Source organism: Talpa europaea (genome assembly GCF_964194135.1).
Source record: "Talpa europaea genome assembly, chromosome: 13".
Lineage (NCBI taxonomy): Eukaryota > Metazoa > Chordata > Mammalia > Eulipotyphla > Talpidae > Talpa > Talpa europaea.
Genome location: NC_140080.1, coordinates 30,138,303 through 30,210,391, shown reverse-complemented (window position 1 = coordinate 30,210,391; position 72,089 = coordinate 30,138,303). Strand labels below are relative to the sequence as shown.

General features: G+C 41.2%; 2 protein-coding genes across 2 annotated transcripts; one reads left to right on the top strand and one right to left on the bottom strand.

Annotated features, from left to right (window-relative positions):
- Positions 1-4,551: 4,551 nt before the first annotated feature.
- Positions 4,552-4,863, top strand: SMIM32 (small integral membrane protein 32; the record flags this gene model as incomplete). Its single annotated transcript, XM_084252876.1, has 1 exon — positions 4,552-4,863. The coding sequence occupies one exon, from the start codon at positions 4,552-4,554 to the stop codon at positions 4,861-4,863; it is 312 nt and encodes a 103-aa protein (XP_084109002.1).
- Positions 4,864-18,477: 13,614 nt separating this feature from the next.
- SMAD5 (SMAD family member 5) lies at positions 18,478-38,757 on the bottom strand (the record flags this gene model as incomplete). Its single annotated transcript, XM_084252467.1, has 6 exons — positions 18,478-18,621; positions 20,018-20,274; positions 22,096-22,317; positions 28,346-28,465; positions 29,957-30,208; positions 38,355-38,757. 6 exons carry the CDS (start codon positions 38,755-38,757, stop codon positions 18,478-18,480), a joined length of 1,398 nt encoding a protein of 465 aa, XP_084108593.1.
- Positions 38,758-72,089: the final 33,332 nt, after the last annotated feature.

Below are 72,089 nucleotides of genomic sequence, written 5' to 3'. Positions count from 1 at the left end.
GCTTCCCCATCATGTAAACCCCGTCCTTCCAGAGAAGCTGGTGACCGGGTCCCAGAGGTGGCTGTTGGTTGGCCAAGTTCCCAGCAGGCTGGAAGCCTGGCGTCTCAGGGATCCATTGGACTAGGGGTCACAGAGAGGCAGGTGGGCCATATGTCACTGAAACCAAAGAGCAGGCTGTTGAGGACTCATCAGTGAGATGTCGTCCAAAAACGACGCAGCCAAAGTCAACCCATCGCCAGTCAGAGCTGGCACCCACAGTCTGCAGGTCCAGGTTTGCACCCTCTTCCAGGACAGCCAGCCCCACCCCAGGGGGCCTCGTGAGTGGACTTCCACTCTCTCCATCCTGACCCCTGACTCGAGGGAGCAAAGGTCAGAGGTGGAGGTGCCCTTCCGGCATGGGAGCCCTTTCCTGTGCTCTCCTTGCAGAAGCCTCTCTCCTCACACCTCACCTTCTCTCCAGGCTCCCGCTTCACACCCTGGGCCTCAACACCCTGTGACGCCATGGCCTGCCAGTCTCCAAGCCTGCTACTGCCAGTTTCCCTTTGCAAACTCTCTTCCTTGCAGGCTTGCGCTTGGCCAAGCAGCTCTTCCCTTCTAAAATGGTCCTTCTAAAATGCAACTGCATATCCCCAACCAAAGTCACCAAAGTCATCTTAAAAAAAAGGAACATTTCCAGGTTGATGTTTAAAAATAAAAGGCCTGTAAGCGAGGGCACCATCAGTGCTGAGGCCACTGCATGTGTCTCACCCCCACCTTCCCCTCAGCCACAGGGAAAACTGAAGGGAGCTGCAAGCGCCACCCCTCAGACAGCAGCATCTCACCCCTGCTCCTCACCCCAGCCCCTTCAGGAGGTGAGCGGTTTGATAATCATTCCCCTAGTGTGCAGAGGGAACAGAAATAGCTTCACTGAGCAGAGCAGCCCAGGCCGGCACGGCACAGTTTATGAAATCCCAGGCCTCTAAGGCTCCGCTCTCCCAGGTTTCCATTAAACAGCTGCCAAATGGCCCCATGGAGTCGGGAGCGCCCCGCCAGCCCGCCCGCCCGCCTGCCCGTCTCTGGTCTCCTGGCAGATGGGCCTGAGCTGGGAAGGCGCCAGTGTCACTCAGCTACCACGTAATGGGGAAGAGGGCGCTCTGGGGTCCCAGCCTGTGGCCTCCGCCTGTCAAAGTCAACCTCTGAGCCCCTTTATAATCTTTCCCAAGATTTAAATGTATGGGTACACAAAGCTCCCTTGATGGAAGGTCGCTCTGGCTTGTGTAAAAAGCTGTGTAAACTTCATCTCTGCATTTACTCAGCGCCCGCCTTGTTTAATTTCCTGCCCGGGCATGTTCAGAGAACGTGACTGCCCATTTGGGGTTCTGAACATCTTTCAGAAAAGAAACAATGCCCTCCCCATTTGGGGTTCAAAAGATACCTCCCACCCCTCTCAGAAAAGCACCTACTATGTACTTTCTCATTAGAAAAGGAAGCTTAAACTTGAGTGGATGACAGGGGTTGCAGAGTTTGGGGCTCCTTGAGCCCCAACATGTCCCAGTTGTATAAGCTTGAGAGGTGATGCCACTTCTAGGGGTTCCAGATAAATGGAGGTGATGGCAGTGCTTCTCTCGCAGGCTGCTGTGAGGAGAGATCCTGTTGAAACACAGGCCCGCGCCCGGCCTCTGGAAAGAGGTGTGTGGACGGGAGCTGTTGCTAAGTCATGGGCTCTGCAGTGGCTTCAGCACTGACACCAGGTTCAAGCCCCAACTCCCCCACTTGCTGAGAGTCCTTGCCTGGGCTACTTCTACGAAATGTGGCAAGATAATGAAAAGTAACAGCGTCAAAGACCCCAGTTCAGAGACCACCCCTCCCCACACTGTGAGCAGTGGGGCTGCAGGGATGCTCCATCCACAAGGAGCCCTTTGCAGACACCTCCTGCTCCACCAGGCCCACTTCCTGGGAGTTCACAGCAGCATTTGCAGGGCAAGAACAGAAAGCAGCCACCAAAGGCCCCAGGTTCTCCTTGGGAGCACCCAGCTGAGCTCCCGTACCTTACGGGGTCTCACCTCATCTCTTGGGTGAAGCTGAGAAGAAGTCAGAACGGAAGGGCCAAGTTATTCCCCATTTTGACCCAAAGAGGAAACTCTAGGCCAAAGCCCAAACTGAGCTGCTCCAGTCCTGCATGCGAGCCTTCCTAGCCCTGGGAGGGTGCTCCCAGCAGGCGTTCCCTGGACACAACCCCTTCCCCCTCTCCACATGCTGACTCTCTCCTGGGCTGGAAGTGCCAGTGAAGGAGCTGGTTCCCATTTCACATAATGTCCCCTGAGATCTTGCTGGCTGAGTAAACTGTTGTCCGAAGTAGGTCAGGCCTTCAGAGAAAGGGACTCTCACCCGAGTGGCCCCCTTCCATGGCTGCTGCAGTCACTGCCATGTGGGAGCCATCCTGTGCTGACATAGATAAGCCCTCTTCCCGCTCAGAGCCAGCTTTCCCATCCAGAAAGTGAGGGGAAGGCCTAGGCAGCAGCCAGGCCCAGGCGCCCAGAGGCCTATGTTCTTGGAGCACACTGGGCAGCTCCCCAGGACGGAGAGTCCTGGTGCACCTCCCAGGTCATGCTCACCACCTCACACCACCCAGCACCTCCCAGCCCAAGGAGCGCACTCCGGGCTGTCCCTGGCACAGACAACAAGGAAAACACTCAAGAGGGCCTCTTGGCCCTTCTCCGCACCTCACTCAGGAGCAAACACTGTAGGATCAGGGCAGGGGGCCTCAGTGTCCACATTCGACAAAGTCCTCCCCAGGAGTTGCTCCCGGGCTGAGCTGTGGGTGTGATCTCTGGCCAGGGACAGTTTTACAGGCTTGGCTGCTCCTGCTGTCCCCGAGGCCAGGCGTGAGGAGCAGCGGGAAGAGGCATAACCAACCCATCTCTCTTGGGTGCCTCGGCAGGAGCCCACCAAGCTCTTCATGGCTCGTGCCCTTTGTTGGGGGAGCAGAGGAAGTAGGAGACACTGAGGCCCTCGCTGACCCTGAGGCATCTCTTGGGTGATCAGGCAGCAGAGCTGGGGCTCAGGGAAAGGGAGGCACCTGGGGTCCAAAACTGAGGAGGCGTATTAACTCCTGACCGCACTTGCAGGACCCTGTGGCAGCACCTCTCAACCTAGGTTTCTCCCCCTATTTCTGTCCTGCCAGATAATAACAGAGCAGGGTCGCGAGTTCTGAGAAGAGCAGGCGGTGGGCATGAGAAGAGCAGGCGGTGGGCAGCCCCTTCCCCCCCACCCCCCAGTGGTTCCCACTCTAGTGTAGAGAAACCATTCTAGGCTTCTCACAGGAAGGGAGCCGTTTGGGCTATTGGAAAAGGAGCCCTCGCCATCCTTCTGACTGCTAATGGCAATCCTGGCCACCCAACTTTTGCCAGGGCTGCTCCGAGCAGGTGGGTGTTCACCACCAGCATCATGCCAGCCTCCGCGCCTCTGTGGCCCCGCAGAGGGGGCAGGGGAGTCTCAACAGTGAGCACAGAGGGCAGGTGTCCTGCGGGCATAGTTGGAGGAGACCCGGCTGGTCTGGGAGCATCTCTGCTTTGGTGTCCGGAGCCCTGCGCCCTGCCAGACGCACCCAGCAGGAGAGGGGCAGAGCCAACAAGGCTGCGCCTGGGGGGAGAGGGTCCAGGGGGAAGGTGAGCAGGTGCCAGCCGGGGTGAGCCTGATCTCTGGATCAGTTTGTCGTCCACACCAGTCCCGGTTTTGCGTGTCTGGCTGATAGGTCTGAAGCCGGTTCTTTGTCCATCGGTCGTTCCGTGACCCTGTGTTTCTCCCCCTCCCTCCCCCTCGGTCTCTCAGCCCGGGAGTGATGCGAGGCCAGCCTGGGGCAGCCGCAGCCGGCGTCTCTCGCACTCATTGGTTCGATGCCACTCCCGGGCCGCTGCAGTCCCGCCCCCTGCCCGGTCCCGAGCGCGCGCCGAGCTGGCTCCAGCTCCAGACGGGAGCGCAGCGGCCCGGGCGAGTGGGGACAGCTTTGCGCACGCCGGGCGTCCCTGGGGACTCGAAGCCGCCGGGCTGCTCCGAGAAGCCGCGGCGGCGCTGCAGGACCCGGAGGAGGACCCGGAGGACTCCCTGCCGCCGGCCCTCGGTGCCCTCGCCGTCCGGCGCTGCGCGGGGACCCGGGGCTGCGGCCGCGCTCGCCAGGCACCTCTCACCGCCGCTGCCGCCCAGAAGCGCCCCGGCGCGCAGCGCTCACCCGAGCTGAGAGGGCGCCCGCAAAGCTGCGAGCTGGGCCAGTGACTGGGAACCGCGGTGGCCAAAGAAACCCAGACAAACCAGCAAAAGCCCGAGGGTCGCCGGCGCGGAGCCGTCCAGCGCCGAGCCCTGGGGTCCGCCACCCCACGGGAAGGCACCTGAGCCCGGAGGCCGAGGAGCAGCCGCGCCCCGGGAACTGTGCGGCCCCAGCTGACCCGAAGGCACCGACTCCCGGTCAGTCGCGCACAGCCGGGCGGGAGGGGCGCGCCATGGAGGCGCCCGGGGGCGCCGGTCCGCGCGCGGCGAAGTGAGGCGCTGGGGCCGGGGTCTGCGGCCCCGCGGGCCATGTACGGAGACGTGTTCAACGCCACGGGCGGCCCCGAGGCGGCGGCAGGCGGCGCGCTGGCCCTGGCGGCCACAGTCAAGGCAGAGGGCGCTTTGCCGCTGGAACTGGCCACGGCGCGCGGGATGCGGGACGGCGCGGTCACAAAGCCCGACCTGCCCACCTACCTGCTGCTCTTCTTCCTGCTGCTGCTCTCGGTGGCGCTCGTCGTCCTCTTCATCGGCTGCCAACTGCGCCACTCGGCCTTCGCCGCGCTGCCCCACGACCGCTCCCTGCGCGACGCCCGCGCGCCCTGGAAGATGCGGCCGGTGTAGCCGCGGAGCGAGCCCGCGCGGCGGCGCCCAGCCCGGGGCCACCCACGGGCGGCCGGTCTGAGCCCGGCGGGGCGGGCCTGATGCTCGGGCTTCGCTGACGCCGGGGACGCTCCTCCGTGGCCCCGGGACTCTCGCGGACCTCGGGCGGTGGCCAGGGCGTAAAGGGAGTCCGAGCGTTAGGAGGCGGCGCCGGGCCCCAGTCTTGGTGACTGTGGGGTTCCAGGGTTCCGACCCCCTAGGCAGTCTCTCCACCCCCGGGGCGCCTTCCCGAGAGACGGCGCGCCCGACCGGCCGAGTCTTTCCCGCCGCCTGCTGACTTCTCTTTGCCCCCGGCTGGGGCCGGACCCTCGAGCGAGCGCGCACTAGCCGGGAGCTTGCTCTTTGGACGCCCTGGCCCCGGGGCTCTTTTCTCGCGGGGGCCCTGAGGACGCTACTCGGACGCGAGCGTGAATTCGGGGTTTTGTAATAATGGTTCTGGAGGGCCGCGTCCCCCCGGGGAAGTGAGCGGCGCGGAGTTTCCACAGGTCCCGCCCGGGTCGTGGACCCAGTTTTCCTGAGGGGCAGGGGCCGCGGGGATGGCGCTCTGAGGAAGCAGGGACACGGCTGCAGGAGCCTGTGGTCCGGGGCTCGCGTCCAGGGGCCGCGTTTCTACAATAAAACCTCACCGAGTTAGACCCAGTGCTGAGCGCGCTCTGGTCCTTGCTGGCGCCGCTGTGGGGGGTGGGGGTGCAGCTTGCCGAGCGCAAGCCCCTCCGGCCTCGCTGTGGCCCGGGTCGCCTCTCCCAGCGTTCCCCGCCAGCCAGTTCCTGGTTCTGAGAAGTGTTTTCCAGGAGGAATTGCTGCCTCATCTGAGGACTCAATTCCCTGTAACAGCCTCCTTCAGGGGTTCCTTCCAACCAGCCTCCTTACCTTGGCTCTCGGCCTCCCTGAGCCTGAACCCCTCAGGAGCCATTTTCTGGATCAGAACCTTCTGAAGGTAAAAAAAAAAAAGGGGGGGGGCACCTGGTCAGGTCTCAGGGCAGCTGCTCAGCACTTCCAAAGCAGGCAGGGGGCCAGTTCTGGAGAACACAGCGGGAAAGAAATGGATGAATAAGCCCAGCTAGGACGAAAGGGTTTCAAAGAACCAGAGAGAGAATAGAAACATTTGTGATAACCTTGGCCATTTTCAACGTTAACCTAATTCTAGGGAGTCTCCTTTACGAGGTTTAAAATAGTTTCTGGAGTCATCTGGCTTAGCCTGGCACTAGCCTTTAGAGAAGGTGCAAATGAAAAAAAGATGATCTAAAACAAGTAGTTCTAAACCATTGGGCTGGTGAAATGCATACAGGCAAGCAATGCTGCCTGTATTTTGCGGTGTTTGTCAGACACTGGAACTGGCTGAGGACTCGCACCGAGGCTAGGGAATGATTGCTAGGGCTCGATTTTCAGTCCAGGGTTCCCCTCCCCATTTCTCAGTCAGTGTCCAAGCTCCCCACCTGGCTCCCATCCCGTGAAGCGGAGGCAAGCTGATAGCATTCAGCATTTCACCCTGGGCTTCCTATACCCTTGTCTTGGAGAGCTACCACCATGGAAGCCTTCCGTAATGTTGTCAATTCTGCACCGTCCCAGAACATTTTACCTTGGTTTTTGGAGATGTAGCCAAGCGTCTACCTCCTAGAGTAATGGCAATCCAGCTAGCCTGTAAGAACCCCAATTCCAGATGGGACTAAATGCAAGGAAACATAAGGGCCCCTGGCTGGCTTGGTGAGAGCCTACATGTTAATGTGACCCTTTGACCTTGATCTGGAGGGTAAGTAAGGTAGAAAAACAATGCAGAGGCAGAGTTTTCCTCCTCACATGTCCTGATGCAGTTACATAAAGCACTACTCAGGTGGTTCTTTAAATCCCAGCTCTGCGGCTCACCAGCTGTGTGACCTCGTGCAAATTAATTCTTTTGGCCTCACAGGTGAAATGAGTATTCTCCCACCGAGCTCCGGAACGGGGCATGTTCAATGTAAGGTGCCACTCGCTCCAGTGTGGGCTGTTGCTGCACGGCTGAGGAAAGCCGGCCCACAGCTAGGATGTACTCTCACTAGAGCTCATTGTCTGCCGTGACCACAAAAACACATGCGAGGACTGGTCCTTGCAAAGGAGAAATGAGTGGATGAATGGCTTACAGGTCACCTGATGTTCCTGGGTCAGAATCAGCTAAAGAGAGAGTGATCCAGGTAGCTCTTGGGACCCCTTGATAAACTACTGGCCCAAGGCCTCAGAGGTTAAAGCTAAAAGGTGCTGAGGAGAAAAGTTGGAAAGCCTTTCTCTGGTATCTGTCTACAGTTGCAGTGGCCTCAGCCACTGAAGCCAAAGGCTTAGCCTCTTCAAACGGGTATTTCTGAAAGATACTTCTGAAAGAAGCACCTAGGTAATCAAGTGCAGAGGGCAGGAAGGACACAGGGCAGGTTTTCTAATCCAGCAGACAAGGTAAAGGAGGAGAGAGTCCTGGAGACCTCGGTGGCTTTTGCAGGCTTTTATTGGGATTTACGAGGTACACGGCAGGCAGAGGTGCTGGGGTTGCCGGGAGGCTGGCAGGCCTCCCAGCCCCCAGCAAATCTTTTTCTGGGCTCTCCAGCCTTCTCTCGCGTTCTCTCTGCTTCTCTTGTGGTTCTGCTTCTCCTTCTCTGCTTCTGCTGGTGTCCCCGTGACGCCACCCTTAAAAGCCCGGTCTCAGCCCAGGTGAATCCCATCTACCTAGGCCCACACCCTACTCCAGGTGCCCGCCATCAGGCATGCATTCAGGACCGCAAGGATCCATCATCTATCCTGATGGCGGGAGGGCAGAAAAGCCTGACACTTTTACTTTACCCTACATCACGCCTCCGTGGAGCAGAATCTAGAAACAAGCAGCACCCCTGAGAACTAGACTGGGGTTCCGCTATTTGCCAGCATGTGACCCTTAATAATTTCATGCCCTTTCCTCGGCTAGTGTGGGGCTAGCTCAGCAGTAACGGTCCTTCCCAGGCTGGACCTGGTCTGATGCTCCCCGGGAAGCAGGGCTGTAGCTAAGTCCTCACCTACCCTCTTGTAAGATGAAGAGCAAGTCGGCATGTCGATGGACAGCAGGGAGACAGATCAGATCTCTACAAACCACCTTCCGCCCTCTGCTATTTCACCAACCCCACGAAGCCTGAGAACCGCCTTGGAGAGGGGGCCATGGCAGGCTGCACACAGCACTAGTTCCCTTGACACGGGCGTTTGGGCTGCTCTGCCGTAACCAGACACTGGGCACAGCAACTGGCCTCTTCGCCTCCCTTCCTCACCGCCGCTTGCGCTCCAGGCCCTAGTCACAGTGACCTTTCAGCCCCCAAGGCCTCTGCCTGAGCTCCTATAGGGTAAGGTAAGAAGTGTCAGGCTTTTCTGCCCTCCCGCCATTAGGATGGATAATGGAGTCTGCGGTCCCGAATGCATGCCTGATGGCGGGCACCTGGAGTGGGGCGTGGGCATATGTAGATGTGAGTCACCTGTACTGAGGGACTGGGCTTATAAGGGTGGCATCATGGGGACGCCAGCAGAACAAACAGAAGCAGAGAGAACGTGACAGAATGCCGGAGAGTCCAGAAAGAGTGAAGACTTGCTGGAGGCTGGGGGCCTGCCACCCTCCCAGCCCCCCAGCACCCCTGCCTGCCATGTGCCTGGTAAATCCCAATAAAAGCCTGAAAAGCCACTGAGGACTCCAGGACTCACTTCTCCCTTACCCCGTCTGCTCGGGTCATGGAAAACCTGCCCCGTGTCCACCCTGTCCCTACAGCCGCCCATTTCTCTTCTACTGGCTAATGCCTTCTCACCCTCCGCTCTCAACGCTTCCTCACTGTCTCCTAGAAAGGACTGGCCTAAGTTCTCAGGGAGCAGTTATCTTCGTTCTTAGCCCGCAGTCGGCTCCCTCATCACAGCTCTTAGCTATGTAGCTGAATGTTCCTCGCCTGACTAACATGTAAGTTGTCTTAGGGCAGATACCGGCCATGTCCATGCCTAGCATAGTGTTAAACACTAAATAAATGCTGAATAAGTACTTGTCAAATGAAATATAATAAAAACACAGCTAAAGGGGAAGTTATATTTGCCTGGGGGGGGGTATTCTCACCTTTATAGATTTTTCTGCCTGAAACCAAACTTGTATCGGGTGAAATACTGAGTTGAACTCTTTTTGGTCCTCCGATTATCCTGTTTCCTGGGGATGGTGATCCACAGAGTTGCTGGCAGCTAACACTTCTTATTTCCATCTATGCAACATCTGTTATCCTATCTCCTGCAGAGACTAAAGAACAGGGATTTACAAGTTTGTACCTTTAGCCATTTGTTTGAATTACTCCCTCACCTGCAGGGAAGGGGACATGAATGATCACACTATCATTCATGAGCCTTCTGAATTGCCTTGACTGAAAAATCTGTTAAATCACTACTTCACATACCAACTTCCTCACCTCTTCCTGCACTTTGATCAGAGTCCTCTCAGTGAGGGAACTCTGGCTTTTTGATCTAAAACTTCAACTGCCTGCCTCCTCGCACCCCTGACATGTCAGACACCCCTTTCCTGCTTTTTCTGCTTAGAACTTACCCACTACCCTATATATTTTACATGATTTTTTTGTCTCCAGAAAGATCCTCAAGGGAATAATCTGCGTTAGTTTATCCTCAGTCTGACATTGAATAGATCCTCAAATATTAGTTGAACAAATAACAACCTGACACTGCTCAGGACCAGAATATTCAGAAAACAGGAAGAGTCTATTTCCTAAGGTCTCCATGCTTTGTTCCTGCTTCTCCACCCTCCCAAACTGATTCAGAGAAACTAATCTAGATAGTAACAGAGTTCACTTTCCATGACGAGAGAGAATTCTCCTGCTACAGCTCCACTCTACTGCCTAGGAGAACGCTGGACTTGCAGCAAACACTCAGTCTGGGTGAGAGCCGGTGAATGAGCAGGTAAGTAATGAGTTTATAGTCTGAAGTGTTAGAACAAAACACTCTCCACCTCCAAGTTTCTTTTTCACGGAACAATTCCAGGAGCTGCACAGCTGTGTCATCCTCACTCCTTTGCTTCCATGTCCACTTCAGGGTGGCTACATTCATTCCTGCCGTATCTGCATTCCTGCCAGTGCGAAGGGACGAGGAACAAGAACATTCCTCCTCAGGGCATAGCAGCCCATAGCATACATCCTTTCTATTGTCAGAACTTAGCCACATGACCAAATCCAGCTCAAAAAGAGGCTGGGAAATGTGTAATGCAGCTTGACATAAGTATTCTGTTATTATAGAAGGGGAGTTTGGGAAATTTCCAGCTGTGTGAAAACAGGCAACAAATGGAATGCACCTTTGTTTTCATATGATCACTTTCACAGCATTACTTCTTTTACCTTCATGTTCACATGCATCCTCACCTTCACTCTTCTAACTTGGTCTAAGCAATTCTGTTAAAAGGTTCACAAATTAACGTAAAGAAAAGGCAATCAGGGAATGTTTAGAATTAATCTCTTAAACTAATGTTGACATGGGCCTTCAGCACTCCACCCTCCCTGTGCATTTCTCCCCCTGTAATCTCTCTCACACACATATTCTTTAGCAAAATACTTTATGCTAAGATACAAATAAAGGTCACTGTTTTATCACTCGATGGTATTTCTTGCAGTGCCCACCTGAATACAATTAAAGGTATGCCTCTCATGCACAATTGGAAATATGGAGCTAAACAAGGGCCCCAAATTCAAACGACAGGGTTCTCAGTACTGCCACCCATAAGACAGGAAACAAAAACTACACTTTTGGGGGGCATTTTTCTCACATCAAATCACCAAGGAAACTCTGCCCTTTGGACTTTCTCTGGGAAAACATTAAATGTCAACAGGTTAGCTCTCCAACTTGACTGCTAATTTTGCAGGTTCTCCAGGCAACAATTCTAGAAACCTGGTAACTTTGTGGCGAAGATCCAGATCACAGAGAAAGAATAAATGAGTGTTCCGATTTCTTAACCCTCCCTTTCTTTTCTATGATATATATATAATATAGAGATGTAATGAAGTGCTGAGATAGAATCCATTTAACTAACAATTGTCCTATTACATAATTCGAAAGATGAATTCTATTATTAAAAAAAAAATCACATCTGACTTAAGTACTCTCCTTCAACAAATATTGGAGTTCTGACAGTACATCAAAAGCTGTTCTAGCACTGGGAACATAGCCCTGTCCTTAGAGAACTTTAATCCCCATAAAATAAGAGTCTTTAAACAAGGTAAAGGTATAAAATAAATTTATATATACATGTAAATATATATCTCATACTGGATGGTGATACTCTAAAGAATGAAACCTTTTTTCTTCTTTCCCTTTAATTTGCAAGGCATTATCTTCTTTCTAAAAGCCCATATTAATCACAAGTGGCTTTTTTTCTTTTTTCTGTCACTTAGCAATCTTAAAATATCGGGATAGTTAGGCTTGACGTTAAACATTTTAGAAAGGTCCGCCATTAACAAAATAAGAGCTATCTCAGAAAACACAATACTCTCGGATATATTAGAATTCAAAAAAACACTTTGAAAAATAAACAAATCTCTCCAAGACCACTTCTGAAGGAGCCAAAACTCCACTACCTATATTTTCCTCAAAGAAAAGGGTGGGTCAATGTAGAGTGATTACTGGAACATGTTAGAAGGTTCCACACATAAATGTTTAGAGATTAACTGCTGGTTTGGGGGTTTTATTTTTTATCCTTTTATACTATATAAATCCTCAGCATTTATCTCAGATAAAAATACTATGTGAAATGATATAACAGGTGAAGTTCATATTGGAAGGAAGAAGGGGTAAGAGGTATTTTAGGACAAATTATAGGTGCTTTTCAAAAAATCTATGACCAACCAGCACAACACTCTCAGGAAATCTCTCACAGAAATCATACACACACCCACCTGATAGAGTATAGGTAAATCTTAACCACCAACCTAAATCCTCTCTCCACTGCCCATCCAACATACTTTAAGATGCAGATGGTTAAACACACTGTGAACATTTCTACTCTAAATTTTTCCATTGCTCTATTCCCTTCTTAAAAAAAAAAAAAAAAAAAAGAATTTTTATGGGCCTCCCCAGTGGCGCAGCGGTTGAGCGCTGGGTTGCGAAGCTGCCCGCAGCCTCTGCAGCGCCGGTTCAATCCCCGGCTGCTCCCCGGCCACCAGAGGGTCCCACATGGCACACAGACCTCTCCTGCAGCCCGCTGCTCCCCTCAGCAGTGTACTTCGGTCCTTCTGCCTGCTCTGCTCCCCGCTCTGGCTCTGGTGAATTCTCTCACCCTCCTGCACTTCTGACTGTACCCAGTACTTGTATAAATAAATAAAAATAAATCTTTAAAAAAAAACAAAACTGAATTACAGAATACTACGTCTATCCAGTGCACACCCAATTTAGAAGAAAAGAAACACAAGATTTTTTTGTTACAAAAGATATTTATTAAAGATATAATTACAAGTTCAACAAAAACACGGTAATATTTAAAATGTTACAGGGGGAGTAAAGAGCTTTTAAAAGGCTTCCTTCTTTGAGGCATATATACTATAGAGCACTTACTAAGTACTTTCTTTTAAGCTTACCCAGTCAGCTGAAAGCCTTCTTCTGTACCATGGAATAGCATTAGGCAGAGTGTCTCAGGTCTAAAAGAAAACTGAAGCAGATGTCACAACTGATCCCCATATTACCTGCACTGTTTTAGAGACAGCAATTTGAAAACCAATTATCTTAAATCTGAGAGAAGCCAACACCTCTTACTGTTGACTGAAATCTTTTGTCAAAACAAATGTTTTTATAAATCTGCATCTAAGACAGCCCGTCAAGTCCTACAAATTACCTTACTAAATGCTTCACACCTGAAGTGGAATGGCCTAAGGTGGTACTGGTTAGCAGAAATGGATTCTGTTGATGACGCCTTTTCTACAAATAAGAATTTTTATATTTATTCTTTTAGGTTAAAATATTTAGTTTTTTTTTCTACTTTGCTAGTTCAGGGCACGGGCTTTTACCATCACTTTCAATTAGAAGGAGTTTGCATTTCTCATACATACACAAGATGATAAGTGCATGCACTTGGAGACAATAAATCAAACTCATCTGTGGTTTACAAAAAAAAATTTTTTTTCAAAAAGGACAAGCAGTATCAGAAATGATTCTCTGAATCAAAGTAGACAAAACATAAGAATAATGAGTTTTTATATGCCAGGTACTGTTCTATTTATTTGCATTATTTCATTTACTCTTTCCCCAAATCCTACGAAGCAGACTTTTACTTTACAGATCAGGAAACTAAAGCAGAGTGTTTAAGCAACTTCCATAACAGCACAGAGATGAGGAAGCTATGTGGCCTGAGACGCAAATGCAGGCACAACACACAGACTCCAGAGCCAGCTCCACCAAGAGCTATTCTATTTGCCAACTATCCAGTCCTGACACCTCATTTACAGACAGGTCTAGAGAAGGGAAATTAGTGGCTAAAATAAAAAACCCCAAATTCTAGATCCAAATCCCTTTCAAAACAAAAATAACAAAGAAAAACACATCAACTCTCTCACAATAAAATGGGAAAATATTGATCATTCTGAGCAAACCTCATGCTGAGTGGAAAGGCCTGCTATATCCATTTTCTATCACTGGTACACAAATAGATAAGAGAGCAGGTCACAGCAACCATTAATCTCATCCCTTTTAAAACTCCACTCAAGTAAACATGTGAAAGTCAAAAGAGTGGGATAAAAAAAGACACATTAAGCACGTTTAGAAGTTTATTAAAATAAAGTATTAGCAAACATATGCAAAAACAAAGTTCTTAAGAGTTATGGCTTTGAAAAGCACAATATAGTAAAACCTAACACATTTTTTTAAGTATCAAAAAGATAACAGAACTGAGGCCTGTTGCTAGAATTTCATTTTCTACTACATAAACAGAGGCAGATTAAGTACAAATAAGAAGCAGACTTAGAGTGCAACCACTGGTTTGGTCTTTATCACCTGCATATGAAATACCTTTTCAGAGAATATGGGCAAGTGTATACAAACATTCAGTTTTCATGATTACAATCCTATCCAACTTTAAAATAAGTGATTTTCAAAATTCAACTTAAACCAATGAGGTTAAGAAAATCACTCGCCCAACTGTTATTGTTAAGAGTCTATACAGTTTCACTTCATGAGTAAGTCAAAGCTTCATCATCTTTAATGGCATTAAAAAGTAAATTCCAACTCTAACAACTTTCTTCTTTTACAAAGAACTTGCGATCATTTGGCCTCACTGGAGTTTTGTTATAGCTAACAACAGTTAGTAGTAAGAAGGCACTATCTATTAGTAAGGGAGGTTGGGGTAGTGAATCTACCGGTACACAAAAATCCTGAACTTCTCGAAAACATCATCATCAAATAAATCCTTAAAAAGAAAGTAGTTTAAGATGATTTTTAAAGAATTTTAAGAACTGATTTACCTGGACAAATATCACACAAATCAATTTCACTCTGTCATAAGTGACAGAAAAATTCTTCCGTAAGACTGGATCTTTTCAACTACTCATCACTTATTTTAAAGTGATTGTTACTACCAATATTATAGCATAATCTCTGACAGAAACTAATGTATGGACTCCTCACTGTTTTCATAAATAATTTTAGGGTAACAGTTCAACTATAACAGTTGTGTTTTAGAAAATTAATATGACAAAGGCTTGATAAATATTGTTACCGTTGGTGAACAGAACTCACTAAACTGCAATCCAGTGAATGCCAAAGAACTGTCCAGCTTTTTCAATCCAGTGAATAGGATTGTTTATGCAGAAGAAATCTGTGAATTTTCACTTTCCATACATTTTTTTGTGTGAAGAAAACCTCTCTAGACTCCCACCTGTATTAATGAGGACAATGCTGCTGCTCATGGGATTACCCAACAACAACAACAACAAAAAACTCCAACTGATTAGTATCTGAGGAAAACATCCATAAACCGACACTTAGGAAAACTCCCTCCCGTAAAAATCACCAAATACTTCTAAAACCACCAGGTTATCTACTGCTTTAAAAGATCTTTGTGGCTTAGCTAACAGATGGGTATAATCAAGATACATTTATATACCTATCCAAGAAATTGATGATTTAACCAGTAAGACAAAGGAGGGCTCTAAACCACTTGAAAGTTAATAGATCCAAAATGTAAGTCATCATTGGAGGTTGAATTCAACTGGAGATTAAATTCCTTAGGAAATATAAAAATAATATATTTTAAGTAGGGAACTGATACTGATCCAAAGTAATACGAAGCAAGTAACTAGGAAAAGTAGAAAGAAATAGATCTAAACTGGTATATTAGGTGCTTTCTATAATGTAAAAAAATACAGCACTATAACAAGTACTATCAAACTCTTCAGAGTTTCTCTGTTACTGGTAGAATTTCATGTTTTTTACAAACTTTCTCCTTCAACAGAACAGTTACAGAGAACTGTTTCTCACTGGTACCTTCAAGTAATACCAAAGGTTTTATGAGTCCCAGATCTTATCTTGAGAAGACATTTCAGATCTGAAAACCTAAAGATCATTTTACATTCTAAAAAGATGTCTTATTCTCAAGTATTATGAAAAGTATAAAATAGCTACATCTTCTCTCTATGTTATTACATGTAGCTTACTGAACTGTTTAGTAATCTTCCTGTGGATATATCCTCAGAAACCCAACCAATTCTCTTATCATAATTTCCTTATATAAAAACAATAAATGTGAAAATGATTTATCTTCTGTGTATACATGACTTTTAAAGTTAATGTCTTAGATTTTCTGTAAAGAAAAATGTTAGCTTCAGTACATCAATAATATGCTTAACCAGTTTACATTCCATTAACTTTAGCTGGGCAATACTAACCAGACCATAATACTAAATGTTAGTCAAATGTATCTCCTAAATCTTATATATTTTTTCAATCTACATCCTTTTGTTGCTTTAATTCATTGCTGAGATTAATTTTGATTCTACTTATCTTTTCACACTTACCAAACTGGTTGTTCTTTTATTATCTGTCTTTTCAGATGGTATATATTATTAGGTTGCACAAGCTATGAAATGTGACTAGTCTAGTGGTTTTGATGTTTTCATAAATTTGATTATATGCCATTCTGGAGATAAATAAAAACTTAATACTGTAATTTTCTGAAGTGATTTCTTTCAGAGGCCCGTTCTTTTCATTGGTCAAAATTTCATTGTTGTTTTTAGTTTTAAAAGCAATTTTAATCTCTCATCCATGATTATTGGGAACATCCTCGGGAATTAAGTTTTCATTTCAAGTCCAGGGATATGGAGTTCATAACTTTTAGGAAATACAACAAGCTCATCATACTTCTCCATGGTACTTTTAGCAGTTAACAGCATAAGTGCTGTCACTCAGGAAATACATCTTAGAGAAGACACAGAAAAGCCAATCACATAAAAAAAGCCTGTTGACTTTAAAGGTGTGTCATGAGTTTGGATACAAATAAAATGATTTTTAATTCTACTGATAAAACATCAATAAAACAACTCAGGAGTTTCTACCAAATCAAGCCCACTGAAGTTGATTATATGTATCTGTCACTCAACCTGGGTGTTTTTTCCTACAAATTTCTTTCAAAGATTGTGCCATGAGCTTGATAAGTAAAAGAATGATGAAGACAGCTAAATTCTATCCCTAAGCAAATAATGTTCTTTCCTGTGGCTGACACAACTCTGGAAGTATTATGTAAAACTTATTTTTAAGGCTCAGGCGACTGTCAGAAAGTATCTTTTTAACCAGCAAAGAACTGTGAGTTGAAACATACATGGCATTTCATTTGAAAGAATTCAAACCATCCACTGGCTGCACTTTGTAAAGGCAATAAATATCACAGAAAACAAAAGGAACTGTATTCTTCTTTCTTCAAAAATGCATATTTTTACTTATATAAGGTAGAAAGGACAAAGTAGAAAGTCAAACCAAACTAACATTTTCAACAGAACATATGGCAAAAGGCACCAGAAAATAAGCTTCTTCTGATGAGTAAGTTAGGTCACTTTTCCCAAAGTTTCGTTGTTCTCATGCCATAACTAAATGTTCATTGGACTGCTCCCTAGAAGAGGGTGTTAAGAGTCTTTTAGCCAAAGTCTTTAAGCATGATTGCTTAAATGTATAGTCAGAGTTTTCATTTCTTTTCTCTCTGAGGACTGATTGTGTTCTCATAGATTAGCATCCACACCGGTGCTAAAAAAAAAAAAAAAAAAAGAAAGAAGAAGAAGAAAAGCGTGTGCATGGTAACTGAGAGAACAGCCTTTCATCATGAATGTTTTAAAATCAGCTATCCCAACGACCGCTGCTAATTCATTTAAGTATCAAACAAGTAGCCTCACCCCTGGGTCCAGACTGAAGAGGCTCCTATGCTTACAGTACACAGGTCCTTGCATGGGGAGAATGACATGAGTAAGGGCAACGCAATTAAGTACATGATTTTTCCAACATTAATAACATCCATAAAGCTACAGGGAATAAAAAAAGGCACCTTGAGTTGGAGCAATAGACTAATAGCCTATAATCTAGGTTGAAAATAAAACAAAACTAGAAAAAGCATTACTTCCTATAACTGTAATCTATAAATTGCAGTGTTTGTTAATACAAAAAGGGTACCAGGGAGGTAAGGATGAGCATCTAAGTCTAAGTCACTTGAGTGTTTCACAAAGTTACACTAAAAACTGTCACCCATCAAAGTGCAAAATAAAAGATTAATGCATGTCAAAATTAAGAGTTCTTGCAACATTGGCCAAATGCAGCAAACATGGCTGCACAAGGCCGTGCATGCACTGTCACTAGCTATAAAGAAGTACATATGACAGGTTCTGAGTAAATGACATAAACTACAGATCTGATGTTTGCAATAACATTTTTGTAAAAGAAAACATTTTACAAAAGATATACTGAGTGAAGTCACAATACACTGACAAACATTTAGCTGTATTAAATGCAAATTTTATGACATCCTCTACAAGGCTATCACTTTGCTTTTACTGAACACTACTAGTTAGAGCAGTGCATAGTGTTTCTTTAAATGAACATTTTTTTTTTTATAGTTTCCATTATGTCCCTACCATATGCTTTTACAAAACAATGAATTATACTTTTTAAAGTTGGTGGGACAAAGAAACTGGTACAAGTATATCTTCTAGAAAATTCAGTACAGAAGGGAAGACTTTTTTCACTTTTCATCCTCTTATACTAATTTTCATCATGTGATTCATTTTTTAAAACAATTTATCAAAAAAAACCTGTTGGGACAAAAAGGCAAAAGTATCTTCCAGTTTAAGAACAATGCAAAACTTCTGAACTGGGGCACAATACTTACTCTGTATCTTTCACAACACTTTTGAGAGTTAATCACACGAACATGAATACAAACAAACGTCAATTCATCACAAAATACAAATGTATTGGTCACAATTATGTAGAAAAAAATAAGCTGTAATATCTGTTTTCCATGTAAGCTCACAGTATCAGTACAGAAAATTTCCCTAAAATTAAAACAAGTCCACTAATAGTGTAATTGAAAAGAATACTTCTGCACTATGAAACAGAAGATATGGGATTCAGAGGGGAGCCCATCTGAGTGAGGACTTTATCCAGCCACTGAAGAGGCCCATGAAGATGAATCTCAATCCAACATGGGGTGCTAGTAACATCCTGCCGGTGATATTCTGCGCCCCAGCCCTATGAAAATGAACAAACATCATAGAAAAATCCCTTTTTAAACTGTCAACCAGACTAAATCAATTTAAACATAACACAAAGATACTTTACAGTAGTGGTATGCAGAACGTACTTAGAAAATTACTATCACAAAACCAATCTTAGCACTCACCAAGGAATTAAAAGCAACCCAGTAGCTGTGTTATTGAAAGATACATGTAATTCCCTTAACAGAAATACAGCAAATGTTTCACAATTCTTTTTCTTTTCAATTTTAGAAAGGTAATACAGTGCAATATATAATTAAAACTAATGTTTTTATAGTGAGACAGAGCCTCACTTAACAGGATATATTCATATAAGTTCACATATTTTATTACCAAAAAATATTTGGCATTTAGATTTTGGTTTTTTTTTTTAAATGTCACATAAGGCACTGTAGATCTGATTAATGCATGCAAGTATAATTAAAATGGCAATCACACAGCAATTAGTCTTTGAGATAGGAAATTACTAGTATATATTGAGCTGAAACACTTTAGCCTAAAACTCCAGACAAAGATTAAAGTATTTTGTTTTCTCTTTCATTTCCCTGGATTTATCAAGTTCTTGACTTTACTGCTTACGGTAGTATTGGCCCAGGAAAATTAGGCAGGGGTGTGAGGAGGCAGGAGTAAGGGACAGAATTTAATACAGAAAGGGAAAATGCCTTCAGGGTTACTGACAGATTGATTCATATAACAGGCCTAGAGCAAAGCAGCAAGAAAACACTGAACCACTGGTACTAAATGCCAAAGAAGAAAAAAATCTTCTCATGGCATTTGACAGTTGCTCTTTTTTGGCTAAATCCTTAAGGACCACATGGATACACAGTACAGGTAGCTTAAACAGATCACTAAAATTCACTAACTACCAACATTTTTGGAATACGAATAAAATCAGGCCATGAGTAAGTGATACATTTGAAAATTTCCTTGAACTTTGCAAATCCTTAATAACAAAGACTAGACACAAGTAAAATACTTATATACCCTATAAAAAATTCTTTAAGTCACTCTAATGGGAACTAATAACTGAAATTGCTGAAGCTAAGGAATTTAAAAAGCAATTTAATGTTAAATATTTCCTAGTAATTTAGTCTTTGAAATTTTTCATACACTCAGTTCTTTCTCAAAATGTGATATCAAAACCAGTATCAGTAATATGTATTTTATAATGTCTGGATTACAAAATAAAAACTTAGACCTATCATGAGATAAAAATGATAAATTCAAGATCTTCACTTTAAAACCTATTAAATCAGGTTAAAAGTAATTATCACCTTGCATTTAACACTTTTCAAAAATTATACCCTATAGACATTTAATATACATATTTACAGTGACTCAAATTAAGTTACAGGTCATAAGCCACTCACCTTGACAAAACTCATTCGAATGGTACACATTTTGGTGAGCTCATATACTGCCTCAAATCCATGGTTGACAGACTGAGCCAAAAGTTGAGCAAACTCTTGATTGTTAAAAATTTTGAGGCTGCAGCTGCTGGGAATCTTACACACAGTAGTGGGATGAAAGCCATGATGAAAGTTGCAGTTCCTACTCTGTACAAATATGCTGCTGTCACTGAGGCACTCTGCATATACCTCTCCGCCAACATAGTACAGATGAACACCTTAAAAAGACAGGTAGTCGAGAGCCAACTTAACAAAGAAGTATTATGAAACCAAAGAGGCTATATGAAGACAAACAAGAATACCCACTAATCTACAGCAAAGTACTTAGACAGAAGCTACCACTCGGTGGCCTTACACTGTCAAGGATAATCAAAAGGTTAAAATCTGCCAAAATCTATAGTTCCTCAAGTAAGTTAAGACCTTATTAACATTCAAGTTGCTAGCAATCTTTGATAATCAGTTTTTAGTTTTTTTCCTTTTCCAACTATCATTCATCAACTCTACGAGAGAAAGTAAAGGCAAAAAAACAAACAAACAAACAAACAAAAAAAGCGCTTTATGGTGAATTATTGTTCAAAGGAATGCTTTGTCTATCAACTATGACAGCCCTAAGTGGTTAAGAGTTTTTAACTCATTGCCAATGGAAAGGACAGCAGAAGTAAAAACAAAAATCCTAGTCACATATGTAACTTCAGGGCACAGGAAGAGCTTCTTAATGACATGATATATTTTACTTCAATAAATTTTTTGTATTTAAAATACCTATGTAAATAGTTTTATAGTAAAGTCAGTTTAGATAATAAAAATTCAAATTATACAGCTAGAACTATATAACTAAAATTCAAATTATATACCACAATAAATGACCAAATTCAACTGACTATAGGGAAATGACAAGATTGCCTCTTCCCAACTTTACTGCAAACAGGGCTAAAAAGACCGGCTTGTATACCCATACTCTGCACATATGTGACCCACAGATTTGCCTCATGTGATATTACAAATTATGTTGTGTTTTTGAACAAATAAAAATAACCCAGGAAAGAAATGGTTCTACAAATGTACATTGAGAAAAAAGGGAAAATTGATTTTACAATTTAACAAGTAGGTTTCTCTTAAATTATTTGGTATGGGGTAAAAATCAATGCATAGAAGTGAAGTGTTTCACCTAAAAAAATCACGGCAAGTTGGTACTGAAGTCAAAAGAGAATGGAAACTTTCTTTTCAATTTATTTTTTGCAAAAGTATTTTTCTGGATCTTTTCTGTAAGAAATCACATCACAATCATAGTTATTTGTCTACCTTTTGTTGTTAATTTGGACTAAGATTTTCTCATGTCAAAAAAACCAAAAAGCAGCATTAAAAACAAAATTTCTTAAGAGTTAGGTAATATACTCTTCCTAAGATAGATTTCCTTTCTAACCACTTGACATATGAGATTCTGACATTTCACTGCAGTATGAAAAGTTTGTTTGTTGTGGCAACTGTCTTGAAGGACGCATTATAAATGAAACCTTGTTACCTGAATTTAAAAGGTAGGAGTGGTGGTGGTGAAGTCAGTGAAGACCTATGTCATTCAAACGGAACTTCCTATCTATAACTGTTCCTCCAAGATAATGGAGATTCCTGGAGTCATCTCAACCCCAACAAAATACTTAACAAATATCATCAGCAATACAATTCTAATCCTTCACCACTATTCATGTAGTCCACAAATCTCTCCTTATATGTATTTACTATGAGCCAGGTATTATACTAGCTGCCAAGGATATCATGAAAAGTAAAATACTGATAAAGCTTATATTCCAGCAGAGCCTCAAAAAATAAAGGTATAAATAATGTAATTTCAGACCCTACATATTATGAAGAAAAAGTAAGCAGGATAAGGAAATGATAACTGATTTACATCTTTACTTGACATTCTTCAGTATCTGCAATGGAGAACAGAGATCACAACTGAAGTTTGTTGTATGCTCAGTACCTTACACAATGCACAGTAAATGACTGATTGGAACTGACTAGGAAAATGACAAGATTACCTTTTCCAATATGTCGTCTAGTGTTTTCAATTGTTGAATTCCTATTAACGTTTGACAACAACCCCAAGCAGAATCTACTTTTGTTATTTGAAGGATCTGTGAATCCATCTACTAACACACTAGTAGAAGATGCATGAAAAGCTTCCCCAACACGATTGTTTAATTCATAGTAGACAATTGAACACCAATGTTTGGGTTCTTCATAGGCAACAGGCTGCACATCTGTGAACAAACCAGGCAGAAAATATATTCAATGAATGATTCCTTTAACCCAGCCTAAACACTTTATGAAAAGATTCACTTAAGTTTCATTATCCTTCCTGACTTTGAGTCCTTATCCAAAAAGCAAACATGAGAAATGCCTTGAACAAGGCAGTTTTTAAAATTATACAAAGACAGGCAACATCATGTTTTAAATTGTTTATGTAGCACAGTTTAATCCAGGTTTAAACTCAAGATACCGGGTCTCCAGGCTCTCAAGCTATAGGAAGCCACTGGAGCATGAGTTCCATCCTGGCCAGGGAGCTAACTCAATTGGCTCAGCAGACATTTCCTGCCTCACCTGCTGCTCCCCTCAGCAGTATATTTCAGTAGATCTGCCTGTTCTGCTCCCCACTCTCTCTGGTGAATCCTCTCACTGCCCCCATATATATCTCTGACCTACACCCCAGTTCTTGTATGGATAAATAAATCTTTAAAAAAAATTGAAGATGCCAAATATCTGAACTATACCAGTATGTAAAAAAAACAAAAAAAACAAAAAAAAAAAAAACCCAAACTCTAAACAAAAATTACAACTGAAAAACTAAGTTGAGATTCTCAACAAAGTAGGAATAGAAGGGAACTTACTCAACTTGACAAAGATTTATAGAAAACTTCTAGCTAACATCGTAATGGTAAGAAACTAGAAGCTTCCCATCCAAGATCAGTAACAAGGCAAAAATATTCTCACTACTCCTTTCGACCAACATACTTAAATCCTAGTTAAAATAGTAAGACAAGACAAGACAATAAAAAAGATGCAGACTGGGAAGAAATAAAGCTCTCACTGATCACAAATGACATGGCTATACATATAAAAAATCTGAAAGAAATGACCAAAAAACTCCTGGAACAAATAAAGCAATTAATACTGGAGGATAGCAGGTTAATAAAAAGAAGTCAATAGCTTTCCTATGTACTAGCAATGAACAAGTAGAATTTCAAATTAAAAACTCATTACCATTTACATTGTCTCAAAATATGAAATATAAAAATCAAACCAAATAGGTACAAGATCTATATGAGAAAAACTGTAACAATCAAAAAAAGTCAAAGAAGAACTAAATAAATGTGGAAATATCCTGCACTTATGGACAGGAAGACTCAATACCGTCAAAATGATAGTTGTTCCCAACGTGATTCAATGCAGTAACAATTAAAATCCCAGCAAGGTATTTTGTAGCTATTGTAAAATGAACCTAATGTTAATATTGAGAAGCAAAAGATCCAGAATAGCCAATACAATATTGAGGAAAAACAAAATTGGAACCACCCAACTTAAAGGCTTACAGTAAAGCTATGGGAATCAAGACAGTGTGGTACTATGAAAGAAAAGACAAATAGCTCAAAAGAACAGAACGCAGAGCCCAGAAGTAGATTCATTTAAATATAGTTAATTAATCTTTGATGAGGATAGAGTAAGGGCAATAATGGAGAAAAATCTTTTCAAGAAATGATGTGAAAACAACTGACATTCAAATGCAGAAAACGGATTCAACAGAGCCCCCAAAATTCACGAAACAAAAACCAACAGAAGTGAAAACAGAATTAAAATGATTTGAAAATATAGTTCCGGATGTCAATATCCCACTCTTTATAACTGACAAAACAATCATAAAGAAAATATGCAAGGATACAAAATAAGCAAGGATACAGACTTAAATAACATTTGACTAAAATCTACTTGATCTAACCAAAATCCCACAGAACGAATGACACAATATACAGTTTTTTTTCAAGTGCACATGGAATATTCTCTAAAATACACCATATGCTCTGCTAGAAGGAGGCAAACCTTTTCAGCCCACCAAACCAGCACATGTGAAAAGAATTATATGCCAATACCAACGTAATTATTTTGTGGTTTTCAGGCCACATACTATCTTTGTCACGTACTTCCGCCTTTCTGTAACAGCCTTTCAATAATCTACAGAACATTCTTAGGTCACAGGTTTTATAAAAACATGCATAAAACAAGTCTCAACTAATTTTAAAGACTGAAATCATACATAGTATGCTCAATGCATACAATGGAATTAATTAGGAAAAAGAAATTTGGGAAATCCTAAAATATCAATATTTGGAATTGACTAACATGCTACTAAATAATCCAGGGGTGGGCCTCCCCTGGTGGTGCAGCGGTTGAGCACTGGGCTGCAAAGCTGCCCGCAGCCTCTGCAGCGTGGGTTCGATCCCCGGCAGGCAAGGGAGATTGCCACATGGCGTGACAGACCTCTCCTGCAGCACCCACTGCTTCCCTCAGCAGTGTATTTCGTCAGTCTGCCTGTTCTGTTTCCCGCTCTGGCTCTGGTGAATTCTCTCACCCTCCCACGCTTCTGACTGTACCCAGTGCTTGTATAAATAAATAAATAAATCTTAAATAATCCAGGGGTCAAAGTAGAAATAAAACATATAAAAAGTTATGGGATGCAATTAAGACCATGGTTAAGAGGAAAGCAATCATTTTGAACACCTAAGTTCAAAAAGAAGCAACAAATCAATAACCTAAGAGTCCTACTTAAGAAACCATACAAAGAAAAATTATACCCAAAGCAGCAGAATAAAGGAAATGATAGAACTCAGAGTGGAAATCAATGAAAAAGAGAAAAGCTGGTTCTTTCACAACTGGGAATCTTTTAGCTGAAACAAACAAGAAAAATGAACAGGACACAAATTTAAAAAAATCAGGAAAGAAGCCATCACTACTCCAACAGAAATCAGAAAGATTATAAAAGATACTATGAAATAGTTTATGCCAACAAATTAGACAAATATAGATGAAATAGACACACTCCTACTAAGGCACATATCACCAAAATTGACTTAAGAAAAAAAAGAGTGAATAGACCAACATAATAGGTAGGAGTCAGTAATTTAAAATCTTCCCACAAATTCACTGGTAAATTCATAAACTATCCAAAGAATAACAATACTTCACAAACTCTTACAAAAAATAGCAAAAAATATTTCTTAATTTATTCAACAAGGCAACTATTACCATGATAATGCCATACAAAGCCATCACAAGAGAACTACAGACCAATATTCCTCATTAAAAGACCAATATCCCTCCTGAAGATCCCTCATGTTGAGCAAAAATACCCAACAAACTAAGAGCAAATCTAATCCAGCAATATATAAAAAGGATTATATACCATGACCATGTGGGATTTATCCCAGGAATAGAAGGTGGTTAAGTTTAACATCAGAAAATCAATTTCATGCAATACACTTTATCAATAATAAAAAGAACCCAAAATACCCACATGATCATGTCAACAGATACAGAGTTTGGAAAAAACTCAACAACGACTCATGATAAATTAATAAAATAGGACTAGAAGGAAAATAGTAGTTTACAGGATAGCCCCTCCAGAACAATTCTGAACAGAAGTATTGAGAGCAGACATTCTTGTCCTGTTCCCACTCACAGAGGGAAAGCAAGTCAATCTTTTACCATTAAATATGATGTTATATTCATACATGCCCTTTAATATTAAGAGAGAGAGATGTTAAAGGCATCCAGACTAGATAGCAAAAAAGTTGTTTGTTTTTTTAAAAAAGGCTTTAACAAATCCAAATAAGAACACACAAAAAAATCTACTAGAACTAATAAATTAGTTCAGCAAGGCCACGTTACAAGATTAATAAACAAAATTCAATTGTATTTCTATATACTATAAAGAAGAATTCAAAAATGGAGCGATTTTAAACTTCATCCACCTAGGAATAAATTTTAAGAAAAGTAGAAATAGATACAAAAGACTTATACTGAACCCTAAGACACCTAAATAAAATGGAGAGACAGTCCACATCTGTGTACTGGAAGATGATAGTGAAGCTCCCCAAACTGATTTAGAAATTCAGTGTGACCTCTATCAAAATCCAAAGTGGGATTTTTGGGGAAGGTGGGGGAAATACTGACAAGCTAATACTAAAATGAGAGGGAAATGCAGATAGCCAAATAATTCTGAAAGAGAACAAAGTAGAGGACTAACACTTCTAATTATCAAAGCTTACCAAAAAGCTTTAATAATCAAGACTATGAGCTGAAGATAAGAACAAAACTGAGTGTTTTGAATTGAATCAATTCATTTTTAAAAAAGATGTCAAGGCAAGTCAATGATACTCATTTCAACAATCAATGCTGGAACTAACTGGATATCTACACACAAAAAGATGAGTTTAGACCCTTACCACATAAAATACTTAACTCCAAGGGAATCACAGATCTAAATATAAGAGCTAACACTAGAGAAATTCTAGAACAAAGCACAGGAGAAAATTTTTCTGACATTGGGATAGACAGATTTCTTAGGCACAACACCAAAAGCATGATCTAGCAAAGAAAACAACTGATGACATAGACTTCATCAGAGTTTTCATTAAAAACCTATCTGCTTCAGGAATTTAGAAAACCTAAATAAGGGACCAGGAAAAAGACGAACTATAATAAAGAAAAAAAAAAAATCAAAATCAACACGCAACTATCAACCAGAGACACACGGGGCGGGGGGGGAGGGGGGAGAAGAGGTCAAAGTAAGGGAGGTGAAATTGTATGGGGAATATAACCAAAATGAAAATGCATACATTGTGCAAAAATGAAAAATAATGTAAGAATTATATAAAATAAAATATTAAAAAATAAAAATAAATAAAAAACACCTTTCTGCTTCAAAAGACACCAGTATAAAAATGAAAAAATAAATCATAGACTGATAGAAAAAAATTGCAAATCATTTATCTGATAAAGGACTTTGAACTACAATATATACTAATAAAATGTGAGAATTCTTACATCTAAATACCACCACAAACAACACAATTAAAAAGTAGCCAGGCCTCCCTGGTGGCGCAAGAGGTTAAGCACAGCACTGTGAAGCTATCTGCAGCCTCTGCAGCATGAGTTCAATCTCAAGCCGGCCAGGAAGCCACCCACATGGCGCAGCAGACCTCTCCTGTCTTACCCACTGCTCCCTCAGCAGTGTATTTCAGTCAGTCTGCCTGTTCTGTTCCCCACTCTGTCTCTGGCGAATCCTCTCACCCTCCTGCACCTCTGGCCTGTACCCCAGTTCTTGTATGCATAAATAAATAAACCTTAAAAAAAATGGGCAAAAGACTTAAGTAAGCATTTCACAAAGAAGATAAATGAGTATATTGCAATGTAAATATAATAAATATATTTCAAGTGTTCAACATCATTCTCAGAGAAATGCAAATTAAAACCACTATGAGAAAGAACTTCGTATCTATGAAAAGGGCTATAATTAAAAAAAAAAACAAACAGATAATACAGTGTGGAGAAACTGGAATTCTCATACATTGTTGGTAAGAATGTAAATGATACTGCCACTCTGGATAATACTGGCAGTTTTTCATTAATAGTTATATTTACCATATGACTCAGAAATCCCACTTAAACTTCTACCCAAGAAAATATAAACAATGTCCACACAAAGACTTAAATGCATTATGTTCATATCAGCATTGTTCATGGAAACAAATCAAATGTCCACCAACTGGTGAATGAACAAACAAAATGTGGTGCCATCCACACATAGAAAATTGTTCAATAATGAAAAGGAACAAAGTACCAACACATGTTACACAATATGAAGAAGCTTGAAAACATGATACTAAATGAAAGAAACCAGATGTAAAAGACTATACATTATTTGGTTCTATCTATATGGAATGTGCAGAGAAGGCAAATCTATTGCTATAGAAAGCATATTAGAGGGTCTCTCGATCTGGGGATATGAGTAGGATAAATTACAACTAGCCACAAGGGAGAGTTTCAAAGGATTATGGAACTAGTCTAAAAATAGATTGCAATGATAGCACAAAATTTTACACATTTCTAAAAATCACTGAATCACATGCTTCATTAAAATGGATAAATGTTATGACATATTAAAATAAAACTATTTTTTATAGTATCCAAGAAGTTAAAACAAAACCAGCAAAATACATATGGTATTTCTCTTACCTCTGCTGGATATACTGGGCATAATCTGAGGAATCATATTATTGCTTGTATCCATGGGTTGGGAATTATCTTGACCCATCTGATCATCTGGTGGCATATAGGCAGGAGGAGGAGTATCAGCTAAGAAGAAAATGAGAAAAGTTAAATGCCAAAAGAACAGTTAAAGTCTTCATCTCCCTTTAATTTATTATTATAAAAAGAATTTAACTATTCTTATTACCAGCAGAGTTCATTACTGAACATTATACAAACAACAATGGAGGATGCTATGTTATGGCAAGGAGGAAAAAAAGATAGCACACCCAAAGGCTGCTGGAAATCTCCTGAAAGTTCACATGTATTGGTCCGGATCCCTGGCAATCCAGAATAGTTAAGATCAGTGCTAAAGTTTATTTTAATTCAAAGTTAAGAATTTTGCGTCTTTATTTACTTAGAATCATATGTGGGGGAAAACTGCAACTACTACAAATCAAAGTGAAGGAAACAGGATTGTGTTAGCTTAGCTACATCTCCACAGAGACAATTCTAAATTATCAGGATCATCACATATCATATATTGTTATTTAAAACTGAAAAATAAAACCGTGACCCTATAAAATTTGCTATCAATACTAGCAACAGTTGTTTAAGTCTTTCAGAACATCTTAAAATGGCTGGTAGGCCTTATTAAGTAGCTAGGTAATTCTCTTAGGAAACTAAACAAGCATAACCAGAAAATATTCTGAGTTCCACATCTTGTGGTCAAAAATCTTAGCAAAAGCTGTAGTTATATGTCTTTGTTTCAATAACCATAAATAATGAATATAATGTCTTTTTCACCCCAAGATTTTACAAGGTACATTTGAGACAGTTACAATCAGCAGTGAATGTAGGACGAACTATAAAAAATAGTTTTTGAACAGATACCTAATAAGAAAGCAAGCAGCTGGTATTTAATTTCCCTTCAAAAACACCAAAAGTCCATCTGTTGCTATGTAGAGAAACAACAAAGAACATACTTACATATGACTCCACCTGACAAGTGTTCAAATATTTCTTGATGGTGTAACAAAATTTAGGAACTTTATAAAATCTACTTCTCATCTTTTTTCAGGCAAATCAGCTTCCCAACTAAAGATAACTGAGGTTCATTTAGCCTGTCTCTAAAATGATTTGACAAGCTATGAATAATAAGTAGTACAGATGAAAGAGCACAGAATTTAGAGTCAGACAAACTTGGGTCTGAACATCCTCTAATATTTGCTGTGTGGCCTTCGGCAAGGTAATTAAATTTTTGGGATTAATGAAAATTTCTTTTACCATCTGTAAAATAGAAATAATACCTAACATGGTTGTTCTAAAGATTAAATTCAATAGCTTTCATCAACCAGTTTTGTAAAAGGCACTCAAATGAATTACATGAAAATATTTTTTAGTCAAATATTGGTGCTCTGATTTTTTTTTTTAAAAAGCATATAGTACTTGGCAAAATAAAATCCAAAACTCTTCTGGAAATCAAACAAATACCAAAGAATACAGAGGCAAAAATAGCTAGCTCTTGGCAGATATAACAGGCCACCCAGAAAGGCAGGTTATCAGGATTTATTTTACATGAATAAAATAATTTCTTACCAGGGAGCTGAAATGGACTTCCTGGTCCAGAACTTGCTGGCGAATTGGGATATGTGCTGCTAGCAGGAGAAGGGGGGTAGGGGCTATTTGGAGATAAAGGGAAAGGAGTGTTGTTGGGCTGGTGGAAAGAATCGGGAAAGGTTGCATTCTGTGGCATGTGTGGTTCATTGTGGCTTAGGTTCCTAAATTGAACCAGAAGGCTGTGTTGTGGATTGAATTCATTATGACGAGGCACTAACACTGGAGGTAAGACTGAAAGACAAAAATCAAAAGCCATTTGTCAACAATGACTAGCGCATATATCCCACACAATAAAAATTGTAAACCTATTAATACTACTTACTTTTAGGAAACGATTCTTTGTAGAGCCTTTGCTCTACATGATAATTAAACTCAAAACTTTCTAGGCATTTAACCGTTATAAAGAACCCTGGAAGACAGAAAATCCAGCAAACGCACCAGTCCTTCACGCCTATCTCCAGGAGAGAAAATGTTATTCAAAATAAGCATAATACAGACAACTTAATGCAGTAAAAGTTCAAAAGAAGATTAGATCTTAAAGAACCGGTAAGATTTCACATGGGAAGGTTAAGGATGAGGAGACAGAGGAGGAGATGATTCCAGGAAGAAAATAAGGATACTCAGCTGGCCTAACCATTGCGGTAGGAGGTATGTATGAACAGAGAGTGAAACTGAAGTCAATTATGTAGGGCCCAGAAGCCTTCATGTTACAAGTTCTGAACATGTCATCTTTTAGTTTGAGAGACCTCATATTTTTATATTCTTCAGTAAAATTTTCCTTATTGAAAATAGTAACATTTCCTAGGTAGAAAATCCTCTACTCTAAATCAGTTTTTGAAACATGACCACATGAAAATAAGTACAGGGCCTCCCCGGTGGCGCAGCGGGTGGCCTCGGCAGGGTCTTTGGTCCGTCTACCCGTTCTGCTCCCCGCTCTGTCTCTGGTGAATCTTCTCACCCTCCCTCACCTCTCACCTGTACCCCAGTTCTTGTATAAATAAATAAAATCTTCAAAAAGAAAAAAAAGAAAATAAGTACAACAAAGTCTTAAAACAATTAACATTTTAAGAGATTTTTTTAAAAATATAAACTTTAGCCTTACTCACATTCTCAAAGTACCTTTTCCTATAGGAAATGGAAAGAAACTGATCTATTTAAACTCATAGTGTACCAATACTCATCTTTTCCAACTTTCCTGTATTTGTCAATGTCATTTCACTTCTGACATCATTCAGCAGCAACAAAACCAATCTATTTTTAAGTTAACTGGGTCACACTTTCCCCTCCCTGAAGTAGGGATGTACCTGAGGAATCAGAGGCCAAGTAAGTATTTATACTGTTTATTTATTTATTTATTTATTTTTGCTGCATCTGTGTTGTAATTACATGGTTAACATCTGACTATAGTTGTTTTATTCTACTGTACATTACCAATTGTTGTTCCCTACAAAGAATGATGGCATAGGTGCCACTGGAGAGCAGGACATTAGACAGTAAAAACGTCTATGCTTAGCTGGCCAGCAATCTGAAAAACTTAGTGAAATAACCAGTTAGGGATTCAATCCAGTAAGGACTGTTTTACTTTTTTAGAGGTAGAAGTAAAAGTATAGGTTCCTTCTGACTTGGGTATTTTTTTTTTAAAGATTTATTTATTGATTGATTGATTGATACATACATACAAGCACTGGGTACAGTCAGAAGCGCAGGAGGGTGAGAGAATTCACCAGAGCCAGAGCAGGGAGCAGAGCAGGCAGAAGGACTGAAGTACACTGCTGAGGGGAGCAGCGGGCGGCAGGAGGGGTCTGCGCGCCATGTGGGACCCTCCTCCGGTGGCCGGGGAGCAGCTGGGGATCGAACCGGCACTGCAGAGGCTGCGGGCAGCTTCGCAACCCAGGCTCAACCCCTGCGCCACCGGGGAGGCCCTGACTTGGATATTATCTGTGTAAAACATATCACATTTTTAGTTTTTAGTCTATGTTCATCCAAAATAATAAATGGAGTTTAAAAAGATAGATGCTACAAGAGATTAAAACAAAGACAGCAATTCCATATTGCTTCCAGACACAAATTTAAATTCTTAGCCATTTCTTCTAACATTTACTTTCCGCTAATACACTTACATGATTTGTCAAGACATTATCTGTAGACTTATCTGTAGCTGTCAGGGCTAATGAATAGTTTTCTTACATTATTTATCCCACTCTAATTCCCCTTTCCCACAATAAAGTTACATTAAAAAAAATTTTAGTTAAATTCATATCCAGCGTTGATATTATATATACAAACATACATATATACACAGTATTCACTGCTGAGTCAAATATGAACTCTGGTTTCATTCTTTCTGGAACAGTAATTTTATTAAAGTTAATTATTGCCTTGTTTCTTCATTTGCTTAATCTTAAGTATATGCCACTAATATTTACAAAAATCCAACAGATCTGCCAAATTCTCTTTCAATAGGATTTCAAAGACAAAATTACTTTTTAGATGCCACAAATCAACAAGTGATCTATTGACTGCGGGTCTCTCCCCCGCCCCCCACAAGTCCACCATTCTTTCACTACATCGATACTGGTTGCTACTTAGGTCTTCTACAAATATGAAGTCCTGGGCCTTCCTTTCCCTTTTCTCCTGTCAGATTCCAATTCCAGAGCCTTGTTCTCTATTAACTTCCTAAAAAAAAAGGTATAAGGAGTTGAGTCCTTTCACAATCAAAGTGTCTTGTCTTTTATTTATCTACAGACAGATTCTAGAACAGACATTTCCCCGCTCTGGCTACAGGGGGTGGAGGGGGGAATGAAGACACTGCTTCATTTTCTTCTAGAATGCAGAACTGCACTGAGAAATCTAAAATTCTAATTTTCAGTCCTTTGTAAGTATCTGGTCTTCTCTCTCCAAGAGCTTTCAGAATCTTTTTTAAATATGTAATAGACTAAAATTTCACGTGTAGGTCATTTTCTATCTCTTGTTCTGGTACTATATAATTCACTTGGCCCTTTCCATTATTTTCAATTCTCGGAATTGTTCTAGTATATTTTTTTGATAATAAACTCTGTCATTTTTCTCTGTGCTCCAATTCCAGAATGTAATCTTTACTAGAATGACATTTAATTTAAAACTTATTCTGAGTCAGTTTATCTAATTCTCACCACACACTTATGATGTAGGTGTTATTCCCATTTTAAAGAAGAGAAAACTAAGTCATGGAATGGTTAAGGAATGTGCCTGCAGTCAGGTAGTACTGGTGAAATCAGGATCTAGATCCAGAAAGACTAGCTCCAGGACACAGTCTTTTTTTTTTTTTTTTTTTTAAAGATTTATTTATTTATACAAGCACTGGGTACAGTCAGAAGCGTGGTAGGGCGAGAGAATTCATCAGAGCCACAGCGGGGAGAAGAACAGACAGAATGACGAAGTACACTGCTGAGGGGAGCATGTGGGACTCTCGCTGGTGGGCGGGTATTGAACTGGTGCTGCAGAGGCTGTAGGCAGCTTCATAGCCCAGCGTTCAACAGCTGTCCCACCAGGGAGGCCCAGGACACAGTCTTAACCACTGGATAATGCTGCCTGTTAGACAGTGGACCACCTGGATTAGTCTTCTATTTTTCTTTATCGATTCCCAACTATCTTCTATCTTAATCTTTTTTTTTATATGTGGTCTTTTTTTTTTATAGAGGCATGTTTTATTTATTTATTTGTTTGTTTGTTTTGTTTGTACATGCACTGGGTACAGTCAGAAGCGCGGGAGGGTGAGAGAATTCACCAGAGCCAGAGCGGGGAGCAGAGCAGGCAGAAGGACCAAAGCACACTGCTGAGGGGAGCAGCGGGCGGCAGGAGAGGTCTGCGCGCCATGTGGGACCCTCCTCCAGTGGCCGGGGAGCAGCCAGGGATCGAACCGTCGCTGCAGAGGCTGCGGGCAGCTTCGCAACCCAACGCTCAACCGCTGCACCACCGGGGAGGCCCTATATGTGGTCTTTATTTTTAATCTTTTTTATTTTTTTACATCATTGTTCATTTTTAAACAATATTTGCCTCCCCCCACCCCCTCAGGTGTAGTCCCCATAGAGTTTCCTTCACCAATGCACCTGTGCACCATCACCTCAGTCCCCTGTGCTCCTCCCTCCCTCCCTCTGATCCCTCTCCCTCCAACTCCCCTGCAGTGTGTCTCTGATTCATAATTGTCCATTTTTGCTTTGCTGTGTTTTCTACTGTTACTATTTTTTTTACACTGAAGTCTTATTTGGTTCCCCTGTATTCCTGCTATAAGTGAAACCATGCGGTATTTTTCTTTTTCTTACTGGCTTATTTCACTAAGCATAATTCCTTCTAGTTCCATCCATGTGGCTGTGAATAGCATGAGTTTATCTTTTTTGACCGCTGAGTAATATTCCACTGTGTATATATGCCACATCTTCTCGATCCAGCCATCTATTTTTGGGCATTTGGGATGTTTCCGGGTTTTACCTATTATAAATAGTGCTACAAATAAACACAGGTGTACAGGTGTTCTTTTGAATCAATGTTTTTGTGTCCTTTGGGTAGATCCCTAGGAGTGGAATTGTCGGGTTGTATGGTAGCTCCACTTTTAGTAGACTGAAAACTCCAGATAGCTTTCCATAGTGGTTGGAACAGTTTGCACTCCCACCAGCAATGTAGGAGAGATGTTGGCTCCACAATAACTAGGTGATCTTGTAAGTTACACCCTTATGAAGTCTCAATTTCCTAAGCTTCAAACTTATTAGTAACTTATAGGGCTGCAAAATGTTAGTACCTTTTTTTAATCCTATGAAGGGATAACCTCTCAGGAGGTACAAAAGTGCCTAGTTTGTAAGTGTTCATTAAAAGTTAACTACTATCACTGGGCCTCCCTGGTGGCATAGCGGGTTGAGCGCCCCACTGTGAAGCTGTCCGCAGCCTCTGGCAGTGCGGGTTCAATGCCAGCTGGTGAGAAACCCACGTGGTGCGGCAGACCTCTCCTGCCGCGCCAGCTTCTCCCCTCAGCAGTGTATTTCTGTCGTCTGACTGTTCTGCTCCCTGCTCTGTCTCTGGTGAATCCTCTCACCCTCCCGCACCTCTGGCCTGTACCCCAGCTCTTGTACAAAAATAAATAAATCTTAAAAACAAAACAAAACAAAACAAAAAAAACGGTGGGCCTCCCCTGGTGGCACAGGTGATTAAGTGCTGTGCTGTGAAACTGTCCGCAGCTTCTGCAGCGCCGGCCGGCGAGGGGTCCCACATGGTGCAGCAGACCGCTCCTGTCTTACCCGCTGCTCCCCTCAGCAGTGTATTTTGTTAGTCTGCCTTTTCTTTCCCCACTCTTGTCTCCGGTGAATCCTTTCACCCTCTCGCGGATCTGGCCTGTACCCTGGTTCTTGTATAAATAAATAAATCTTTAAAAAAAAATGACTTGCAAAAAATAAGATTTCTATTGCTTGATTAATAGTCACATTCTAGCTACGGAGGAATGTACAAAAATCCTAGTCTTCATTTCCAGCAACTTCTAGCAAGCTTGGGAGTTTTTAAGACTACATTTCTCTATTAAATCCTCACATCTTCCTTTCCTCATCAACTCCTTTAGGCTACAACTCTCTCTGGACTCAATAATTGGAGCATCACCTCAAATATCAAGTCGCAGCTCTAAACCCCTTAAACTGAACTTTCCATAAGAATTTAAATGCCCTTCCAGCAGTAACACCACCCTTTCTACCTTACTTGCTTTAAAGAGTAAGTTGCTATGAAATGATCTATCCATGAAGAAAATCATGTGGCAAGGCAGCCTCCAGTCAATAACCAGCAAAAGTCCAACAGCCTTCAAGAGCAAGAATCCTGTCAACAATAACATGAAGCAGATCCTTCCCTAGCTGAGTCTCAGGTGAGACCCAAGCACTGACAAACACCTTGATTACAGCCTTGCAAAGAATCCATTTAAGCCTGAACTCCTGTTCCAAAGAAACTGTGAAAGAATAAATATGTGCTGTGCTAACAAGCCACTTACTTTGTAGTAATTTGTTATGGGGCAATAGATAACTAATGCACTCAGCCAGTATTTTATCTTAGACAATTCATTCATAACAAAAAAAAAATATTGAGCATCACCTACTAAGTGCCAGGTAATAACTATTCTAGACACTGAGAATGCAACAGAGAATGAGGCAGAGGAAGGGAACACTTATGTCATTCAATAAACAAATGTCTATATTTGAGTCAGGTAGTGATGGGGTATTTGGGCAAAGACTGAATGGGGTGAGAATGTTCTTTGCAAAGATCCTGGAGAAAGAGTACTATAATTAGAAGAAATAAGAAGAAAAATGCCTGAATGCAAGACTATGGAAGACCAAGGAACAGAAGAAGTTTGAGGACAGGTCATGTAGGGTCTTGCAGAAATGTGTTTTAAATATGATAGAAAGCCTTCAAAATATTTTGAGCAAGTATTGACAAGGGTTGGTATACATTTCCAAGATCACTGTAGCTGCTGTGTAGAAAGCAGAAAGGACTGGAGAAGAAGAAAAGAGTCAAGAGAGACTAATGAAGAGACTACTTAATTGCGAATGATGACGGCAGATGGTTAAGAGTGATATTATCAAGATATGTATTTGAAGGTACAGCAGATAACATTTGCTCATAGTTCAAATATAAGACTTAAAAGAGAAATAAAAGATGACATCTAGGTAGCTATTATTATTTTTAAAAAGATTTTATTTATTTATTTATTTATACAGGCATACAAGCACCAGGTACAGTCAGAAGCATGGGAGGGTGAAAGAATTCACCAGAGCCAGAGTGGGGAACAGAACAGGCAGACTGATGAAATACACTGCTGAGGGGAGCAGTGGGCGAGACAGGAGAGGTCTGTTGCGCCATGTGGGACCCTCGCCAGTGGCCGGGGATTGAAGTGGTGCTGTAGAAGCTGCAGGCAGCTTCGCAGCCCAGCACTCAATCGCTGAGCCACCGGGGGGGCCCTAGGTAGCAATTACATGAATGCAAGTGCCATGTACTTCAATAAGGAAAACTGCAGAAAGAAATGACTTGGCGGGGAAAAGAAAAATCAAAGTCCTATTTAGATACATCAAATTTGGTGCTTTTTAGACATTCGCATGGAGATGTCAAGTAGACAAGTGGATATAGGAGGCATAAAATGGACTCCAGAGTTCAAAACATGAGATCAGTTTATATGGTTTTAAGATATTTTGATGGGGCCTCCCCGGTGGCGCAGTGGTTGAGCGCTGGGTTGCGAAGCTGCCGGCGACCTCTGCGGCGCCGGTTCGATCCCCGGCTGCTCCCGGCCACCTGAGGAGGGTCCCACATGGCGCGCAGACCTCTCCTGCCGCCCGCTGCTCCCCTCAGCAGTGTGCTTCGGTCTTTCTGCCTGCTCTGCTCCCCGCTCTGGCCCTGGTGAATTCTCTCACCCTCCCGCTCTTCTGACTGTACCCAGTGCATGTATAAACAAAACAAACAAACAAATAAATAAAATATGCCTCTATTTAAAAAAAAAAAAAAAGATATTTTGATGGCATGAGAGCAAAGAGAGGAAAACTCAACAGGGACAAAAAGACAGGGACTGAGTCCTGAGAAACTGAAAACAGGAAAATAAGTCAACAAAGAGGCTACTTTAAAACAGCCAATGAAGTAGGAGAATCAGGAAAGTGTAGCATTTCAGAAGGCAATAAGGAACACGTTTCGAGTGGGAGGGTAGGCAAGCAAATGTATCAAATGTTGTTAAGAGGCCGTGTAAAATAAGGACAGAGTGACCCCTCTTCTATCTGTAAGAAGGCATCTAGTGATCTTGGAAAGTCACATGGAAGGGAAGAAAGACAAACTGGAGGGGTATCAAGAAAGAATGTACAGTAATGCAGAGAAAATAAATATGGAACTCCCATAAAATGGCTAGAGAAAACAAGGTAATACATTGGGACCTGGGTGTGAATGAGGTCAAGATAGGAAATCATTTTTAACTTTTATTTTAGGACAGGTACTGTCCTAAATCATCACATTTTTGTATGCTGTCACAAAGAGTACAGTAGAGAGGGAAAATATAATGCTGGAGAGAGGGTGGTAATGCTGGAACAAAGTTCTTGAACAGGCAAAAAAGAGCAGAATGCAGCACAGATGGAAGATAGGTCTCGGGTAAAAAAGGCCAATCGCAGGAAAGGTGGAGCGCACCTGACTGACTGCTGACCGTGAACAGTGACCTAGACTAAGCTACTCAGGAGCTATAGCATCTATGTATAAAAAGCTAAATTACAAGATTAAAATCTTTAAACAGCAAACCCAAGGTTAATACAACCTTCTAATCACTAAATTCAGTTAAAAGTAAATCAGGAAGAGGAAGTTTGGTGGTTTTTTTTTAAATTCTCCTAAGGGGAGCAAAACCTACCTGGACTCTCCACTCTCTTGTAGTGGTATGGGTTGATGCAAACTTCTTTTTGCTTAGATCCAAAAGGAAATTCACAAATATCCAATGGCTTTAACTCATGGTGACTCTGCAGATCAGGCCATCGCCACACCCGACAATATATGACATGGGGCAGGCCCTTTCTGTGAGAGACCTGCAGGCGTCCGTCCAGGGATCTGGGGATAGTGACACACTTGCTCGGCTGTCCCGGGCTGCTCAGGGCTTTCTCCAGCTCTTCCATGGCGCCCTTCTTCTTCTTCAGCTTCTTCACCAAAGCATCTACTGCCTTTTCTGCCCATTTCTCCTCCTCATCGCCTTGCTTCCAGCCCAACAATCGCTTCACTGCTGGACTAGTAAAAGAAAACAAGCTGGCCATTGACGTCATTTGATATAAATCTTCAGAGACCTTCCTGTAGCTCGAAGTCAGTGGCTATTGAAAGAACAGATCACAGGTGAAAAGTCAAATAGTAGATCCTAAGCAGAAGTTCCAATTAAAAAGGGAGGAGTGACGTTTATCTTTGTTAAGTGCCATAAGCTTCTTTCATTAGTTCAAGTCCTGAAAGAGAGAAAGGTCAAGAACAGTAAGATCCCTAATATAAATGAATGCAATTTATACACATTTATATCAATATAATTTAAAAGTATGTTATTTCTAAGAGCAGAAAAGTATTAACAAATGTAAAATTTAAGAAACCTGTCTAGAAAGAACTTTTCCTTAAAGTTCTGTGATCTCTCACTGCCGTGTTTATAACATTAACAAGTAATTCAAGTTCCCAAATGTTTGATTCAAAAGTGGTTTTCTTCATTGAAACCCATGTCACATGCTGTCAGTTTTGAAGATATGTCCTGACCCGCACACATTTCTTAGGAGAAATTTAGCTCTTCTCTAAGCTCATTGTTCTCTTTAAAACGTGTCACAGACTTAAAAGGTTTGGGCAAAAGTCATGGTACTATTCAAGTCATATTATTTAATGCAAATTTTATTAAAGGTTGTCATAAGATATATCAAACTCTCAATTAAATCATTACACACACAACTGCCAGGAAAATGAGAACTTTCTATTTTTAAAACTAAGAATGCTGAACAGATTTAAAGAAAATAAATTCAATGTTTAATCCCAAAAAGGACAGTTTATAAATTTGTAATTCCTGTTTCCTTCTGTGATATTATGTGAAGTTAATGAGCCTGCTCCAAACAGACCACTATTCTGCACCACTAAGAAGCTCTCAGCAAAGATGAGGAGAGGAAGTAATATGGATGGTACTCCACTGGTAATTGCAGTAAAATCCCCTATGGTCACTATCACTACAGAGCCAACTATAGACAATGAGCTAGAAAAATAGCAGGAGTAATATTTGGGAAAAGGATGTCTGTAACCAAAGATGCTGCCAGCCAAATAATGCTACTGCTCTTCCTTTCACAAGTTCTAGCATCAAGACTATTTTGGATTGGGGTGCCAACTACACTTGAAAGAACACACACATAGTTTAAACCAAGGTAAATATAAAGTAAAATAAAACCAAATTCAACAAATTATTAGTTGCTTACTCTGTGCCATGTATTTGAATAGCCAAGGTACTGCTTAAAAGTCACACCAAAGAGGTTTCATCGTAAAAGCCAACTAATTCAACCAGTCAACATATACTGAAGAGTCAACTAAGTGCCAGGCAATACTGTGGATTCAGAAGCACCAGTAATGGTTATGCAAATTGCTGTGCTCACATCTTGGGGGAGAGAGAGCAGGGCAGTGAGGTACACTCCTTGTAGAGATGGATATGCCTTGTGCCTTGTCTTCCTCAACCTTATGTAGAATGATTTCTGCCAGGGCCTCCCTGATGGTGCAGCTGTTGAGCGCTGGGCTGCGAGGCTGCCCACAGCCTCTGCGGCGCAGGTTCAATCCCTGGCCTCCGGGTGAGGGTCCCGCATGGCGCGCAGGACTCTCCTGCCGCCCGCTGCTCCCCTCAGCAGTGTATTTCGCCGGTCTGCCTGTTCGGTTCCCCTCTCTGGCTCTGGTGAGTTCTCTCACCCTCCCGCGCTTCTGACTGTACCCAGTGCTTGTATAAATAAATCTTTTTTTTTTTTTTAAAGAATGATTTCTGCCAGGTGCACAAGGCTGGTTACATTAAGTTAAAGAAATATAACAAGGGCATGGAACCACATTTTTCAGCAGCAGATCACAGAATCTAATGTTATGTGCTCAACAAGCCACAAAATGAATGACCTCAGCTTTGGCTACCTCAAGGACACAGAATGAAAGTCATCTATCTGGGTCACAGAAAGGGTCTGAGACAAGAAGGGAAATTACAAGGCAATGGGACACAAACAACAGAAACACGTGGACAGCCGTGAATAGACCACTTCCTAGGATACATAGAGGACAAGACTGCCTGACAGATCTTATTCAAAAAAGTGAAATACAATGGAAGCTACATAGGTAGTACATGCATGTGAGAGAAAAAGTAGGTATGAATAATGGAGAGAGGTTGAGAAGTGGGGAGAAAAAAAAGGATCTTGACAATCAGATAGCACTGAAATTAGCCACTAGGAAGAGCTTAATATATGTTAATTACTCAGTGTCATCATCAAGTACTAACCATAGCATGCAATAAAGAGAAAAAAGGGAAAGTTATTTGTGTACATAAACAGAAGTAGAAGGCTACATACTAAAGTACTCATTATGGTTACCTCTGGGGAGAGGCATGGAATGAGAGTAACAGAAAGGGGTCCAGTCTGATTGTCCTATATATTTCTGTATCACTTAACAAAGAGAATCCATCAATGTACTAAAATAAAACATAGATAATCTAAAATAAATTATGGTGAACAGAATGAAGCTGTCAGTGCTGGTACAAAAATCAGGTTGAAACTAATGTGTGCTATCAGAAGTCAGGATGACGGTTATTTTCCAAAGGGAAGGACAGATTATTAGCTAGAACAGAACCTCAGAATTTTGGTAATTCTGATAAAATTCTGCTTTTCACTCTTGGTTATGATATGGGAGAGTTCAATTAGTGAAAATTCAGCTGGCTGGATATTTATGACATTTTCTGTGTGACTTTTAAAAGTATTTTCTTGATATATAAAAAGGTAGTGTGGTCAGTTTCCTTCCTATTTTTCTCCCCATCAGCAGTTCCCCTTCTTATAATCCCTTTTATAATTATCTTTCATATCCTTCCAAAAATATTTTACACAAATACTAGCAAATACGATATATCTGTATATGTACACACACACAATTTATACATACAAATTTGCTGTTTTTACATAAATAGTGGCAATCTGAAAAAAGGTGCAGAAAAACTTATGAACAATGTACCTTCAAGATCTTTCCTTAGCAATATAGTTTCCACATCTGTTCTACCACACAGAATTCCAGTTTAAAAAAAGTAATCTTGGGCCTCCCTGGTGGCCAAGGGGTTGAGCACCGCAGGAGTTCGATCCCCTGCCGGCAAGGGAGAAACCCACATTGGGGAGCAGACCTCTCCTGTCTCGCCCGCTGCTCCCCTCAGCAGTGTATTTCAGTCAGTCTGCCTGTTCTGTTCCCCACTCTGTTTCTGGTTAGTTCTCTCACCCTCACATCTCTGGCCTGTACCCCAGCTCTTGTATGCATAAATAAATCTTAAAAAAAAAAAAGTAATCTTAAAAGTGCATCAAACTAGGTTATTTCCCTGTTCCAAAATAATCCAGTGTCTTCCCATTACACTCAATATCCAAACTCCCTAAACTTTTTAGGAAATACATGATCTGGCCTTTGGCTTCTTCTCCAAATTTATTTCTTATATTCTCCTAGCTAACTTTGTATTTAACCACACTTTACTTCTTTCCATTTTTCAAGCACTCCAAGATGATTTCTACCCCAAGACCGTTATACTTAACATGAATTACTCTCTTAATTAATTCAGGGGCTCAAATATCGCCACCTGAGAAAGGCCTTTCCTAAGCACTAACCACTTTATCTAAAATAACATACCCTCCCCAACATCATTCTCTATCTCCTGACCCTACTCAGTTATCTTTCATGGCATTTATCCTAACACAATGTTACACTGTTGGTTTTATTTATTTCCTATTAATGTCTTCCCAATTGAAATGTAGATAGCCTCATCTTCCCTATCCACCAAGATAATCCCCTAGGCATACAACAGTACCTATTTATTAAATGAGTGAGCAAGTGGTGAATTAAAAAAAAAGTGGTCTGCGGAAACATGCATACCTTTATAAGAGCAACTGTATAAGATTTGAAACAAAAAAAAAAAGGACTTATGGATATACACAGCAATAGTAAGAAAACAAAAATATGCATGGAAATGACAAATACACCAACTTCAGGATACTGAATACTGGCTACCTCTGACGAAAGGAAATGAAAAAAGAAGAGAAAAGCTTTAGCTGTGTCTTTTTTAAAACGAGATTTAAAGAAAATTTGACAAATCATCAAATGTTATTTTTTCTATGTACTTAGTTTATGAGTCAAAAAATTCACTATAATTTTATAAAAAGTAGTATAAAGAAAACAAGAGGATCAGAGTCTGTCCTTTACTAGGTGTATGACATAACATGTATCATTCTTTCTAAGTTTAATAACTTCTGTAAACTCAGGATGATGGTTCCTAAGTCACTAAAATGATGTTATTAAATCTCAATCTCTCTCTCTCTCTCTCTCTCTCTCTATATATATATATATATATACACACACACACATATACACACATACACATACAAACATATTAGTGATGTTTAATGAGCTGGTAAATGTAATTCAAACATTAATTATGTTTATTATTCAAAGGAAGAATAGAGTGGAGACTTAAAAACTGGTTGGCTCTAGTCCCACTATAACATACACACCACTGTACTGTTATACATACTTTTTGATGGAGCCCAAATCCCAGTAGCTCCGTCCATCTGTGTCTTCCAAAAGAAATCTCTATCACCCTTAACAATAAGCTCAAATCCATCCCCTTTTGAGAATAATTCCATCACCATCCAATCTAAAGAGGACAGGGTCGTTGACCAATTTATACTAGAACCTAAATAATAAAATATGACATTAATAAAAACATAACTTCCCAAATGGAGTGCAAAATTCTTTCAGGCAGAATTCCGCACTTGGCACTATTCCATGCAGGATACCACCAAACAACAGACTGTGTAGGTAGTTAATGAATGGCCACTGATTTTTCTATCAACTGTACCTTGAAATTAAAGATAAATTCAAATTTTAAACTCAAGTGACTGAGCAATGATCATTTCATTAACAGATTTAAGGACACTCAGAAAGTGGCTTTGCCAGTAGAGAAGATGGTTAACTGTGGAAAGGGTCATGACTGGAGACAAGAGATTTAGAAGAGAAAAGATGGGGAACAGATTCAATATTTTGTACAAATTGTGTTAACAAGAAAACAAGGTTTCAATAGAATGAAAAAAACAGCAAGTAAACTCCTGAATTTTAAAGAACATACACTGGTAGAAAGAGGTATTGGTAAACAAATGTTAAAAATGACATGCTTAGATTAGTACAACAGTATTGTAGAAGATCAAATACAAAGGAGAATGTAAAAAGGTGAAGAAAAGACAAATGGATTTGGTGAATGGGGATGTCATTAAACTTTAAGCAATTGGCCACAGAAAGATTAATTAGTGGGTGTTAGATCCCCAAAACTTAAGACTTAATGCTAATATTTTCTTAAAACTGGTACTGTTAATAACAGTACTAGAAGTTTAAGAAACTTTCTAGTTTCTTAAACTAAACTGTTACAGAAAAAGTAGGGACAAATCTCGCACTAAGTTTTCAAATATGGAATGATTAAAGTTCTTAAAGATATTTGATAGAAAATATTTCAAAAAAATGTTTTATAACTTTTAAACTGCATGGGTATAGTATGTGTAAGTAATACAAGTACTCATTATTTAAGTCAACTTACAAAGTTAAAACAGCAAACAAAATTTTTCATAAAAATTCACTAGTGAAAAGTCAAAGACCTGATCAGGCACATCACAAAAGATCTCAAAATGGCCATTAAATAATAAAATGGGCTAATTATTATTAGATATCAAGGAAGTTTTAAAAAAGAAAACAGTGAAACATTACAAATCTATTAGAATAGGTAAACTTAAAAAAATTAAATAGTAAATGTTCATGATGATAGATACAGAAATAAAACTCATATGTTGCTAGCAGGAACATAATTTAGCCCAATCACTTTGGAATATTGTTTGACAATATCTGCTGATGCTAAAATATAGATCCCTATCACTGAGCAAATTCATTCCTAGGTATAGCCAACAAAATCAAATGCTATGTCCACCAAAAGACAAATACATGTTCATAGCAATTCTATCTGTAATAGCTCCAAATTACAGTAGAATGAGTAAATGAGTAATAGGTTCAATGGAAATAGTACAAATTAACACATGTACAACATTGATGAATCTCATAATACTGAGTAAGTCAGAATCAAAAGATTATACTAATTTGTATCACTCCATTCAAAACCTGTAACATCAGAGTCAAGGATATTAGTAAAAGGGGACAAGAAAATATCTTCTAGGAAACTACAGAAATTTTTTTGTAACTTGATGTGGGTGATGGTGACATAAATGGTGCTGTATGTATATGGTTTGTGTACTTTATTATAAGGTATATTTCAACATAAAAATCTTTAAAATTTACTAGTGAATTGGTCACTTACAGTATTAGTCTCCATTCACTAAGGTCTCCCTCACCATAACGGCTTAGACATTAAGTGTGAAACAAATTTTTCGGGGCCTCCCCTGGTGGTGCAGGCAGCTGAGCACCGCTCTGTGAAGCTGTCTGCAGCCTCTGCAGCACTGGTTCGATCCCGGCTGGCTGGAGAGGGTCCCACATGGTGCAGCAGACCTCTCCTGTTGCACCCGCTGCTCCCCTCAGCAGTGTATTTCATCAGTCTGCCTGTTCTGTTCCCAGCTCTGTCTCTGGTGAATCCTCTCACCTTCCCGCACATCTGGCCTGTACCCCGGTTCATGTGTAAATGAATAAATAAATCTTAAAAAAAAAAAAAGATAATAGTCTTTTGATGATGATGAAGATTATACCTCTAACATTTACTTTAATAAATTTTACAAAATTTATGAAAGTGATGGTTAACAGTATAGGGCTTGGGATTTAATTTTACCCTACTAGCTAGTTTACAAGCAAGTTAGTCTGTTACTTTTTTTTTTTAATTATTATTATTATTATTATTTTAAGATCTTCATTTATTTATTTATACAAGCACTGGGTACAGTCAGAAGTGCGGGAGGATGAGAGAATTCACCAGAGCCAGAGCGGGGAGCAGAGCAGGCAGAAGGACCGAAGTACACCGCTGAGGGGAGCAACAACAAAACACTTTATTTCTCCTGGCAGAGCAGACAGCACAAGCATTGATGTATGTTTGGTTCCCTTAGTCTCTAACACCCAAGAGAGTGATGAATTAGGGCCCAGATGGATGGGCAGTGGGTTTGCACTGATGAGGAACACTGAGCCTGGGGAATTTGCCACTTTTATAATAATCAGTAAGTAAGTCTATTCTTTGTGGAGATAAAAATCATTTGACTAGCCAAGGATTAACACAGACATTAAGAATATCTATACCGGGCCTCCCCGGTGGCACAGTGATTGAGCTCTGGGTTGCAAAGCTGCCCGCAGCCTCTGCAGAGCCAGTTCAATCCCTGGCCGCAGGGCGAGGGTCCCACATGGTGTGCAGACCTCTCCTGCCGCCCGCTGCTCCCCTCAGCAGTGTACTTCGGTCCTTCTGCCTGTTCTGCTCCCTGCTCTGGCTCTGGTGAATTCTCTCACCCTCCCGCACTTCTGACTGAACCTAGTGCTTGTATAAATAAATAAATCTTTAAAAAAAAAAATAAAAAAAAATCTATACCTCTCTATATATGCATGTACATATATATGTATAATTAAGGATTAAAAAAATTAAAATTCTCTTAATGTTAACAGCAAAAATGTCAAATACAAATGATATCCTATGCTACTAAATTATTTGAAATTAAATATAATTAGCCTATCTATTCTCACTTGGTTCATTCTTTGCTCATTATAAGAAAAGCATATTTGGGCCTCCCCGGTGGCGCAGTGGTTGAGCGCTGGGTTGCAAAGCTGCCCGCAGCCTATGTGGTGCTGGTTCGATCCCCCGCTGCTCCCCAGCCACTGGAGGAGTATAGGGCTGTCCCACATGGCGTGCAGACCTCTCCTGCCGCCCGCTGCTCCCCTCAGCAGTGTACTTTGGTCCTTCTGCCTACTCTGTTCCCTGCTCTGGCTCTGGTGAATTCTCTCACCCTCCTGCGCTTCTGACTGTACCCAGTGCTTGTATGTATAAACAAACAAACAAACAAATAAATAAATAAATCTTTAAAAAAAAAAAAAAAGAAAAGCATATTTACAATTTTAACATAATGTTTTCCCAAACTTGTAATTTTTTAAAATTAACATCTCAATGAGACCTTTTATTTACAATTTAGTATGAAATGTTGGCCTGCATTTAAGTGACTCATTTTAAATGTGCTTTTTCCTGACTCAATTATCATTAGTTAGCAAAGACCTAATGTAGCATGAACTTTTCTTAATAATTGAGTAATCTTTATCAACTTCTGCTACTGTGTTGCACTGAAAATCCTATACAGAAAGCATCGACTATGGGGGTGCACTGTAATTCACTGAAGAGACAAAAGTGCAAGAATCATCTTGTAAAGTTACTTAGGTGCTTTTGGATATTGACTTTTCTAATAGAAAACAGCTATTTTAAGGATTTCAACAGCTTCCTTTCTACAAAATCAGTTACTAAAGCAAAGATAATAGTCTTTTGATGATGATGATGACAATTATACCACCATTTACTGAACACTTATTATGCACTCTTAATGACCTTACATGTAGAGACCAAAAATCATTAAAATCTCATAACAGCTATATAAGATAAATTCCATTATTCTCACTTTACAGATGAGAAAAAGGGAAATTAAATGCAACAAGCTCATTTATAGAGAGGAAGAAATAAAAGCTGACAGCCCAGCTCCAGAACCCCCACTCCTAAGCACTGCACACACTACCTCCTAAAAAGAAAGCCCAGTCAAGGAATGTTCTTCCCTTAAAGATGTTCTCTATTTTTCTCTATACCCTTCTGACTGCCCACATTCAAGGCACTACACAGTATTATAAAAGAAGATTATGTAGTAGTTCAGAGACCAGGGACAATGCAGGTCAAAGTGCTCATTTTCAACTGATTTTTCATATCACTTAACATATCTCATAGCTGTGTTACCTACTTTACCTCTTTCAGTTGCAGCTATAAAAGGACTGTTTATTACTAATATATAAAAATTTACATTTATTATAGCAGTCTTACCCAAGTCTTTCTAATTATCACTAGGCTATTTTACCCCAATTTATACTAGACATAATAATCTCAGAAATTATTTTAAAAAGCACATTTTTAAAAACATTTTCTAAAAATAAAATTTCTAATTAAATATGCTTACCTACAATCACACCATTACTATTTGCAATACTTATGTTTAGTGTGTGTGTATACATATATACACACAATATGTGTATATATACTCTTACAATTGAGGATATACCACAGTACTAGGTATTCTGCATTTGATAGTACCTCTGAATATCCTTTTTCTCCTGTAAGCTTGACTGTAGAATATATCATATTAAAAATAAAAAGTTGGTCCACAAGTTGACATAAAAGCATCAAAATGCCTGGGATAAAGCTATAGATTTTTTACTATTGCCACATAAATCCCTGGTTATAAAAGGATTTCTCATAACGCATACAAAAAAAAAACCCAGAAACAGACACTATACTTCACATTAGTATATGCTATGGGAGTCACAAGTGAACTTATCATACCTTTGAAAACAAAAGCAGAACTACGTTTCTTGTAACCCAAAAGCTTAATTTTGAATAGCTTATTGAAAAGCCAGCTATGTTTTTCATGCCTCATCTGTCCTACACTAAAATAAAACAGGTTTAGAAACACTGAAACTCATCTTCAATTCTATCAGCTGATTGTGTACATAGCCATCCGTAGTACTTTCCTATATATTATCTCTAAAGCTAGTAATAAAGAATAATCCCAAAAGGCTATACTCAATAATTTCAATCCTGAAAGGTTCCAGATTGCTGGCAGTTAGACTGGGTCCTCTCTACTCCCTTCTCCCTTTCTACAACACCTTCAGGGTTTACTGATGCAAAAAAACACATAACCAGGGTTAAGTCAGACTTACAGTCTTAATTATACGGCACATATTTACTGAGTGTACCTAAAAAGGGCAAGTCACTAAGCTAAATGCTAAAGGGTTAAAAGGAAAAGTTAGACTCTGGAGCTAATTTAAGGAACTGCAAATTAATAACTAAGATGTCCCCATCCACATTGACGGTAAGCCATGGACAATGGCATGTGCCCCAAGTATGTACAGACTGCTAAAAGGAATTCAGGGCTAGCCCCTTGGGGAGGAAAGTGGGAAGGAACAAGAAACATCAAGTGACTATATCTTAAACATAAAAATTAGAGAACATGAAGACATAAAAGTAGTTTTTACCTGCCTGGATGGGAAAATACTATAGTCCAATTCACAGGATTTTAGGTGTGAGAACAAGTGAGCTGGACTAAAAATGTGCAATAAGGCTAATCTACCCAGGGATATTATTAACATTGTAACACACAAAGGCACCAGGGTTTTGTTTTTTTTTTTAAAGATTTATTTATTGATTTATACAAACACTGGGTACAGTCAGAAGCGCAGGAGGGTGAGAGAATTCACCAGAGCCAGAGCGGGGAACAGAACAGGCAGACTGATGAAATACACTGCTGAGGGGAACAGTGGGCACAGCAGAGGTCTGTCCCACCATGTGGGACCCTCGCCGGTGGCCAGGGATCGAACTGGTGCTACAGAGGCTGCAGGCAGCTTTGCAGCCCAGTGCTCAACCGCTGTGCCACCAGGGGAGGCCCAAGGCACCAGGTTTTTTAAAAATTATTTTTATTGAGGTGACCATGGTTTACAAGGAAACTAGGTTTGAAATCTAATAAAACCTGGGTTCAAATTCTGAATCTAAAATTTAGATATAATCTCTACTATTTTGTATAATGTTATCAGTTCTGAGAATTAAATGAGATGAACACTTTACTCAGTGTCTGGCACAGTGCAGACTCAGTAAAAAGGTGCTATAATAATCATGAAAACCTTTCCAAATAGGCTAGAGATTTTAAATATACATCTGGGCTACCTTATTTCAATAAATACAGAATGTATCCAACTTAAGCAGTACCATTAGTTTATAAAATCTGAAGAAAAAGCTGCAAAGTAAAACTAATACAGAATGCTTTCTTCCTAATTTTTTTTTTATCACAATATCATCTTTCTTCCATCAAGACTGTATGTCTGAAAGGTGCTGCACTATTATTCCAGGAATGTCATTTAATTCCCCGCCATTCTGCAAGTATACATACTGCACTTGTCTGACCTCCCCAAGAGCGTGTAAATGGAAGGATAGCAATAGAAACAGAGTCAAGCGCATGCAATGGTAAGTGTATCAAAAGTGACACCTCGTCAAAAGCAATATTCAGATGCCATTGATTATAACACACATTTCAATTTCAAAGACGTTGAGACCAAAAAAAAAAAAAAGGAAAAAAGGAAAAAAACACACCAGAAAAACCCCCCACACATCTAAGAAAAAACAAGGTAGATTTTTCTTTCCTCTTTCCTAAGGGCCTTGCTTCTGTTCCCCCTCACTTCCCACCAGTATCTGCTACTCTCCCTTGTCTTTTGTTCTTTGCTTTTGACTCCTGTCCTTTCTTTCCTCCTCGGTCTTCATTCCTCATTGCTTCTCCCATAACCCTCAGTGTTGATTTTGAAGAAGCTTGCCTATTACCTAATCATGTGTAAACTATCTAATGAAAATGAACTTTTCTTCCATTTTCAAAAGACCCAATTAGTGGTGTGTGTAATTTATATCTCTGGTACTGTCATGTGCTCCAGGGTGCTCTACCTCTAATTTCTCTTTTTAGTACAGGGTAGATGTATTGGACAGCCCAGATATGTGAGAGAAAGTTCTAAATAAAAAACTGCCTTTTGAGGGGATTCTTTTTGTGCTTCTGCCATCCTCACTCTGGGCGACCTTAAGACATTAAAGTGATCCTAAAATTAGCCATTTGGAATAATACATATTTGATGTTATTTTTAAAGGATAATATATTTAGTTCCTAGGAAAATAAAAATCTCAGTAGACTTCAAAAAATTTAAATCACAGAGTTATTTTCTTGTATAGTATACCATAAGAACTATTTCAAGTTATTATTTATATATGGTAAAGTCTTTTTTCAATAGAAAAATCTGAGATGGAAGACAAATTTTGTTTTCTTTTTATGTCTTTACAGACCCTATACTAAACCAACCTTTGAGAAGCTACAAGTAGAATTGTGTCTTTTCCTTCTAAGTCTTATTATAATAATGCATAGGGATTAACCAAGAAGTTAATCAAACATTAAATACAAACTAAACCATGCCCAAGATGTCGTTTGGGGAGTTTTGATTTCTAACTGAAAAGCAGAAAATCCTCCAGAATCTAAATCCCACTAGGAAGCATATAGGACAATCTGTTGGGTGAGACAGTCAATTCTCATCAATATTGCAGTTTATTTTTTTTAAAGATTTGTTTTTGCATACAAGAGCAGGGGTATAGCCCTGAGGTGTGGGGGGTGAGAGGATTCACCAGAGACAGAGTGGGAGCAGAACAGGTGGACTGACTGAAATACACTGCTGAGGGGAGAAGTGGGCAAGACAGGAGAGGTCTACTGGGTCATGTGGGTTAGCTCCCTGGCCAGGGATCGAACTTGTGCTGCAGTGGCTGCCGAGAGCTTCATAGTGCTGGACTTTACCCCTTGTGCCACCAGAAAAGCCCCTCAATATTGCAGTTTAAATGAGTATAACTAAATCTAGAGATCAAGTACTTTTCAAATTTAAAACTATTTAAGAAATCAAATAGAACAGAAAGGAGGGGAACTGTCCCAATATAACTGGAAAACAGGGTAGAAAGAAGGGGGAAAGATTATATATTTATGAATTTCATTGCTTAAGAAGTAACTAACTTAAGAAGAAGATAGCTACTTGCTTGCTACAAGTAGCTAGTGACCAAAAATGAAAGACAGCTAACCCACATGGTGCAGCAGACCTCCCATGTCTTGCCTGCTGCTCCCCTCAGCAGTGTATTTCAGTCCATCTGCCTGTTCTGCTCCCCACTCTGTCTCTGGTGAATCTTCTCACCCTCCTGCGTATCTGGCCTGTACCACAGTTCTTGTATAAATAAAATAAATCTTTAAAAAAATAAAAATAAATAAAAATGAAAGTATGTACACAAAAATCCCTAGCTTAGACAAGGTTTCCTGACCCTCACCACAACACATACATACTCTGTACCCAGGTGAAAAAAAAGCCTTAAGGGTGAAAGGTGGGTAACTACTCAACATGAGTGTAAATTAAGATCCAAATAGGAAGATAACAATCTATACTTCACAGGCCAGTTGTTAACAAAGGACAAGAATGAGGAAAAACAAGTATCATTAAGTCAAATGAGGGGAGCCGCTGGGAGGAGACAATTATTAATAGTAAGTTTGTGAAGCAAAAGGGAAAGGCATCCTACAAAATAAATGCCAGAGGGAAGACTGAATCTAAGGTTAAGGAGTCAGGCTGCTAGAAGTAATCCTGTGTGTAGTGTAGAGTTCCAGCTAAGAAAATATGTTCAAAGAGACATTTCAATAAAGAAATGGCAACAGGACATAACCAAGTAAGACTCTAGGTGGAAGCAGAGAGAGTAGGTGGGAAAACACAGTGATAATCCAATTATGAGAGGCAGACAATCACTAGGGCAGTGGTACACAGATCAGGGTAAGTGCTGGTAGTAGAGACAGAAAAGGAGGAAATATGAGGGGCATTACAAATAAACAATCAATAGGACTTGGAGGTCACCGAGAATATAAATAGGAGCAAGAAACATAAAGGCTTGAAAGCTAAAAAGAATAAAGTCATCACTCACCTAAAAGGGGTTCAGAACTTCAGTTACAAACAAGAAGGTGACAGTGGAATAAGCACATCCACACAGATGTGAAACTGAAGTGAGAGAGAGAGAGAGAGAGAGAGAGAGAGAGAAGATGGACATGTAGACGAGGAGGGCATATGAACAGGAGTAAGAGGTAAATTCACAAACTGACTAATGAGCATAGACATTTGATGTATTCAAACTCCAGTGTGTACCTAAAAGCCAGTGTTTGGAACTCAGACTTAAAAGGCAACATCTGTAATCTCAAGTATCTTAACGTGTAATAGAAAATAAGAGAATGCACTATGAAGAGCTTTATATGCTGGTTAGCGCATCACTTAGTTTAACTCTAGATTCATTTCCATATGACAACCAACAAAGACAGGCACACTGAAACAGCAAACAATCTGTACTATGAGCACAGACAGGAAGGATGCATGCTACTCCTTACATAAGAACATAGAGGGCCTCAGACAGTAGCTATGAAACCATAATTTGCTATTTTCTTGGCCTTTTATAGTTTACCTCTAGTTCATGAAGACCAGACTAGGTGACCCTTTTATTGAAATATTTTCTCACTTCTTAGAGAAAATTTTCTAGATAATAAAAACTTATTATCTAGAGAATTCAGGCTAATAAGACTTGGATACCCTGTCTGTTAGGTTCCCTGAAATTCTTCCCCAAAATTCCAACTACTAAGTGAAAAATTGCACAGAACAGTAACTTGGATGTCCAAAGAAATGTAGCAGTGCCTCAGCCCAAAACAAATCTTGTAAAATACATTACAAAAGAAAGTTATCACTTTTAAAACACACACACACACACCCTTACTTCTGTTTCAGTTCAAGCATCCCTTCTTCAGGGATGGTTTCTCAGATGGTCGTTTCCAGATCAAGCCCCATAAAAAGGTGAATTCCCTGAGGAGCTGTCTGTTTTCACTCATCACTATAAGCCAAGTGACACATGTGGAATAAATATTTGATTAATACAAAGAATATGCATAAGGAGCTCTTATAAGGATATCAGCTGTGATGGTGGGTGGGGGATTTGGGGTACTTTTAATTTTCCACTTCTTATAATTCTGTACTTCTTACACATGTTTTTCGTATACTCTGGGGTAAAAAAAAAAAAAAGTCAAAACCTAAGTGGATGTGCAAATCACGTAGTGTTTCGCCTATATTTCCTTCTATATATTTTATGGTTTCAGGTCTTATGTCAAGTTCTTTAATCCATTTTGAGTTGATTTTTGTGTATGGTGTGCACATCAAAGACATCTTTACAGACACATCACCCAAAGCAGTGATAGTGAAGGCAAAGATAAACAGCTGGGACTACATCAAATTAAAGAGCTTTTGCACAGCAAAAGAGACAATAACAAAAACAAAGAGAAACCCCACCAACTGGGAGAACATTTTTGCACCCAACACTAATGATAAAGGACTGATCACAAAAATCTGCAAAGAGCTGATGAGACTCAACAACAACAAAGAAAATTATCCAGTCAAAAAATGGGCAGAAGAGCTAAAAAGAAACTTCTCTGAAGAGGAAATGCAAATGGCCAACAGGCATATGAAAAAATGTTCAACATCACTTGTCATCAGGGAAATGCAAATCAAAACTACCATGAGATACCATCTTACACCAGTGAGAATGGCACATATTAAAAAAACTAGCAACAACAAATGTTGGCGAGGGTGTGGAGAAAAAGGAACTCTCCTGCACTGTTGGTGGGAGTGCAAACTGGTCCAACCACTATGGAGAGCTGTGTGGCTATTCCTTGACCTACTGAACATAGAGCTTCCATATGATCCAGCAATTCCACTCCTAGGTATTTACCCAAAGGACACAGAAACATCAATTCCAAAGAACACCTGCACCCCTATGTTTATAGCAGCACTGTTTACAATAGCTAAGCTTTGGAAACAACCCAAATGCCCAAAAATAGATGACTGGATCAAGAAGATGTGGTACATATATACCATGGAATATTACTCAGCATTCAAAAAAGATAAACACATGCAATTTGCAGCAACATGGATGGCGCTGGAAGGGATCATGCTCAGCGAAATAAGCCAGAAAGAAAAAGAAAAATACCGGATGGTCTCACTCATAGCAGGAATCTAGAAAACTTAAATAAGGGACCAGGAAAATGATTAACTATAAGAAAGTGAAAATCAAAATCAACAAAAAACTATGAACCAGAGACACTTTTAGGGGGGCGGGGGCGGGAGGGGAGGGATTGGGTTCAGAATGGGGGGGGGGCTGCAATTGTATGGGGAATATAAAAATAAAATTTATTATTTATAAAAAAAAATAATAATAAGTCATTAAAAAAAAAAACACCTAAGTGGAGCCGTACCTTAGTCATTAAAATCCTTCTTAAAGAGAGGATTTACATTACAAGAGTCATTCATATTTCAAAAGAATTCCTTCTGATATCTTTTCAAGGTTATTTAAATATGGAGGCTAATACTGAAGAAAAATCTATCAGAAACTAGGAAGAAATGCCTTCTACTCCAAATAAATACTGGTAAGAATTAATTCTTCAGAAATAGTTCTCTTCTTTTGGGGAGTATCATTTGTGCCTCAGAAATTTTACAAATACCATTCTCTGCCTGAATGACATTCTTCAAGCCTGAACCACTAATTTCTAGCATCATTCAGAGTTTAACTTTAGTTATCATGCCAAGTGACCTTCCCTGGTTACCGAGATAAACCCTATATCAAGTTGGTTTCCCCTAATCTTTAAGCCAATACAAAGTCATTTATTCTACTATATTAATTTGTGATTATTTGTTGGCTAACTTGAGTTCTGTCTGTCCCAATAGAATCCAATCTTAACGAAATAATGCTGAACATATTGAGAGAACTTGTTAAATTCAAATTATTTGTTCAAAAGTATATTTATCAAGGTAGCATTTATCAAGATAGCTGAGAAAACAGAAAGTGAATAAAGGGGACCTAAACCTCTGCTCACGTGTAACTTACATTCGAGAAGAGGGAGACCAACAAAAGTACAGAAATAATATAGCTTGTCACCTAAAAGGTGTTATGGAGAAAAATAATGCAGGGGAAGGTGGATGAGGAGTGCCTTCAGAGAGGTATAATTTGAAATTGGGTGAAGGTGCCAAACCATTAAAAGAAAAGGTAACAGACAATGCAAAGATTCTGAGATGGGAGCATGCCTAGCACACTCCAGGAGCTCCAAGATGACTGTAGTCTGAGAATAAGGTGAACAAGGAAGGGAAAATAAGGAATGGGGTCAAATAAGAAAGCAAGCCAGATTAGCTGTGATGGAAATAAGGACTTTGGCCTTTCCTGTAAGTGAAATGTGGACCCATTTAAGAGTCCTGAATGGAGATGTAACATTTTCTGATTTATTAAAGAATTATTCTTCCCCAGAAAGACACTGTTCATGCCCAGACTTCAGAGGTAAAGTTTCAGAAATAACTTTTACTTTCTGCTCCAGTATCTGTTTAACCGCTTCAATCCAAAATAAAAGTCAAGCAAACCAATCCCAAAATTGTACCCAACACTGTTAACCAAAACAAAATCTTCTGAGGACAGCAATGCCTGCAAACAAATGGCCATATGGGTCAAAATCCACCATCACTTAAACCAAACATGAGTAAAAGAATTACAGATGAGGGTTTTAGAGAGAGAGAGTCCTTATAACCATCCCACAAAATTCTGATTCATTAGGTTTGAGAGTAAAGTCCTACCACCCACAATTTTAACAAGAGTGTCAGGTTATGTAGTAGGTTTGAGAACCAAGGACCCAAAATGAAGAAAGTCAATTGTCTATAATTACATCCAAGGGTAACTTTTTAAATTGAGGTAATTCTGGTTTACATCATTGTTTGTATTTTATGAGTACAGGAAACCTTTGGGTGTTTTTGCCATTCCAAGGGTAACTTTTTTGTTGGTAAGGGTTAAGTTTTAAAATATCTTACTCTTGTAGTTCTAATATTAATAGTATCATAAAGTATCACCAAGACAGACAGAGACAACCACTGTCAAGCCAATTCTAGATCCAGGTATTCAATTACTACAGAACATGTAAGCCACATCCATGACAGCAGAAGAGAACAAAACCAAAAGCAAATCTGTCCACCGTTCTCCTAGCTTTAGAAATCCTATTCTTCATGGGAACATCTAGGAAGAGGGGATACAATCACATGAACAACAAAATCATTTCCCTGGAGGATTTCTTCAGGAGCTGAATTCATGATTCTAGACATTCTCACAACACACTCTTCTTGCCGAGCTATCTTAGTGCCCACACAAGCCTCTACTTTTTTTTTATCTCCCACATCCAGACTTATGTTTCCCAGTTTTAATCACTCTTTAAACTTCACCTGTTCCTCTAAGTCCTCTAATTAAGCAAAGCCTGATCTAGATGCATCACTCACTCCCATAGAGCCTGCGAGAGCCCCCACATTACTACCAGATGTGTATGAGTATACCTGTATAGGCTTGCAGGTCAGGAATAGACACAGAACCAGTCTCTCTTTATAGTGCTTTTCTTTAAATTATAAAATCGACAGGGGCAGATTCCAAATGACTACCTTATAAAGTGCTATCTGGTGTACACAACATACATGCCAGTGCTTTATTGAAGATGTTCTTCAGATACTGCTTGTGCACCCCAGAGTCCAATCACCCGCTTAGAAGAAAAAGGAGGAAACATCACTCCACGTACCTTTTCAGCTGTAGTGAGCTGTCATTTAATTTACACTTCCAAAGACAAAAAGTAGAAATGGCCAGTGAGTTAAGTAGTCACTCAATTACGTGGGCAGAAAAGACATGAGTAAAGGGTAAGAAAACAAAAGACAAGGCTTTGAAATATTTCCACAGTACCCCCTCGTCCTGGGAACACACAAACCAGAATAACTAGCTCTCAATTTATACAGCGCACCAGATAGGATGCTAGGCAGATCCTAACACATCATGAAAACAAAACTGAACAAAACAAAACATGCCTTTATAGCACAAGGTATATTCTGAGATCATAGTTAAATCTGAAAAGTGTAAGACTCCTCCCAGGACTCCAGTTACCACGCTCTGAAAAAGGTGGTAAGGGGACAGTAGCTATTTCTTCCTATTATGTTCAGCAATTACAAAACACGTATATGGAAATCAAAAGGAAAAAATCTAGCTAAAAACTCACAACAGACCAAACTATGTCTATATATACGTTTTATATATATATATGTAAGTATGCAGATATATATGTATAATATTCGTTACAGGCAGAGACCAGTGTAGCAAAGATTGCAACAACAAAACCTCTTTACAACTAGCTTCCAAAAGTGAATTACAATTATATTGATAGTACTGCACACACAGAACTATCTAATTAAGAATTCTTCTAAAATATTATCATAATCAAGTTAGGAGACAGTAAAAGCGGGGGGGGGGGGGGGGAGTTACTGTAACCACCTCTGCTAAAATGGGACTAAAAATCTTTCCACCTACATGCTGGGGACCAAAAAAATCAAAACTAAAGAGTCCAGAACTCATTATTATTTACAAAAAAATCTAACAAGTCTGCAATTACGCCATCTTTTCAAAGTCGTAAAACAACAGAACTGTTAGAATATGAAGGTGACCGATAATATTGGGAAAGGAGCTTGTCCTAATAATTTAGCTTCTAAAAATTCCTGGGAAAAAGTTTCATAACTTAGCCTTCTATTTAGTAAATATACCTCTCAGATTCAGAATTGTAGAAAATGGACAGGATGACCCGGCACTGAACATTTCAATTACTAGTATTCTGTTAACTTTGGAAGTGGAAACACAAGACATACAGCGGCACAGACAGTGGGATCACTCACCATCTTCTTTCGTGTGAGAGCACCCTATCTCTGTGCAGTTTTTTGGGAGTCCTGCACTCCCAACATACTCTTTTCTATAATATCCACACTGGTGGAGACAAGAATAACCGTCAGGCTGCTACTATTCCTTATAAAAGGAAATCCTCAATGCCTTTGACCTTACATGTAGACTGGCAAACCCAAAGAATAGAAGGTACCTGTAACATTTAAAGAAATCAACTATTTTGGTGTTTGTGTGAGTGTGTGCTTAATGGGAAACACAAATAAGAGCGAGACGAGGAACATATATCCCCTAGAAAAAGAGAACAGGGAAGACTGATAAACCAGGGGCATAAAGTCAGCTAGATCCTAATGTGTACTAAAGTCAGCTCTGAAATTCACCCAAATGTGTGGCTCCCTGCCTAAACCAACATATACATCTGGTAATAATAAACAGTGATAAGTCATAAACAAAAGGGCTTTTCTTATTTCAAAGACTCTACAAACTACTGGCAACATTAAAATTTACATAAAACACAATCAAACAATAGGTGTGAAAACAGTGTTTCAGATAGTATTTCAACTGACATTACTAAGAAATGAAAAACTGTTAATATTTTACTGCCTAGCCTCAAAACACTAAGAAGCCTGAATCTTTGATTTGACCAAGTGGCAAATCTGTTTTCAGCAGAGAGAAAAAACACACTGCCTCTGTTGAACGCAAAGGACAAAAAAGAACATCACTGCAAATCGTAATGTTTGGGTTCATGATGAAAACAGGAAACAGACAGGCTGCCCAGGTATAATTATGGTTATAGTCCAATGTGCCTTCAGGTTCAGCCAAGAATGAAAACCCAGTGAAAAGAGTAAGCAGAATTTATTTGCCTCTACCTTGCTACAGAAGGCAACTTTAATAATACTCTCAGCAACATGTTACATAACCAACAGTAAACAACAATCTGATTCAAACCTCATTAGTAACAACATTCTGCCACTGTCTCCCACTGAACTTAACAGCTGACTTTGCCAGAGGGGAAAGAAATGCAACACATTATCAATCTACCCATTTCTGTGGCGCCATCAGCGGGAACTAGACAGGTAGATAATACCACCAGTCTCTCAGAATCTACAAAAAAAAAAAAAAAAAAAAAATTTCCCAGTTCATTGATCTCAGGAAGACCAAGTGAGAAGACTCACCTAATTTTTACTATTTAAACTATGATCTGAAAGGAATGACAAGTAAGTGACCACTGGATTTTTGCAACAAAGATAACAGCGTGAAAAGGCAAGACACACTGATAAAGGGAGCAGCAATGAAGAGAGGGAAGGGATGTTGGATGCTTTTAAGAAAATGATGAGAACAATAGAAAACAAAAATTATGTTAAAAATCTAAACATAACATTTCCAATCTTTATGAAGTTTACCTCCTGTTAAATGGTTTCTTATGAGTTGTTTTATAATCTTGGAACCTCTGGGATTTTTCTAAGAGGAAAAAAGTACTAGGAAAGACAATGATTTGTTCAGATCTGTAATTCCTTACTGGATTTGGAACGTACAAGCCTCATATATGTGCCACGGTCACATCCCATCTAGGTACTGTTTTCCCCACAACAGACACTAAGGAATTGGTATCTAGCAGAAACTTTAAACTACTTGGAATGTTACTAAATCTACTGGGACTATGGTTTTCCACCTTTCAGACTTTGAAATTTAAATTAAAAACTAATTCACTCAGGGCAATTCTGGTACTCTAAGAAAATTCAGGTACTCCTGAAAAGAATTTAAAACACAACAACTTCAGTACCCTTTCCTCTCAACTTCAGTGAGGCCAAGCCACACTCTCCACCTAACCAGTCTTTGTTGCTAGATAAGAACACTTTGGTAGTGCTAGGCAACAGGCATGATGTGACAAACCCAACCAGACTTCAAAACTTTTTCCACAGAAAGATAAGGTAAACAAGATATACTTAGCACCACACCCATTTAAATGCCCAAGCAGCCAAGAATGTTCCCCCACACACACCCCCCCAGACCTCCAGCTGGTCAGGAAACAATGTCACTATAATCAAGATAGAGATCTGGCCCAGGGTGTTCAGGCATTCTTCACCTCCAGGTTGGCCTATAGCTCCATTCTCCAATGCCATCCAAACCAGAATCTTGTTAGAAGTGGGCAGACGTCCAAATACCCGACTCTCCTCGCCCGGGTTTTTTGCAACCAAAATCTGTTTTGGCTACTGAGCATGCTCCGACTTAAGACAGGCGCCACATGGGAGTTTTCAAAGCTTAGGCTCCAAACTCCACGTAGTAACAGCAGCTGAAGAAAGGGAGAGAGGGGAACGGGAGGGGGCAGAGGAGAGGCCGGGACATGAATCTGAGTAGAGATAACGAAGTGAGAAACTCGGGAAGGGGATGAATATACGGAGCAGGCGAACAGCCACTGCTTGGCACGCTCTCTGCAGCAATGCAGAAGTTAGCTGAAGTAAAAGAATCTCTGCAATGGTGCAAACTGGCAGCGCCAGAGCTGGAAACCAGCTCTAACTACCAGCTGAGCGCAGCAGCAGGTCACACCCGCCCGATGCAACTCCCCCCGGCAAGCGTGGATCCTCATCTTCGAGACACAAAGCCAAGGCGGCACGGATTCCTCAGGCCATTGAACAGCGTTGCAGAGCAGCAGCCTCGGCGCCGGGCCGAGCACTACAAAGCGACCCGGGGGGTGTACACCGAGGGCGGTTCTTAGACGGGGTGCAGCAAACCGCTCCTCGGGACAGAAAGCGGGGCCGGGGATCCCCTGCCGGCGCCCCGAGCAACTCCCTGCACAGCCCGGGCGCTGAGGCGGCGCCGGGACCAGCGCCAGCCTCCGCCCCGCCTCAGGACGCCCCCGGCCGCAGGCTCGGCCTCCGCGGCCGGACGGGCTGCACCGTCCCCGCCCGCCCGCCCGGACCCCGCCAGGCCCGGCCTCGGCCTACCTCCCGCCCCGCAGGCCCGGGCGGTTTCCGCCCCGCTCGCGGCCGAACGCCCCCGCCTCGCCCCGCGTCCGGCCGCTAGGGCCCGAGGGGAGCCGCGTCCGGGCGGCCCCGCAGCCCCGGGCCCCGCTCGCCCGGCCCACCCGGGGGCCCCACACGCACTCACCCGCCGGCTGGGCGCGCTCTCCCGGCGCCGGCGCCGCGCGTCCCCTCGGTGTAACTTTATTAGCAGCTCGGCCGCGGGACACGCGCACGGCGCCCGCTCGCCCAGGACCCGGATGAGGGAGGGAAGGAGCCAGGGAGGACGCCTGCTGCGGCGGCGCATGCGCACAGAGGCCGGCTGACCGCTGCGGGACGCAGGGAAAGGCCGCCGCCCCCGGCGGCTGAAGGAAGCGGCCGCGCTTGGCTCCGCGCCGCCAAACCCGGCTTCCCCTCAGCCGGCGGCTTCTCGCGTCTCTGGCTACTGTGGTGGTGGGGGCGGGCAGACTCCCACGTGGGAGTCTGCCCGCCCCCACCACCACAGTAGCCTCCACTAGTCGAGTAAATCCACGTTATAATGTAATAATTGCCCTCGACATGGACAGTTGGAGATTTTCTGAGTCGTACAGAAAGTGTAAATAAAGACATCTTCGGATACAACTTTGCTACTTTTGGTGACTTGTAATATAAATCTCAGGGAAGAGAGTGCTCTATGGAAGAGCTTCAGAACACACTTAGGAACTTGTTACAGCTTCTTGCTAGATGCAGCCCACAACCCTCTTCACTTGGAGTCTCCCCTATCCCCCCACCTTTCTTGCAGGCCCAGGGGCATGTAGTGAGCTTGTTATAGGACAGGGAGAGGGGCAGCCCAAACCCCGCAAACCTGCCTATTCTAAATGGGTTCTGCCATCCGCCGCATCAACACAAAACATAGGAGACTTTAATGGGAAGGAACTTTAATACAACTAGGAAAACAATACAGGAAAGGCAAAGAGTCTAGTTTCTAAATGAAGCACCAAAAGTTACCCGTCCCCTCGTGGGTAAAAGTCCCTCCAAATGGGATTGGCCCAGAGCAAGGCCCCAAAGCCTGCCACAAGTCTAAAGCATCTTCCAGTGGGGACCCACAGAAAAGGGTCAGAAACAACCAGACAAGCCGGGAAGGAAAAGAGCAAAATCAATATCAAGATAAAGGCTGCCATTGTCACCTCCCCATGGTCTCACCCACATCTGTGTCACCCAGTCCACTACCAAAAGACAAGCACAGTTTCTTCACATGTCTCTAGGCTCCATGTGCCTCCTCCAGGTCTCCTGGCTCCATCCTGCTTCCTTCCTCAGTCTCTTCTGCAGCTTCTTCTCTTCCTGCTCAGCTCCACCCTCCCTTGGGAGGGGCAGGGAATCTGGAACTTCCCCCATTCCTGGGGACCACCCTGTTACAAGCTCAGGACTTCAGAGCCCCCCCTCTCCGGACCCTCCCCCCCCCCCACACACACACACACACCCACCTCATCCCGCTTGCCAAGTCCGGGAGACAAGTCTGTGTGTGAATAGAGAGACCAACTCCAGTTCCCAATATATGAGAGAGACCTACTCCAGTTCCCAGTTTACTTACCAACTCCAGTTCTCAGTTTACAGTTCCAGTTTACGTTGAAATTTCAATACTGGGGTTCCACTGCTTCACCATAGGTATCCTTTTAAAGTCAATTAAATAAAAATCAAAATTAGAGTGATTTTCAAATTTTCTCCAATACCCTAAGCCAATTGATCCGGAAATCCTACCAACTCTACCTTCAAAACAGACCCCAAATCTGACTGTTTCTTATCACTGCCATTGCTATTTCCTTGGCCTGACCTGGGGTCATCACATCTAACACACAAATGGGTAGCTGCTATTTTGCTCCAGGCTCCAGAGGTTTCCTTCCACAAAGAAGAAACTAAGTAAATGTTGCAGAAGTCTCTGAATTAGGGGTGGTCCTCTTAAATAGGCAGTGGTGAAGAACTAGAGAGCCTGCTCTGACCAAAGAGGGCAGCTGCTGTTCCACTCCAGTCAACTGTCACCAGACCAGGGGAAATGTGGGAATAAGGGCCAATTATGGCAGATCTTCTAATTTTTCAAAAATAGATTTTGCATTAAATTCTGGATTTTAATGCAAAAATCTCAACTACATAGTTTAGTGACTTTTCTTTAATTCTTTCCTTCTCTCTTTTTCTCACTTTCTTAGACATTCAGGAGGCCAACCCTGTATAAGCCAAGCAAAACAAATCCGTGATCCCAATTTAGCCTGGTGGCCATCAGTTTGGAATCTCAGGTCTACATCTTAAACCTCTTTACTACATCATAAACTTTGTGAAAGTAAAGTCTGTGTACTTTAACTCTTTGTCACACTCACTGATTATTTGTTGTTAATTCAGAAATTTCCAGGCCTTGGCAGGCACATATTTCTGGAGCCTGCATGGGTTTACAACTCCCAGAAGTACCTATAACCTTGCCTTGGAGGACGCCGTTTTCTTTTTCCAGAACTGATGTTTGCAGGGTGCTTTGTTGAACATTATAAGACATAACAATTTGGTTTAAATATTTTGTGTACTAGAGCCACTCCCTGCTTCAAATAGCCAGCAAAACCTTTCCCAAAACAAACTTTGCTGTCTTGCAGTCACTGCACATATGTAAGGAACAATTTGTGATTACAGGATGCCTTTTAACAATCCTATTTGTAATTTCAGAGCGAACAGTTTTGCTTGCTGAACTATGTGTCCACATACTGATCAAATCAAGTAGAGACTTCAACTTCTCTGAGTTGCTATGTGGGCTCTGCCTAGGTCTTAAATTAGAAGAGATAATAACATAGCAGGGAGGAACAGAAACTGTAGCCTCCCAAAGGAGTGAGAAATTACCCAGACCACATAGGAAATAGAAAGTGAGACAGATCACTAAAAATCTAGATAGACTATGAGATTATTGAACAGCAAATGAACAGGCCTACCAGGGCTATGGGAACAGAGTAGGGAGGTCCTCGTTTGGGGTAATCAAATGGGATCTAGAAAGAAGTATAGAACAGGATGACCTGAACGGCTAGATATGGTCAGTGGAGCATCAAAACAAACTACTGGGCCTCCCCGGTGGCACAGCGGTTCAGTGCTGGGTTGCGAAGCTGCCCGCAGCCTCTGCAGCACCAGTTCGATCCCTGGCCCCCGAGGGTCCCACATGGCCCACAGACCTCTCGTGCTGCCCGCTGCTCCCCTCAGCAGTGTACTTCCGTCCTTCTGCCTGTTCTGCTCCCTGCTCTGGCTCTGGTAAATTCTCTCACTCTCCCGCGCTTCTGACTGTACCCAGTGCTTGTATAAATAAATAAATAAATCTTAAAAAAAAAAAAAAAGACAAAATACTTCTCAATTTAGCATTCACCTGAACAGCTAAAAGAACTTTCATCCTCAACTTTACTTGACTTGCAGAGAAAACTATTGCTGGATAGTTTGGGCCTAAAGTAGGTTTTCTAGTGCTTCCTAAGAAACATTTGACAATGTTAGAGGAAGTCTTGGTTGTCACAACTTAGAAGGACAGGGCTAGTGGCATTTACCGGTTCGAGGCCAAGCATACTGCTAAAGAGTCTGAGATATCCAGGCCAGTCTCCTTCTCCTAAGACTTACCAGGCTAGTATATCTCTAGTGCCGAGGCTGAGCAATCCTGCTGTCAGCACGAAATAGTTTTTCTTTAATTGGGCTGATATTTAGGGTGAAAATGAGTCTTTTCTTTCATTTGTTTCTATCAATAGTAATTATTTAGATTTAAATTATTTCTTCAGTGTAAAGAAACAGCCTATGTGTTTATAGTCCATGACCTACTCCCACATTGAATTTTCCAGATCCAAAAGGGAAATAATTTTCACAAAAGGTGAGAGCATATATGGAACATGAAGAATTGGAATAATTAATTCAGATTTTCCATATTCTTAAATATTTTTAAATACAGGATGATTTCAATACCCTCAATAAATATGTCAGTTCCACACTTTGTAGCTCAAAAGATTCTCCCTAAATGACTAGTGTACATGCAACAGAACTACAAGAATGTAATGATGTTTGGGGGAGTCACCCAGCCTAGAAGGATCAGTGAATAACATCAGAGAGATTCTTTTTTTTTTTTTATTAAATAATAAATTTTATTTTTATATTCCCCCATACAACTGCACATGCCCCATTCTGACCCCAATCCCTCCCCTCCCAGCCCCCACCCCCCAAAAAGTGTCTCTGGTTCATAGTTTTTTGTTGATTTTGATTTTCCCTTTCTTATAGTTATTCTTTTTCCTGATCCCTTATTTAAAGTTTTCTAGATTCCTGCTATGAGTGAGACCATCCGGTATTTTTCTTTTTGGCTTATTTCGCTGAGCATGATCCCTTCCAGCGCCATCCATAACATCAGAGAGATTCTTAAAAGATCCTGGTAGCCACCTCAAAGACTCAGCCCTCCCTCAGCATGGCAAGTGAACATCAGAGAAGAAACATCTGAAGTAAGACTCCTCCGGAGGGTGTCCTGGAAACAATATTGCTGCCCTTCCAAGTTTGGAAAATTCTGGGATATGTTCTTCAATTGACAGACAAGTCCTACCTTCAGTTCTCAAAATGGGAAACAGTGGAAAAGCTAGCTACACTGAAAAAAGTTCTGAGTGACATCCTAAACAAATGGTGTGCCAAAGCAGAAAAACCATGTTACCGTTTTCAAAAAACTTTTAGCTTCGTCTTCAACAGGAGCCGAGGTTCTGTGTCAACCAGAGCCAAATGCGCTATGGTAATCTTCTCTAATATTTAAAAGGATTTTTTTCCCCAGTAAAATGTGACTGTTGTGGTATAAAATGCTTCCTTACTAGGCCACAGATCCTTTATTTTCACAACTGAGAAACGTAACTTATTGAGACAAAGGAAAAGCAAAGTGAAAGAATGCAGCTGCCTCCACCGGAAGCCCAGGAATCCCACAGCCCACAGCCCCTTGAAGCTTCAGGGGTGGACAGGAGAGACTCCCAGAGCCCCCTGGGATGAACACACATGTTTTGGCATATATACCTAAGCACAAATTTTCTGTAAAAAAAAAAAAAGTCCATAGCTTTCATCCGATTCTCAAAAGATTTCCTGACCTCCAAATGTTTGCAGATGCTTCGAGCAGCCGTTGCTTTATGCTGGATGGAGTTTTAACATGTCCACGTTAAGATATCTTTTCTTCTCTTCTCTTTTTCCAAGCAAACTAATTGGGAGATTGCTCTCTAGGGAAGGCCGCTTGATGTAGTGTAGGAACCAGGCGTGCTTGTCTCCAGCCATCTGCTACATTAAAGAAGGCCTCCTATGGCTGGAATCCAAAACACAAAATTAAAAGGGTTGCTTGCACCCAGAGTCATAAAACAAAGAGGCTTTCTAAAGCAGGACTTGAAGTGAACACTCATTCCTTCCTGACTTAAACAGCATCTGTTCCTCCTGCCGGCAAACACCCTCCAAGTTAACTCAACTGACCTCCACAGTTCTACATTCTCAGTTTTCATCCTCAGAGACATAGTCTCAGATGAGCCAAACCACATGTGTGCTCCACCACAAATCCAGAGCAGCAGGTGAAAATCTGGGAGAGCTAAGGATTGGGGAGAGGGGAAGAGCACCGAAACTTCCCGTTCTCCAGGATATCCTTTCACAGCATAAAAATCTGAGTCCTGAGAGCTCTGAAGCCAGACTCCCTAACTAAAACTCGTGCTGTCTCACTATCTGTGTGACCTGGCGCAAGCTTCTTAACCAATCTGTGCCTCAGTCTCTGCATCTGTAAAATGGGACAACAGTAGTATCTACTTCATAGGAATATTATGAGAATTCTGTGAGTAGGGATTTTTCAGGCACTTGGAATAGAGCCTGGCACATAGTAAGTGCTACACACAGAGTTTTGAAAATATTTTCTCTTATTATGCCAGCAACTTCTAAGATATTCTTAGAAGCTTTTCTAAGTAAATTCCTTTGTTATATATAATGTGCATGCACTTTAACTGCCAGTAGACCCTCCTCTGTTCTCCCTTTAATACTTAGTCTATTCACCCTCAGGTGTCTGGTGCTATCTCTCACAGACAACTTCCAAATTTCTGTTTCTATCTTGGACTTGGCAAATAAACTCCAGGCCTTTAAACAACCCTCTTAACAGTTCTACGGGACTGCAGTAGTTGTGGCTTTTGTCTGCAGGTCACACTCACCAATCCTCTTTTTCCTGCTTCTGTTGTGGTACCATTCCCTACTACATTAATCACAGTACCAGACAGACGCCCAGGAGGTGAGCACATAATCCAGACAGGTTAGCATCGTGCTCCACTAGCCAGGCCTCAGTGGTTGCTTCTTAATGGCACATGACCCAAGCAAGATTGAAGTCTGGATGTTGAGAGAGAGAGAAGACCTTCTTCTGACTCTCACTGCTATACTAAGTGACTCTGAGGGAGTCTGTTTGGAAATGAAGCCAAAAACAGAAATAGAGCTTAGACCCAGAGAAGACAGAGCTCTGACAAAAAAAAAAAAAAAAAAATCCCTTGATCTGACTGTGAAGTTCAAAAATCTTCTGAAGACTTCCCGGTTCCCTTAGCCTATATATGCTGCTTTTTAAAAGATAGGAACACTATCTGCCCTTGGCAGTCTCACTGGATTCCATAGGTCCATATTTGAACTCCTCATATTTGTCATTCTCCCTCCCCAGCCTAGCGTGCTCTGATTGTCCCCATATCATTAAATGGCAATTCCATCTACATGGTTGCTCAAGTTCATAGCTGGTCGTTATCTGTGGTAGATTGGATAATTGTCCCAACTCCTCGTCCCTCCTCCCTACTGTGGATACATCCACACCTTTGCCAAGTGATTGCCAAGGTTGTACCTTTCCCTAAAGAAGGTGGGGTTTACTTCCCTACCCCTTTGATGTTAACTTTGGGCCAGTATACATTATGTGAACATAATCTTTAGATAATCTTCAGATCGTTTGACTTGATCTTTTTGTGTTTTTGTCCTCTTGCTTAGAAGAATAGACTTTTAGTGGCCATTCATCTAAGGAGCAGGAAAATAAATGTAGAGCAGAGCTGAAGTCAACCCATAGTCAGGAGTCTAGCTCAACAGACCTATAGCCTGACACCATTCCCCAAGCCGACTCACGACCTGCAAATGGGAGAGTGAAGGTTGGCAGTTACCTACCACTGGATTCTGGAGTTGTTTGTCATGCACCAATGGCGAATGAAAATGTTCTTCACTCACCATCATATTTATTTTTTAAAATTACTTATGCATACAAGAACTGGGGTGTGGGCCAGAGGTGTGGGGGGTGAGAGGAATCACCTGAGACAGAGTGGGGAGCAGAACAGGCAGATTGACTGAAATACACTGCTGAGGGGAGCAGCGGGCAAGACAGGAGAGATCTGCTGCACCATGTGGGTAGCTCCCTGGACAGGGATCGAACTCGCGCTGCGGTGGCTGCAGCTTGCTTCACAGTGCTGAGACTTAACCCCTTGGTCCTGTCACCATCTTATTTTTACATGCAACAACTCCCTCATTCAAATCTGTAACAATTATTTATTGAACACCTACTATGCATCAAATATGTTTGCAGCACCAGGGAAAAGACATTCAACAAAACAGTCAAAAACCCCAGCTCATCCAGTAATTTTTTTTTAAATGTGAAAACAAGTAAAATTCAGTACATCCCATAATGTACTTGATACACAACAGTGACAAAAAAATAAACTAGAATGGGGGTGAATAGAGAGAGCTGAGCTGAGGAAGAAGGATGATGGCTATTTTGACCAAGTAGTCAGGATTTAATAGATTTGCTCTTGCCTTCCACTTTCAAGCCAGCATCAAGGCTTAATCAGTTCTACTTTCAAACCGTATCTTAAATCCACCCCACTGCTCTCCATGTATCCTATGTATAGTCAGATCTGGTCTTGTAAACCACTGTCATTTTTCTCCTGGACTATCTTCTGCCTTATTTCAATCCCTTGATCACCCAGCAGCTAATATATATTGAAAATATAAATAGGGTTTCTAATCACTCTAGAATTAAAGCTCTTCCCATAAAGGGATACGGTCCAAACTTTCCACCATGGCCCTGCCCAGTGATATGCTTCCTGTTTGCCCAACATTCTCACATTTGCCTTGTCCACACTGCTTTTCTTTCCATTCCTCACATGTCCCAAGCTCTCCCCCAACTTAAGGGTTTGCACACGTGGTTCCCTCTGCTTGTTCTTGCTCTTGATGTTATTAACGTCTGAAATGCTTTGCCCGCCACTCTCCACCTGTCCCACTCCTTCTCACCAATCTTGCGTCTCAACTGAAGTGTCACTTTCTGACAAAAGCCTTCCCTGACCACCTCCACACCTCCTACCCCACTGCAGTTAGATTGGGTCCCTTATTATAGACTTCCAAAGCCTTGAGCTCTTTGCCTTTTGGGACTCTCTTCTCACAGTTAATGACTTGCTCAAAGTCTCTATTCCCTTCCAAGTGAAGCTCCTCTTTACAGCTGAATCCCCTACACTTAGATCAGGGCAGGAGCACTTCAGGTCCTAGGAAGTCACTGAAGTTTCTACTTCACCTTTGGTTTTATGTTTGTTCTTAACAAAATTACTTTGTTCCCATTTAATTTTTAAAATCTCCTGGTCCAATTTTAATATGTAACAGGGTGTCACACCCCCTGCCTTCCAGGCAGAAACTCAGCTCTTAGGTTTAGCACTCATGCACTCACTTATTCATTCAACTTAAATATTTATATCGTACCTACTGTGTGCCAGGTACTGGGTATACAAAGACAGGGGGTACTTTCTCTGCCCTTGTGAAGCTTACAGTCTTCTGGGGGTGTTTGGTTGTCTTCTCTCTGTAAGATCCTTGGACATTTGATTGAAGAGGCAGAAACTAGAAAATCAAAAATCTGTCATTTCAAAGCTGTAACCCTAAGTATTCTCACCTTTCAGGAGCCCCTTGTTTTGTGAACAGCTCCCACATAAAATGGACTATTCAAGCATGAAAACGTAAAACAAAGATTCTTTTCTGAAACAGAGTTTTTAGCATAGAGGATTAAACTACTCACTTGATCAGTGGAAAGGTGGTTACAGGCAGAACTGCATCCTGCTGGACTAACAACATGTCCTGAAAGGTTTCATGACTAAGTATGGATTTTTTAAAAAGAGCTACTCTCACTAACATTATCATCCATGTTTCTATGAATAAAAGAACTAATGTGCAAGCCATTAAGGAACCAGCATATTTCTATAGCTTGCTTGGGACTGGAACACCCAGAAATGTTTCTAGCTCTGCCTTGGAGGCTGTCTTTGCTGCAGAACTGGTGTTTGCAAAATGCTTGGCTGATGGTGGAAGGATAGAACAGAATTTGGTTGAAATATTTGGTACATGAGGCCATTCCTTACTTTATGCATCCAGTAAAATCTTGCATTCATTACTTTCCATGACCCCAGGCCTTTCCAACTTCCCCCACCAGACCCCCTCCTGTCCCTTCTCATTAAATTGGTCTCCTTGCTGTTCCCCTCTGCTCTTAACTCCCAACTTGTCACATTCCCATCTTAACATACCTTTGCCTGTCACAGTAACCTCTCTGTAGGCTCTCACAGCCTCTTATCTTTCTTCCCCAAAGCAACTTAGATGCCTCCTTCCTAAGTCCCATCTGTCCCCAAGGATCTTCTCTTGATGCGTGGCATTATGCAAGATACATGAGAAGGACGAAAGATATGCAATGTAGAAATGGTGAGAAATGTGGGATTGCATGGTCATATACAGATAAAGAAATGGGGGCTTAAACACAAGAAGTCAATTCTTGAGTTTATACAGTCAGCCAGTGATGGAACTAGAATTCCAATCCAGGAGAGTCCGACTTCCACACCCCCCACTGCTCTCTTCACACACTCTTGCGGAGACACAGAAATTCTAAACTTTTGTGCCCCCCCCCCCAAATAGCTCCCGTGTATCCTGTGATTACAGTCAGGGGACCACAGAATTCTGTGAACTGAGCTGGAAAAACTATAGGTTACTAAGAGAACGAACAAACGAATGAATGAATGAATGAATGAATGAAGCAAGCTTCTGTGCACACAATTATAATTTCTGACCTGAATCTATGTCATTTGGTGATGGTGAAGTCACACAGAGCAAGTAGGTCATAAAACCCTGTATTTATTCTAACAGTCAGGTAAGGGCCCAGAGCAAGCTCAAAAGACCCTGAGTGAATGGAGTTACTGTTCCAACATGTTTATCTTGAAGTGTAGTGAAACCTATTAATTCTATTTGTATAATGACTAATGCCTCTGTGGATGTATCATTTACAATATGGTGGCATTACTAATGTGCCACATTAAAGGTGATTTGAACTGATGAATCAAATCAGTTAAGCTCCTCTAAGTCAACTTTGGCTGCCCAAGTCATGTGGCACAGTGTTTCCATTGCAGAGAGGAGCCTGGCTGAGCAGCCCTGGGGTTGATCTCATCTGTCTTGCTTCCACAAATCTGTTTTTGTAAAAGTACTATCACACCATGTTCTAAAACCCAGAGTTCAAACATTTCAAAAACGAGCTAAGAGTAAACTAAGTCGCCTGCTCTGGACGTGTCACGGATGGAGTAGTGGGAACCGCCTGCCAGGTCACGCTGCCAAAAATGAGAGTCTGTATGACGTCTGAGCTCCAATGTGGTCCTGGCTATAGTGTTTCCAAGGTCACAGTAAAACCCATCTGGGGACTGCTTCTGGTTGTAGGACCACAGGAAAGAAGTGTATTTTTTATATAGGTTAAGATACTTATTTAACTTGCTTTTGCTTTCTGACTGAGTTTCTGTTATATGCCACAAACATGGCACTCTAAGAGTATGGAAATTATCCCATATGTTCCTCT